At 41.7% G+C, this 60,948-nt stretch overlaps 2 protein-coding genes and 1 long non-coding RNA gene across 6 annotated transcripts; 1 reads left to right on the top strand and 2 right to left on the bottom strand.

Moving 5' to 3' along the window:
- Positions 1-297: 297 nt before the first annotated feature.
- On the top strand, positions 298-26,106 carry gsna (gelsolin a). Of its 3 annotated transcripts, none has more exons than XM_021317314.2 (17): positions 298-513; positions 8,531-8,727; positions 10,442-10,596; positions 10,690-10,851; positions 10,991-11,140; positions 11,218-11,307; positions 13,859-13,991; positions 14,088-14,392; positions 15,505-15,638; positions 15,854-15,944; positions 16,148-16,174; positions 19,327-19,497; positions 20,035-20,212; positions 23,345-23,466; positions 23,609-23,686; positions 23,771-23,831; positions 25,414-26,106. In XM_021317314.2, the coding sequence occupies exons 2-17, from the start codon at positions 8,532-8,534 to the stop codon at positions 25,581-25,583; spliced, it is 2,223 nt and encodes a 740-aa protein (XP_021172989.2). In that variant the 5' UTR covers positions 298-513; position 8,531; the 3' UTR covers positions 25,584-26,106. The 3 variants fall into 3 exon arrangements, with proteins under 3 accessions (XP_021172989.2, XP_012719627.2, XP_012719629.2); XM_012864173.3 differs by having other exon boundaries at positions 8,527-8,727; XM_012864175.3 differs by lacking the exon at positions 16,148-16,174 and having other exon boundaries at positions 299-513; positions 8,527-8,727.
- On the bottom strand, positions 16,089-20,130 carry LOC118563911. Its single transcript, XR_004931522.1, has 2 exons — positions 20,014-20,130; positions 16,089-16,561 (listed from the first exon to the last, which is right to left on the bottom strand). It is a non-coding gene; the product is annotated as an uncharacterized LOC118563911 (long non-coding RNA).
- Positions 26,107-26,172: 66 nt separating the features above from the next.
- Positions 26,173-42,054, bottom strand: stom (stomatin). Of its 2 annotated transcripts, XM_012864176.3 has the most exons (8): positions 41,872-42,054; positions 37,086-37,118; positions 36,038-36,147; positions 34,291-34,363; positions 33,638-33,720; positions 32,549-32,752; positions 29,307-29,441; positions 26,173-28,512 (listed from the first exon to the last, which is right to left on the bottom strand). In XM_012864176.3, the coding sequence occupies exons 1-8, from the start codon at positions 41,930-41,932 to the stop codon at positions 28,324-28,326; spliced, it is 888 nt and encodes a 295-aa protein (XP_012719630.1). In that variant the 5' UTR covers positions 41,933-42,054; the 3' UTR covers positions 26,173-28,323. The 2 variants fall into 2 exon arrangements, with proteins under 2 accessions (XP_012719630.1, XP_012719631.1); XM_012864177.3 differs by lacking the exon at positions 37,086-37,118 and having other exon boundaries at positions 28,324-28,512.
- Positions 42,055-60,948: the final 18,894 nt, after the last annotated feature.

Here is a 60,948-nt window from a genome sequence, read left to right as displayed (position 1 = left end):
TTAAGCCACTGGATAGATGTGGCCCCATTTGCTATGAAATTAAAGAGAATATAAAAAAGTGTAATGATTAAAAGACACATGCTTTGTGTTATACTTAATACTTTCCATTAAAAGAAGATTTTAAGTTGTCTGTCATAATTTTTCCATAAATAAAAAAACAGTGCTGGTGGCGCACAAAATCAGCACATGGGCCGCAAATGGGCCCCGGGCCACACTTTGGACACCTCCTTGTTTAGGGGCACCGCCAGGGTCCAGAAACATTTGCAAACCACAGCAGCTGAATGCTTCTGCAAGGCGCCGTAGGTGTTTGCACGCTGCAGCAGAGCAGCAGAGGGCAGTAAGGGAGGGGTCTGTCTGGGGAGTGTCCCATCCAAGCAGCGGCTCTGCGCTCTCTGCCACGCCGACTCGACGCCTCTCTGCTCCCGCTGCAGCTCGGAAGCGCTCGCCTGGGCTCGCTCACACCAACACCCGTACATCCATCCGTCCGTACCGTCCCCCAGCCTCCACGTTCAGGTAAGCTCTGCGTTAGGAACCGTCTCTTAACCATTTCACATGAAAGTGCGGCCTGGAGCGCAGAATCACAGGGTTTAGTGGCCCCGGTTGGAATAACGGCGCGTCATAAATACGCTGCGCACGGATTAATGTGTCTCCTTTGTCCGAGTGGACTTTTTTTTTGCTGTGGAGAAAAAAACCTGAAAGTCGCTTTGTGCGACGTAGAAGTCGCCACGTATGGAGAGCCAGTGGCTGAAACTGCAGTTTTATTTCTGTGGTTAGACACTCACACGCAGGGAGTTCAGTTTTACGTGATGGGAGTAAAATATATGGCAAGCAATTCTGTATTTATTTAATATTCTTACGCGTCATCTTCTGGTTCTCTCCTTACACTGCACCAAGTCCAGGTACTCTACCAACTATGAGCATCTTTATCAAACAAGTTAGTCGCACATTAACTTAAAAGTTGACTAGTTTTTATTTTCATGGTTACCTAATGGGCTTGAAATCTATATTAGTGAAACGGTATGGCTCAAAAAGTTTTGTTAACTAATAAACCTAAACTTAATCTAAAATGCTCACTAGTTAAAGCTATTTTTGCATTCAGATTGTGCATGTCCAACTAACTGTGCACACTGGTTAACAAGGGTGGCAACAATGTTTACGTGGTAACTAGTAAGATATGAGAAGTTTCGCTGATGGATGGCAACACAAATTGTAGCCTTATAAGGTAACCAGTAGTTGCAAGGATCAATATTTGACTGGTTGGCTGGCAGTCTGAACTACCAGTCAAATGGTTTGGCTAAAAATAAAAATTAGTTGATTAATGCACCTAAAATTTTTACTTTCTAATCCCTATCTGGATCTGCCGCTGCTCAGAATTGTTACTAGTTTATTAGCAACATAAATTTTGCCCTTAAAGTTAACTAGTAATGCTTAGTGATGTAAACTTTGTAATTCGGAACACAATTTTTACCTAACAAGACAACAACAAAAAGGCTCAAGGTGACCACAGGTTGATGAATGGTGAATATCCCTTGGATTAAAGCCTGAAATGCTCAGTAGATGACAATTTTAAATTTTTTTTTGACATTGTTAGTTCATTGGTTCAACCTGAAAAGTTATTTAGTTAACTAGGGGAAGCCATTCTGGCTGATAGCAACCTGCTTTTGGAGCCTCTGCAGCAGTGCCCCCTAACTTTAGCTGAGATAATCGGCTAATTTGGTTTCTATAGAGACAGTCAAACTTGTTTTGAGGAAGTTTTACCTCAACATCCTAAAAGTGTTTACCACAAGTCTGTCAGAGCATGAGCTGCAGACTAGATGACTAAGAGGTGCATGTCGAAAGACTTTTCTGAATGTGGGAGATGTCAGAGACGTTTTTGAACTAAGTGGTGTTTATGTGTCCCAAGCAGCTGCGAACGAAGCCGGTTTGCTGGAGGGTTGGAGTCTGGGGTGTGTCTCAGAGTGTAGACATGGAGGACATTTCCTTTCAGCTGTTGAGTCCAGAGGCCCTAATTTGGCAACAAGTGGAAGTGTGCCTTATCATATGTAAACTAAAACACAGTTTAAGCTAAAAACTTCCTGATGAGCGACCTCAGTGACCCACCCACGGACCTAGCAGTGCTAATCAGCAGAAAGTGTGAGAGATGAGGTTGGAAGGATAATCAGAGCCCCTGACAGCTTGTTTTGGTCGTTTTCTCCTTTTGGTCTGTAGGGGTTTTGGTCATGTTAATGGTGAATCTCAATTAGTGAGCCGCGCCTGAAATACCGGCCTTCTAAATCACTCTAAATGTGACAACAGCACCCCCTGCTGTTTGGTCTGTACCTGCAGTCAGTAGTATGATGAATACTGGTAATAAACTCCTAAAAAAGTACAAAACCTAATGTAATATTTGCCATATGAGGTTCATAGCTAGTTAAAAGTTGACTGTAGGTACGAGTCGGGCTAAAAGACATTTATATTGTTGTTAATAGTATATAGTTAGAAAAGTGTGCCAATGTTGAAATGTTCTAGTTGTTAGAAACCATTGTTGTGTTATAAATGAACTCATATGTATGTTATACATTTTAAAAGGGATTCTAGGTAAATGACAGCTTTAATGCCTCTAAACAAAAAAAAGGATTTATGATACATTACATTTTTTCCTTCCTCAAAAAGGTTCACAACAGAAAACATTAGAGAAGTAGAGCCCTGACTGAATTAAGTGAGGTGTGCAGCTCTTTAGATGTTGGCTCTTTTCGGACCTCCTGGATGAGTCAGTTTCCATCAAACTTTTTCAATGCGCATTTTGAAATATCGCATTAGAAAAGGTTGGTGGAAACGGCAAAATTCAAATTAACTCATAAAATTTTGCAAAAAAAAAAGGTTTTTACGCTCGCTTGAGGTGGTTGTTGAGTTTTTCGAAAAGTGGAGATGGAAGCACATTTGTCGAATCAATTCTGACGTAACGTTTCTGCTGCCGGCGTCTTCCTGGATATTCCAGTAACGCTCCAAAACCGGTCTGGAAGTAACAGACGTGAGCATTTCTCATCCGTGAAAAAAATAAATAAAAATCAGCACCTCTATTAAAGCCCTGCTCCATTACTGATCTGTGGTCCATGCTAGTTAGCAACAGCTACTTCCTGTTTGTCGTCAACATATGACGACATTACGCTGTAGATGGAAACATGTCTCATGCGCATTTTCTTTTTTGCAATATTTTACAAGTTTGCTCAATATTGGCATGAGAATTAGATGGAAACACAGCTAGTGTGGTTCTGGAGTTATCTCGGTGTAGGCCAGCCTTCATGGGAAGGTTCAGCACTGCTATGCTCTCCATTTGTGTATGGTGGCTCTACTGTGTTACCATCCTGAGTAGATTTGTTTTCCATTTGTTCTTGATTTTCTTTGGCTCGGCGTATGCTTTTATTTTTGCTTTCTGAGCTCTTGTAGCCTACTTCCTGTTGTCAGACAGGTTCTGTTTATATGATTCGTTGAGTTTACGGGTCTGGTGTAGATCATACTGGGCTTTCTGGTGAAACTGAACCAAACAATGTGTTAAATCACAGTTAGTTCATAATTTAACAAGGGGAAGTTCCGTTTTCATAAAAACAAAGAAAGATAATCCTCTTGATCGCCAGTGTAATGATACACATTAAGCTTTAGCTCATAACTTTTTAACAACAAAAAAAAAACCTCACTTCAAAAAAGTAAACTATCCCTTTTATTTAGTTATAGTTTAGAAACAGTTTATACAAATCTTATTTGTATTTGAAAACATTATTTTGAGCAACAGTAATGAAATAGTTGCGTGTAGAGTGGTACATTTGAAAAACTATGTAGCATCTGTTGAGAAAGTTTGCAGATGCATGTTTTTCGGGGAGAGTTGCAACATTTTTTGCCACAAACTTCAGTTTATAGTCAGAATATTATCCTACTTACGATATGAAAAAAGCCACACCCCTCACTACCCATGGCTGCCTTGTGGTGGGGGAGAAAAGCAAACTTTGTAGCTGCTAGTGTAATTTTCTTATGCCTGATTTAATTTGCTCGGTAAAGAGAAGCGGTTCCAAAGTACACTGCTGGTTGCTGGTTCTCAGAAGTGTTTTTAGTTGTTGCTGAACTAACCTGAGATAACCCTCGTATCCTTTACAGCCAACCGTACAACAGGAAGGCCGTCTGCAAAGTCATAAACAGCCGTTCTGTTCATTGTGTAAACAGATGTTAGGGAAGCAGCGTGGCTGTTAAAACGTGTTAGCAGATTTTTATCTGATGCATCCAAATCAGGCTTGCAAGGAACCACAAGTGGCTGAAAGTGGCATGCAAGGAGAAAATGAGTCATAAGAGGACCCCCCCCCCCTCTCTCTTTGCTCAAGGAGGGCTCTTATTTTTATCGTGGTGGGGGATGGAAACTCAGGGCAGACATGCTTTTAAGGCCTCAAAATCCAGATTCCACATATAACAAAGTCTTGGGTTAAACCACAAGGCTTCCTATCAGATGGATCCACTGTTTCTCCACATTTTGATTTTCCACTCAGGCCTCGAGGGAAGGCAGTCACAACAGAGGGAGAGGCTGGTATAAAAAAAAAAAACAGTGGGGGAGGGGACGAAATATGCGAGTCTGGGGTGGCAAGGCTGTGTTTGTCAGCATGGAGAGGTGGGCCTGTGGGCGAGGGGACTCTGCAGAGGAGTGAGGCTGACGCATCGTGGTGTTTTTCCAGCCAGAGAGGCGCTGGCCGATAATCATATGACCCGTTCGGTTTACGCTTCATGACTCACCTTGCAGAACCTCTCAGCGCTTCATCCTCTTCTCCAGAGCAGCGCTGACTTCCTCACCTCTCTATGGTTTTCTCTGGTCTTCCCAGCCTTTAAACATTTTATGGAAACATGTCAAATTTGATTCTTCATTAGTTCACCCATTGAACTGGATGTTGCACCAGCAACAAAACTGCTGCTGAAAACGTTGTTTATGTGAAAACTATTAAAACTTATAGATAAAGACTAGGCCTATATCGTTCATTTTTACTTCATGTCTTCATGATTAGAAAAAAAGAAGGAAAATATGCAGCGCGTTTTTCATGATGTCTACCTGGAATAGAACAATAGTCTGTTGCAAACAGGCTAAAACCGGACTTTCGACCAGTTTATCTCAAAACGTATCAACACCGAGTCAATTGCTTAAACTAGGTTCTCAACAGCTCAACTTGAATATCGGTATCCAGAAAGGAAATGCTGCTACCATTAATTCAAGCAGATTATTGGAGGAAAAACCTTGGCTGCTGATCCCTTGGGATGTTTAGATGTTTCACAGCTTCCTATGACTCCTTCATGCTCATGTTTTGGCCTCTAGATTAAGGGTCTTTATCAAAAAGGTCAAGGACTAACTCATTAAAGTTAGATAGGACTTTTTTTTATTTGACCAATCTGTATAATCTGATTGAATTTGACTTTGGAAAGTGCCTTGAGATGACATGTTTCATGAATTATTGCTAATTAAATAAAATTGAATTGAAGCCAGGTTATCTCGTTTAACTTCCTCGTTTTGTCGACCAGAAAGCTATCCGTTTGTTTTAATATACAAAAAGTTACAAAATAGAACAGTTTGATTGTTTTAAAAAAAAAGGATGTGGGTTAAGCTTCTTAAGCTTCTTAAGCGTCACAGTTATGTAAGAGGAAGAGGACAAATGAGGGGGAAAAAAAGGGAAGCCCACTCTGGTTCCCTGGATTTGGAGCCACTTCCCTCTTCCCGGGTGAGGATCAGATTCCTGACATGTCTGTGGGCAGACTGCTGCCTCGAAGAATGGCCGGCCGTGCATTTGGGAAGGCAAGTGGGTTCAAGCAGCATTCCTGTGGAAAAACCAAATCACCATTTTCAAACAGCTTCTTTCCCGTGAAACTTCAAATTGTTTTGGTGACCATCTTTTTAACCAGATTAGAAGCAGCAACGGGGCCGATGTTAAAGTTCTCAAGTCCAGGTTGGCAGCAAAGCTTCACTTCGGATTGATTGCGTTCAGTATGTGTTGTGTTTACCGTTCAAACTAGTGGGGGGAAAAAAAGCTGTTGTCTGTAAAATCAGGGTGGGTTGGAATCTGCTTTGAAGTATTTTTGCACGTTTTACCAAACTCTGCTGCTGGCTGAGGCTACATTCAAATAGAGATCAGTAATAAAACGCATCAAACAGAACTACAGCAGATATACATCTCATCCAAAACAAACTGTATTCCCCGAATGTAAACGACGGATATTAAACATCTGAAACGAATGCCAGCTGAATATTTATGTTCTTTTAGTTGCTAATTAACAACGGTTCCCAGATATGTAATTAAAGCTAAAATAGATGTTTAACTCCCTCTAAGTCACACAGCAGAATGTATCCCTGTTCAGCAGAGACCTTTTTAAAAACTCTCCATGTGGCGCCACTTTACAGGGGATATGGATAAAATGTTTGCTATTTGTGTGCACAGATGTTAATATATATGTTGTGTTTGTCTGAAAAGCTCATGCAATATTTTCTCGTTTACAGTGCTTTGGAAATATGTTTATCCCCTTTAAAATAACTACTTACATTCTGTTACTATACAAGCTTATTTAACTATTGCAGAATATTTAATTTCCCCTTTGGGATTAATAAGGTATTTTCAAACTGATTTGAACATCAAATTTCAATGTATTTTACTAATAGTAGTGATAGTCATGCATAATTGTGACATGATAAGAGAATAGGTCTTTTTTTTTTAGACAGTCTAAACAAATATGCTTTTCTTTGTTTTCAGCCCCCTTTCCATCTGAAAACCCCCCAAATAACATCCAGTGCCATCAATTGCCTTCAGAAGTCACCTAATTAGTAAATAGATTCCATCTATGTGTAATTTAATCTCAGCAGAAATGCAGCTGTTCTATTTCTGACCTCCAAAGTTTCTCAGAGAACATTAGCTAACAAACAACATCATGACGACCATGGAGCACAACAAACAGCTCAGAGAGAACGCTGTGGAGAAGTTTAAAGCCGGGTCGGATAGTAAAATAGCAAACTTTGGACATTTCACGGAGCTCTGCCCAATCCGTCATCTGAGGCCTTGGCTGCACGTAGCCTGATATCTGGGGAAATGCATTTTAATGCGATTTGGCCTTTCATCCTCATGAACACTTTTATTTCACTAAAAACAATTATTCCTGAAAACTTTGATCAAAGTGAAAATTTGAGAAAACACATTTTTTTGTGTGTGTGCATGGCAGGACTGCTCCAACATGTTGAGGTACAAAGGAGAAGGAGCTGTTTTACACCCTCCCAATAAGCAGGGACCACATGGTTGTTTTAAAGGATTCTGATTGGCTGATATTAGAGATTGACCGATGCAGTTTTTTAAGGCCTATAACGATTATTTTGACATCAGTCTAACCGATCCCCGATATGTGCTGATGATTTTTTTTTCTCGAAGCTGACATTGCTTTTTCTTCCTCCAGTAAAAATGACACAATGATAACAGATGTTACACAAGTCTCACTTTAAACAAAAAAGAAACATTAGCAAAACAAACAAAACATATTAACAATGGATAGCAAACGATTTAAAAATTTAAATATACCAAAAACAATACATCATCTGCGTTTTTGTGCGCTTTTACGTTTCTGATAATCATCCCATCTGTATATTATTAAAAAAAAAAAACAATGTCGTGGAGACATTCATTTTAATAAAAGATATAAAAGGCCTGAAGGTGTGCAGAGTACGCCTGCAAACCTGCCAAAACATGGCCGTCCACCAAATTCAACTCACTCAGAGAAACGCAGCCAAGAGGTCCATGGTACCTCTGGAAGAGCTGCAGAGGTCCACAGCTCAGGTGGAAGAATCTGTTGACAAGACAGAGTCACAAATTTGGCCTTTATGGAAAGATAAATACATAGACAATTAAGAATCTATAGCAAGTCTTAAAAAAGCGAGCTCCACAGATGCTTAGCTGGACATGTAAGGCTGTCAGAGACATAACTAAAGGCTAGGTCGGTTCTACAAAGTAGTGAATTAAGTGGGCTGATTACAAATGCACACCACAACGTGGTCCACCACATTAAATCCCTATAAAATGCATCGAGGTTTGTGGTTGCAAAGTGCCAAAAAGTGAAAGGTTCAGTGGGTGTGAATACATCTGAGGCAGCAACAGAAACGTGTCCTGGCCCCTGTTTTAGAGCACAATGCATTTCCTTTTTTAGTCACATTTCAGTCAAAATGAAGTCCTAACTGGTGAGCAGCCAGAAAATGTACCAAGTTTTGCATAAATAGTTTCAAATTTCTCTTCCTACTGCAACTTTACGCAGTTTTACTGTCTGCAGACACGGCCAGATGATCAGACACAGCTAACAGGATTTCCCTTTCGCTGCTCACGCTGATGATTTATTCTCTCGCTTATTAATAACTAACCAGAAACGTATCCTTTATCTGGGTAACCATGACAAACAGCAGAGCGTTAAGGAGGAAGTTGCTCATCGGCAGGGCGTCTCCGTCTCAGTGCCGTCGCTTTTAAGCTGCAGCCTCTAAACGCTGTGGTTTTCCTGCAGACAGGATGGCAGCGCACCACCCAGAGTTCGAGCGGGCCGGTCAGAACCCGGGGCTCCAGGTGTGGAGGGTGGAGAACTTTGACTTGGTGCCTGTTCCCGAGAACCTGTATGGGGGTTTTTACACCGGGGACGCCTACCTCATCCTCAACACCATCAAACAGCGCTCCGGGAACCTGCAGTACGACCTCCACTTCTGGCTGGGTGAGTCCGCTGACACCCACATTATCTCTGTCTCATGAAAGAAAAACAACTCATATCTGCATTTCCTCTTTGATTTGATTAAGAAGAAAAAAATCTTTTTAGGTTCAAAACATAGATAGTTTTCAGATTTGCATTGCAGCCACGATCCTGTTTAACTTGCAAAGCAGATGGCGGCTCTGGAACTGTGTTCCTCCAGGATTCTCAGTAAACCGTTGCCGCTTTACATGGTTCTCTGAAATTCCTGAAACCGGTCCGGACTGAAAGGCATTCGCCCTTTCGTCTTAAAAAGATCTAACAGTTTCTGCACATGATGGTTCCGTAGGGAAGTCTCTGTCCAGTTTGTGCAAAGCATCATGTGAGGATAAAGTGGAAGCGTCTTTTTTTTTTGCAGCTCTACTTTTTATTACCATGAATTTGTGACACAGTAGGATCCTCTACTGCAATAAAAGCAGCTTTATATCATAAAATATTAAAAAACTTCCAGTTCTCCATTTTAATGCGGATGAGCCAAGATACAGACTGTCTGTTAAAAGCACTAAAAATTGATTGGCTTGAGGATTTAAGAAGCAGGATTGTTCATTAATGAATTTAGTACATTGTATTTGCATAATAAATGTTAGTTTAAACATGATTTTACTGTATTATCTGAATGGTTTAACTGTTTGAAGTGAATACAGGAAATATCACTGATGATTGGAACTTGCTGTTGGGTTTTTATAGATTTTCACTGTTTTAGTCAGACTGAGCCACGCTGTGTACCAGCTTCATTGATCTGAACCATCAGTTTGGTTCTAGGTATTTTGTCCCTTTTCTTTGTCGCTAACAAGCTGCTTGACATGCATTCAACATGTACTTGTTGAAGAAAAATGCAGTTACAGATGATATTGTGTAAGAAAATGAATCCTGATTTTACAGGATGTGACTTAAAACACTTTATCTAAGAAAAAGAGTTTTGTATGTACTTTAAAAAACAGTGGAAAGGAAGATTTGATTGCTCTATGTTTCACAACCGCAATATTATCAGGTTTTCTGGGTCAGAAATATGTGATTTACCAACTAAATACTGCAGAATACACCAAATCCGTGCAGAAACACGTGGTAACAATGATACTCAGGGGGCAGAAGCTTGTTTTTAAAGCAGCAATGTTAGAATGTTCAGGAAACACCTCCAGGCCGATTCATGCTAATAACCACGGCACCTGGTTCTCAAAGCTTGTCAACCACGTAAGCAATTTTTATTCAAATTGTATTTTCTCTTTGGAAAAATAAGTAAATTTTCGGTATCACGTTTTGCAAATAGCACTTTAGTTTGAATAAAGTTATACAGATATTTAATAGGAACAAACACTCAGGGACGTGCAGTGATAACCTTTCAGTTTTGGATTAAAATGTTTGATTTGACGCTTGCTTAGGTCGAATTTGATTATTTGAATTTAACTGCATTTTTTTAAATATTTAAATGAGGTTATCTGTGGACAAATCCTCCCTTGACAAACCCTACATTAGCCGGGGGAGAGGGGGGGGGGGGTCTTCTCAGTCTCTGTGGTTGTAAGAGTTATTTTCTATTTAAAATGAAAATATAGCAGTTTTTCTCTTTTTTTTTGGTTGAAAATGGAAACAGTGTGTGGTCTCTGTACACCAACAATATTATATTTTTAAATAGAGCAAAGAGAACAATATTTATATGGAGACGGTCTTGTTTCTCCTGCTGCAGGGGATTTCTGCAGCCAGGATGAGAGCGGCTCGGCGGCCATCTTCACCGTCCAAATGGACGACTTCCTCGGTGGGAAACCGATCCAGTACCGCGAGGTGCAGGGGCACGAGTCCAAAACCTTCCTGGGCTACTTCAAGTCTGGAATCAAATACATGGTAAGGACGTCTGACGCTGCAGGGAGAAAAAAAACGTTGATTTTCCGCTCGCAAGCCTGGTCTTTGTGCTGAAATGTGAGCTGTGTGTTCCAGAAAGGAGGCGTGGCTTCTGGGTTCAAGCACGTCGTCACCAATGAGGTGTCGGTGCAGCGGGTGCTCCAAATCAAAGGCCGGCGCGTCGTCCGGGCCTCTGAGGTGCCGGTTAGCTGGGACAGCTTCAACCAGGGAGACTGCTTCATCCTGGACCTGGGAGACGTGAGCCGGACGCAGAATATTATTAGACGCAGGGAACGATGTTTCCCACGTCAGCTGAAGCAAAGAAAATAGGCTGCTGCTGTTAATTTAATTAGCTAGTCTACTGATGTCTCCACTCCCCCCCCCTTCCAATCCACAGGAGATTTATCAGTGGTGCGGCTCTCAGAGCAACCGCTTCGAGAAGCTCAAGGCTACCCAGGTGGCCAAGGGCATCCGTGACAACGAGCGCAGCGGGAGGGCCCGGGTGTACGTCTGCGACGAGGGAGCGGAGAGAGAGAAGATGACGGAGGTCAGACCGCTAAAGCCGCTAAGGCCAGATAACTAGCAGAGTGAGACTTTTATTGAGACTCCTGCCTCTGCCCGCAGGTTTTAGGTCCCAAACCAGATCTGCCGCCTGGCGCCTCTGATGACATCAAAGCTGATGCTTCAAACAGGAAGAGAGCCAAACTGTACAAGGTCAGAGCGGGAATGGGGGCAGACTGAAACATATTTAGAGATATGGTGATGTGGGAGGGAGAGAAGTAAGAGTTTATGCAAGCATAGAAATTATGTTTTGTGACTTTTAGCCCCAGTTGTGATTCTGGCTTCAGCGCTTCAGAGGCGGCGTCTTAGTAATAGACAACATAGTTTTTAAACTGTTAACTGTAAAATTATCAATATTTTTAAAATGGGGGGGGGGGGGGGGGGAACATATTAAGATATTATTTCAGATTTCATCAACTTTAGCAATGATTTTTAATGAGAGACAAAAAACACTGGAACAAACACAACAAGATGAAATCAAGCACTGACTTCCTTTTACTAAGTTCTTGACAGTTTCCAGCCATTCATTATTTAATTTTATTGGTAACATTATAAAGGCTCATACATTTTTTTGTGTGTCATCGACCAGGTGAGAAAAATAAACAATCTGAAAGTTGTCTGAAAGTTTTACAATTGTAAGACGTCTCCCTTTTCTGTGTGAAAATGTTATAAAACACAAACGTTGTTTTGGAGTTTGTCCACGGTTGGAAACACATCCTGCACTCTGCTGCCAAAATGATTTTCTCACCTATCCAAATCATAAAATCCAGGTGTTTCATTCACATTTACCGTGACAGGAAGTCACCTGTGCAATGAGTCCAGTTAGTGATATTACAACCAAGTGAAAACTGCTGCAAATGAGAGCAACTTACCTTCAACAGGTTAGGTCAGAGATCTGCAACCTGTGGCTCCAGAGCCGCATGTGCCTTGTTACAAAAAAAAAAAAAATGCAGGGGGGGGGGGGGGGGGGGGGTGAGAAATTGGTCAATGTTTCTAAATGTAACGGTAATTTAAAATTGCTAGCTTTAGGATGCATTTAGTTCTGCAATATATGCATAACATTTCCAGATAGAAAGAAACTACTGGTGTGTAGAATATTTTATTAGAGATAAATGAAATATCTTTTTGTCAATAGGTTGCAAACAACTTGCTTTTTCATCATTTTGATGCCATTTGCTGAAAAAATCAATTATCCAATTAAAGAAAATGCATTAAACCTCAATATAAATATACTGTTGATGTTTTATTTAAAAAATTAAACAAATGTCCTATAGTATACTATAAAAACAAGCTATTGTTTCAAAGTGATGTGTAATCATAATTAGTTTCTGCTGGACCGAGGGCAAAAAGGTCTCTACGGGTTGTAAAGGTTGCTGACCCCTGGGTTAGGTCAATTAAAATCAAAGAGCAGGGTCAGCAGATGCTGAAGCACATGGTGTGCAGAGGTAGCCAATAACTACGGAGTTTCAGGTAGCTTTCAGATTAGCTTAGCAAACTGGGCAGAGAGAACTTTGTGAAACGGGCTTTCATGGCAGAGTGTCTGTATTCAAGATTTACGTCACCGAGTGCAACATAAGGAGCAGGCATGTTCTCTGGAGTGACGAATCATTGCTCTATCTGACAGTCCAGTGGTTGCGTCTGGTTTGGGCAGCAGCCCAGAGAATGGAAATGCCCTGACAGCATCGCCTCCAGTGGGAGGTTTGGTGCACAGAGAAATGTGTTGTGACTCTTATTTTCAGGACTTGGGACTCATCTCCTTAGTTCCAGCAAAAAGAGACTCCTATTGCTTCAGCACACCAAAAACATTTTGGACAATTTGGCGCGTCTAACTTTCTGGTAACAGTTTGGAGATCGTCCCCTGCTGTTCCTCAGTGCACACAGCAAGGTCCACAAAGACCCGGGTGACTTAGTTTGGCCTGGAAGATCTTTACGGCACAGTGTCCAGATCTCACCCCAGAACATCACCTTTGAGATGAATTAGAGTGGAACTAGCAAGCAATAAACGTCTGACCTCACAAATTCTTCTTGAAAATCCAATAAACAGACTTCCAAACTTTTTTAGGCGAGTCAATACATTTGGCTATATATGGAAAAACACGAGCTAGCATTCCTTATGGAGGCGGCTCGTAAATGTAGACATCTTTATGATCAACATTACCTGTCACTCTTGGAAGAAACTAAGAGGCTTTGAAACATTGGAAACAACTGTTTTCTGTCTCTACGTGTAGTTGGGAATCTTACGCTTGGCGTGGGAGCACAACGCTGCCCCCTAGTGTCCAGGAGAATAGCGCTACTTCGGAGGAGAAGCCGCACGGCGCATAAATGCTGCCGACGTTTTCTTTGCACATCTCATTTCTGCGTGGAACACATGTGCATCAAGCATAAACCAACCTTAAGTTGCTTTTTTTTTAAATAAGAAGAAAAATGACTACACAAGCATAATTTTGTTTTGGTTTACAAATAAAACAACTATTTAGAAATAAAAATAATTCAGGAGATAGTCCGGATTTTATGGCTGAAAACTCCAAGCCCAACTTCCCCTCCCTCTTCTAACCTTCTCCTCCATCAGGCTTAACGTGGAGCTTCTGTTCATTCCCTGGACAGATCCGTCCACGATCTGGTCGACGTTTTTTTTATGTTGCAGCTGGCTCTGCATCCGCTGGCTGTAACTGGGAGATAACTCTTCCTGCTTCGTCTGCTGCAGGTGTCCAATGCTAGCGGCGGCATGACCGTTGCCCTGGTGGCGGCGGAGAACCCGTTTGCTCAGAGCGCCCTGGAGTCCAGCGACTGCTTCATCCTGGACCACGGCTCAGACGGCAAGATCTTCGTCTGGAAAGGTCAGCTTAAAACTCAAGCCAGAGGACACACTTCTCCTAGCTGGGAAAATAATTGAATGATGTTTTTTTTTTCTACGTTCGTCTTTACTTGTCCAGGCAAAGACGCCAACATGGATGAGCGGAAGGCGGCGATGAAGGCGGCCGACGAGTTCATCAAGAAGATGGACTACCCCAAGCACACGCAGGTCCAGATCCTGCCGGAGACGGGCGAGACGCCGCTCTTCAAGCAGTTCTTCAAAAACTGGCGCGACAAAGACCAGACAGAGGGCCTGGGCGTGGCCTACATCGCCAACAGCATCGCCAAGATCGAGAAGGTGGCTTTCGACGCCGCCAGCCTGCACGAGTCCTCTGCCATGGCGGCCCAGCACGGCATGGTGGATGACGGCAACGGAGAGAAACAGGTGAGGGGGGGGACTGGTGGAGGAGCTCACTAGGATGGAGATCTCTCATGTTTCTTTGTCCTTCGGTGTTTTAAGGAAAACGTGAAAAGGCAGGAGTTCTCAGTTATCCCTGCTAACTCTGTTGAAAAAAACTCTCTGGGCTGGGAGCCTAGAACAACTTTTATAGGCCCTAATGCACATGTGTCAAACTCAAGGCCCACGGGCCGAAACCGGCCCATCAAGGCAATTTATCCAGTCCTCATAAGCCAAAAAAGGCTTTTCATGTCATAAAGTAGAGGCATATATCCTTTTAAAGTGTATAAAGTGGCTAAAACTGTCCCTCCTGTAGCAAATGTTGATTTTTTTTAACTGTGTAGTAACAGCATCCTGCCACTAGAGGTCAGCTTTCCCAAAACACATTAAAAACAACCCAGAAATGTCCAAAAAGAGAATAAGTGACGCAGAATGATTAGAGTTTAAAGTGTAACTCACCCAAATATCAACTTTTTTGAATAGAAACTGTATAAACCGGGCCTAAGGGTGTTACTTTATGTTATTGTGAATTTTCTTACATTTTTGTGTGAACTGGAATGAAATTATGAAATCAAAAGTATCATCTATACACCACCAACCGGCCCTTTTAATGACCTCATGAATGCCAAAGTAAAATTAATGAAGAAATGAGTTTGACACCCCTGCCCTAATGGGTCATTGTGCACATCCTACAGAAACAATACCTAGTGGTTCAAGTACTTCATTATATCTCCAATGTATTTAAAACACAGCAATAATAAAAATAGGTACTTGTGGCTAATGTAAGTACAACAGGAAGACTTCGTAGAGAAAATAGCTGTGAGAATACAGCGCTGAAAGTTTGTCAGCTGTCTGAAAGAATGAAAGATGCAGACAGGCTGTCAAAGTACAGTCAGAATGTGTTTGAAGATTGCAACTAAAAGCTTATTTAAAAGTAGTACAATAATAGCTGCACCTGAAAACAGCCTCAACTAAAATCGGTAGTGTTGAAAGTTAGTTTTTCTACCATGCATACTAGAGCTGAGCAGCTTATTTTAGGTGTAAAGAAGTCATTGCAGGTGCAGTAAGTTCCTGATTCAGTTTGTTGCTACCCACGGCAGATCTGGCGCATCGAGGCGTCCGATAAGGTCCCAGTGGATCCGTCCACGTATGGACAGTTCTACGGAGGAGACAGCTACATCATCCTGTATAACTACAGCCATGGAGGACGTCAGGGACACATCATCTACATGTGGTGAGAAGAGAAGCAGAATATTCACCCACAGAGATACGTTTAAAGCACATACCTCTATGCGTTTCTACCAGATAGAAACGTATAGATATAGATAAAGAAAGATTTTCTTTCTACTAAGCTTTACATTGAATGAATCCAGAAAAGAATCCTCTAAGATGATGTTTGCGTTGACTGGATGTTTGGAAGCATCCCATTCAGGAGGTTTTGTGTGTCAGGCAGGGAACGGACTCCAGTCAGGATGAAATCGGCGCCTGTGCCATCCTCGCCTCTCAGCTGGACGATGAGCTCGGTGGAGGTCCTGTGCAGGTACAACCTGGTACTCTCTGTTTTCAGAGGCCTTACATCCACACAGTCTTTCATCCATATTCCCATCCATTTTGTTAATATCTGCTCTCCTGGCTTACTCAGCGCAGCCACCTCCCGTCTGACCTTCACTTCCTCTCCCATGTGTTTTTTTTCCCTTCTGCTGCTTCTTTGCTCCTTGGTTTCTGCCCCGCCTTCCTCCTCAGGTTGTTGGTGCTCCTATAACCACTCAGGTATTTCCCCCCTCCTTCCCCTGCTACTCTTCACTCCATGCAAAGTGACTGCAATGCTATGTTTCTTAGAGCCGCAGACAAAAATATGTGAGCAGTCAGGGAAACTGGCTGAGTCTAACACAAACGGGACATCCCAGGGTGGAAGCTGATGAGATGCTCCCATCAGTCCTGGCTCCAAACTGTCAACTTGGCTGATGTTGAAGCATTAGGATTACCTTACTTGTGTTTATTTCCTTTGTTGTGGTCACTTCGCATGGACAACCTTTGAGTTTACGTTGTGTCCCTGCTGCAGCAAGAAAGCCATCCATCCCGGCAGAAACACGGGCTGCAGTCACGTCCGCATCTCCAAATCTGCTCCTCTCGTCTCTGGTGACGCTCAAAGCCAACCTAAAAAAAAAAAGAAAAAAGTTGACTGGGTATTGATTTAGTCTTTTTAGATGCAAATCCTACATCAAAATGTATGTTTGTGCACATATTGTCGTGTTGGAGAAAAAAAAAAGTACACCCTCTTTCAGCTTTTGCAATTATTTCAATCTCTCGGTCAATAAGAGGTCCGTCATGCTACAGCGAGAGGGATTATTATTATAGTAGAAATATGGGTTTGCAGTATTTGCAGGAGTGGACAGAGCGATAAATTCACCACCAGATCAGACCATAGTTTACGGAAGAGGATTAGGGCCAATTAAAAAAAAAAAGTCTATTCAATTCTGACTTTATGCTCAGAATTCTCAGATAAAAGTCAGAATTCTGACTTTTTTTCAAAATTCTGAGATTAAAGTCAGATTTTTTAGAATTCTGACTTTAATTCAATAAAGGTGAACTGACATTTTCGACATTTCAGTATACATTACAGTCTATGATTACAGCATTTGTCACTGAATGCCGTTCTGGGTTTGATGTAATTTTACATGTTTTCTATTTTAAAGCAAATATTTCTTGTTTTATTGGAAAAGTTTTATAAACATGGCAAAATAATTGTCCTAAGTTTGTACAGGGCATCGGTTGTGGGCATTCTTGGCAATGTTTCTGAGGCTTTTATTTAGTTTATATCGACCGAAATTAATAAATATATCGTTTTGTTATGGACAAGTTTTGTCCATATCGTCCAGCCCTACAAGATGTTCAATACACGACTTAAATGAACGCTTCATGTCAGTTTCTATGCAAAGGTACTCTCAAGTCTCAACAAACTCTGTTGGTGTGCCTGTCGTTGTCTGTTATGGAAGAGAGAGTTGTCTTATCGGCATGGAGGACCAGTCTTTGAGTTCTTCTTGAGTTCTTCTGTTTTTTGGGCACTTGAGGTTTAGGAACTGCGAATGAAGAGGGCGTGCTTTCATTTTAACCTCGATTGTAAATCCTACTTGTTTCTGCTTTTTTAAAGGAAGCTGGATAAGAATTAGATGCGACATCAGTGTGATCATGGCAAAAATATCAAATATGTGTGAGAAGGTTTAGGAATGGGTCCCGGTGTGCGTTAAACTCCTACCTGCTCCTGACAAAATGTTGGCGTTGAGAAAGAGGCGGGAAACTTGCGTCGGCAGCTGCTACGAGCCTCTAAGCATGTGTCGGATGTTTGATCAAACCGCAGAACAGAAGCGAACGTGTCGGTTAAACTTCACGTCACACGTCGGCTCTTTTTTCCCTTCCGATCTGATCCACGCTCATCTGTAAATATTTATCTTTCCTCGATCCGCTCATGCGTGTTGAGGATTAGCATCAGTGTGCGACTGACTGCTGCGCCTCACGGCGATAGATGCTCAGAAGGAGGAAAAAAAGGCCAACAACAGGATGTTAGACATGACTTTAAAGTCCTGACTGCAAGTTTAGCAGCTTCTCTCTCCATGATGCTCGACTCTGTGCTGCCATCTGGTGTTGCTAATGGGGACTGCAGCAGAGCTCTGTCACGGGAGGTGAAATTCTATAAAGTAGGAGTATCACGGAAAAGTGAATTTAATTTTAGCATAAGCTACATGGCTTCATTACACACACACACACACACACACACACAAAAGTATACCTAAAAAGTAAATTTCAGTTTTTCAAAACAAATTGAATTTTAACTAAGAGCAATTAAAAAAAAGGAAATGTTAATATCTCTGTCATGGCTTGCAGATTGACAGGGAAGGTTGCTGGCTTGACTCTTGTCAGTCGTTAAGAAGCTGGCTCTTTACATAATACAAGCACATTAACAGGAAGTTGAGTGGAAGGAAAAAGTGTTTTTCACAATACAATCCACGGATTGTCCAACCGTTGGTCAGGTTGCCGTCGTTAATGCCGGTTTGCTGCTGTTGCATCACAACCAAGCACAGTACCACCATGGTGGAGATTATTTAAAAAAATGGAACAGTTGTTGCCCGTGTCTGCGTGCGATCGCTGCCAAACGTCTGATTCCAGCCGCAGACGCCCCCTTGTCAATGGGAATCTGCCCTAGTCTCTAGAAAGGGCTTTCCTTCACAATGAAGGTTGGTTATTAATCCCTCTTGCTAGTGCTACATCTTCTACCACACTTTCTTCCTTTTATTAATTTGTGTTTTTCTTCTTCTTCTTAAAACGCTCAGATACAACAGCAACAGCAACGACCTTTTGTGGTTTACCCTTCTGGTAAAGGGTGTCTACCTTTTACTGTTCAGTCAGAAGGTTTTTCTGCTACTGTTTTCCTTCCACTAAACTTTCCATGAATATGTTTGCATACAACACTCTGCTAACAGCCGGCTTCTTTAACAATAACCTTTGCAGCTTAGCCTTGTGAAGGAGTGTCATTGGCAACACAAGGTGTGTAAGCTTGCTTACGCACCTTTTTCTAGCGCGCAGTTTCCTTCCACTAAACTTTCCTCGACAATCCTTTTATCCTGGGATCAGCCAGCAGCCTAGCAATGCTTTTCCCTGTTGTGGAAGGTGTCATTGACTGCCAGCTGAACAACTGTCATGTCTTCCCATGATCGTGTAGGCTATGACAATAATTTATTAATACATGCATGAGGTATCTCAGTCTTTTCACTTTTTCAGGCTATTCAAATGTATCGAAATGCACCGATGTCTCACTAGACCCCGTAGAGCATGTGTGATTTGAATAACTCGCGGCACCGAAGCTGCACGAGGTGACCGGCTGCCAGAAATGGCTCCAGAGGCTAACGCTGGTGTTTGTGCGGCAGGTGAGGGTGGTCCAGGGCAAGGAGCCGGCCCACCTCATGAGCCTGTTCGGAGGCCAGCCCATGGTGGTCTACAGGGGAGGAACGTCCAGGGACGGAGGTCAGTCCGCTCCGGCGGAGACCCGCCTCTTCCAGGTGCGCTCCAACTCTGCGGGGCACACCAGAGCTGTGGAGGTAAGAGTCCAGACGCCGGTCTCATCACAACGGGCTGAGTTTTTTTTTTTTATTTTTTTAAATCCGCGTTTGGGTAAATTTATCCCATGAAAAGGACAGACGCCGACGGCAACCTTAACAAGTGTTGTGCGCTTAGCCAGAGCAGAACTTATTCCTCTGTGCCTCAGAGCAGATTAGTGAAGCACAATGTAGCGCTAAGAGGTCTGTTGTGTTATTAACAGACAAACTGTAGTTTATTTTGAGGGGCCGTCCTGCTGGCGGGATAAATCTTCTAGATCTGTATTAATCCGCAGCTGAAAATAGTCCCCGAACACCATTTGCTCTTGTTTGACTACGGATTGATAGCATGTTGTTTTAGGCCATATACTGGGAAGCACGGGGCTCTTCTGTCCTCTATAATCTTTATGCGCTGCTGTAAAAAACGACAAAGACTTTTTATGTTGTTCAGCGGAAAGAAAGAAAGAAAAAATAAAAGCTCCAAAGTTGTCCTCGCACCGGATTTGCACATTGACCTACCGTGTCTCTGTTATCCTGCAGCTTGACGCAGTGGCGGCGAACCTGAACTCCAATGATGCTTTTGTGCTGGTGACCCCCGACGGCACCAGCCTCTGGGTGGGAGGCGGCGCCAGCGACACGGAGAAGCAGGGCGCCCAGCAGCTGTGCGACATCCTGGGCGTGTCGGCCTCCTCTGAGCTCTCAGAGGGAGGGGAAACCGGTGAGGAAGCTGCGTTGTTTCCTGATGCCTGCCAGACCCTGCAGTGGCAACCTGATGGTGGGGGTGGGGGTGGGCAGGGTCCAAGCAGGAAAAACAACGAGTGTCGCAGTGCTGCATGGACAGGAGGGCGGCCGTGGTCACACATAACATACAGGACTGTCTCAGGAAATTAGAATATTGTAATAAAGTTTTTTATTTTCTGTAATGCAATTAAAAAACATGAAATGTCATACATTCTGGATTCATTACAAATCAACTGAAATATCGCAAGCCTTTTATTGTTTTAATATCGCTGATTATGGCGTACAGCTGAAGAAACCTCAAAAATCCTATCTCAAAATATTAGAATATTTCCTCAGACCAAGTAAAAAAAATAAAATTATAACAGCAAAACAAAATCAAACATTTGAAAATGTCCATTAATGCACTCAGTACTTGGTTGGGAATCGTTTTGCACAGATTACTGCATCAATGCGGCGTGGCATGGAGGCAATCAGCCTGTGGCATTGCTGAGGTGTTATGGATGCCCAGGATGCTTCAATAGCGGCCTTTAGCTCATTTGCATTGTTGGCTCTGGTGTCTTTCAGCTTCTTCTTCACAATACTCCACAAATTCTCTATGGGGTTCAGGTCAGGGGAATTGGCAGGCCAATCATGCCATGGTCAGTACACCAGTTACTGTGAGAATCTGATGTCGTCTCTTAACCACTACCATACTTGTGATTTAGTTTACTGAACCAAGCTGAGTGTTTTTCAAGGCTCAGGAAACCCTGCAGTGTTTCCAGTTAATTAGACGATTCAAGTGATTAGTTGAATAGCCTACTAGTATACTTTTCATGATATTCTAATATTTTGAGATAGGATATTTGGGTTTCTTAAGCTGTAAGCCATAATCAGCGAAATTAAAACAATAAAAGGCTTGCGATATTTCAGTTGATTTGTAATGAATCCAGAATGTATGACATTTCATGTTTTTTAATTGCGTTACAGAAAATAAAGAACTTTATCACAATATTCAAATTTTCTGAGACAGTCCTGTATAAACGGCGTCCTCCACACTTAGCACCACTTCTGGTACCCATTTGTGGCAAAAGACATAAAATACCTTCATCTTCGCTTAAATGAACCTTTAATTTTAGCAAATGTACTCAGAGATCCTGATGCCAGGCACTCTAACGAGTTTCCCGGGCCCACAGCACCACAAGTCCTCCACCGTGCTTCAGTGGGCACGACGTGGTTCTTCACATATTCGCCCTTTGCTGGACACCAGAATCACCCAGGGAGTTTTTTTTTATTATTATTATTCTGAAAAGCTCAGTCTTCGCCTCATCGGGCCGAACCACACAGCACGAGTTAAAGTACCAGCAGCAGGTCTGTTTGTGGGCCAAACCATCGGTTGTTACCGCGTACCTCTGCAGTTCCGAGACGCAGGCGCTCCTCTGCGTTCGTGGTGAAAAGACAAACCTCCTCCACGTCCGGCCTTGTTTGTCTCACTTCCAGTCGTTTTAAACTTTCTAGCCGCTGGGCGACTTTAGGCCAGGAGCTATTTTCTTCTAGCTCAACACGGTTCTTCCTTACTTCAATGGGATGTGTTATCTTTCCCATTTTGAAGAAGTGACTAAGAATCTTGGGTCTTTGTGTCACATCTTATTTAATCCCCTGGGAAACAGGAAGCCATAGTTTACCGATTAAAAGTTCCTAGACGTTCTGATCAACTCAAAAAGTGAAGTAAAAGTCATTAGGGGTAACAATAATTGGTCCCCACGGTAACTTGATATAAACAGTCTTAATGTTGGATTTTCCCCATTATTGATGAAATGAAATGGAACTTTATATATATATTTTTTTACTTTTAGTGTGAGAAAAGCTCTTAATGTAAACTGAAGCATTTAGTGACTTTTATGTGTACATTTTAGCTTTTAATTAGTGTTCCCTGACTTCTGTTCTATCAAGGTATCGATATGACACAGAGGTGTATTTCTCTTCATCTGTTTTCAAAATGGAAAAACAGTCAGATTAATTAAATTAAATTAAAAAGTGTAAAAATCAATTAGAACTGTGGTCTACAAGGCAGGACCCGGATCAACTTTATCTTTCCACCATGCACGGTTATCAGGACCCCATAGCAGCCATTAGACGTTTTCTACCCACCAAGTTGTTGTTCGGGAGGCGTATCATGGAAAAGCATCTTCTGTCCTACCCCCCAGAAGGAGGGACTTTTACCTGCAGCTTTTCAGCAACAGACACAGCAGGTTGGCACAAAGGAGGTTTTTTTTGGAAAAGTGGAGCATGGACGGTGGACGATCTGTGACTCTGTGGGCCTGGTTCTCTCCCACAACCTAAAACGAGTCAATATCGGGTCTTTTAACAGGATCGTGACAACCAATTTAACTCACCAGACACAGAACGCGCCTTCTTCCATGGCCGTCTCAGTCCCTGGACCTTTAGACCTTTGTAAAGTCCTTCAGAAGTCCTGTGATTTCTAAAAGTCCAAAGCTGAGGGGAAAAGAGAACATCACGGAGGAGCCCAGGACTCCGGAGGATCTGCAAGATCCTTCTCTCTGTATGCTCCTCTCTGAAATGTTCAGTAGGTGAATATTAAATGCCGTCCTGTTGGCAAAAAAAGCCAATAATTACAGTACACATGACATCATGTCAGGGCCCTGCAGCAAGAAGGTGTCGGGTTTAAATCCCATCCTGGGGTCTTTCTGCGTGGAGTTAGCATGTTCTCCCTGTGCATGCATGGGTTTTCTTTGGGTACTCCGGCTTACCCCTACAATCAATCAATCAGTCAATCAATCAATCAGCTTTATTTCTAAAGCACATTTTAAAAACGACATTGGTGACCCAAGTGCTGTACATTAAAACAAGAAATGGCTAAAAAAAAAAGCAAGTTAAAAACAAACAAAACATACACACACAACATCAAAAGCTAAAAACAGGTGGACCCCGCCTCTCGCCCAATGACCGCTGTAGCTAGGCGCCGACCGGCCACAGATTAGTGGGTATAGATGAAGGATAGATGGAAGATTTCATGTAAAACAAATAGTTCCTAAAATGTTTTATACAGGATACTCATCTGTGTTTGACTTGTTGAGACAAAGGATAACCTGAAGCTTGTTATTTTATCCAGACCAGTTCTGGGCCGCTCTGGGCGGGAAGGCAGAATACCGCACCTCCACCAGACTCAAGGACAAGATGGACGCTCACCCGCCGCGACTCTTCGCCTGCTCCAATAAGACCGGCAACTTCATTGTGAGTATCTCCAAACAAGTAGGAGAAAAAAAAAAATGTCCGTACATAACCCAAGAACTAGTGCTGCTGTCAGGATTCTGTCGCCTGTCCAAAGGAAAGCCGGCAGTTCACCGTACGATGCAACCTTTCTTCCTCCTCACAGATCGAGGAGGTTCCCGGGGAGATGACCCAAGATGACCTCGCCACTGATGATGTCATGATCCTGGACACCTGGGAGCAGGTAAACGGCAACAAATTTCCTCCACTGCTGCGGGTGATGATGATTATCAGTGACGGAAGGTGAACAGAGGCTGTTTCCCCTCAGGTGTTTGTCTGGATTGGGAACGAAGCCCAGGAGGAGGAGAAAACCGAAGCCATGGCGTCCGGTAAGACGAATACACTGCTGTGCAAAAGTCTTCACACATTTGATTGGGATTTTAAAAACAAAGCAGTGCGTGACGTAAGTGGAAGGAAAGGGATATGTGGCTTTTCTGTAATAAAAAAAATCTGTTTCTTTGTAGTCAGCGCTCCTGGGTCAACACTGCAGAACCACCTTTTAGCTTCAATTACAGCCAAGAATCTTTTTCCCATTTCTGAAATGAACTTTGACTAGGCCAAAGATCTAGATCTAAACCAGGGGTGTCAAACTCATTTCTATATTGGGCCACTTTGGCATCATGAATTAAAAGGGCTGGTTGCATGTGTTTGGATGACACTTTTGATTTTATAATTTCATTTTAGTTCACACAGAAGTATAAAAAACTGCACAGTAACATAAAAGTAGCACCCTGAGGCCCAGTTTATCTGCAAATAAGTTGATATTGGATGAGTTACACTTTAAACTCTCATCATTCTGCATATTTTTTTTTCTCTCTTTGGACATTTCTGGTTGTTTTAATGTGTTGTGGAAAAACTGACACCTAGTGGCAGGATGCTGTTACTACAGTAAAGAAATAATAAACATTTGCTACAGGAGGCACAGTTTTAGCCACTTTATACAATTTAAAAGGATATATGCCTCTACTTTAATACATGTTATGTCTTTTTTTTTTTTGGCTCTTTCGGCCCGGATAAATTTCCTTGACGGGCCAAACCGGGCCTTGAGTTTGACACATGATCTAAACCATTGCAGCGTAGCTCTGGCTGTACGTTTGGGCTCGTTGTTCATTTTGAAGGTGAACCTCCACCTCGGTCTCATGTCTCTTCCAGGATTGTTCTGTATTTACCGTCGTCCTTCTTCCCATCAAGTCCGAGCAGCTTCTGCTCACCAAAAACCGCCCCCACAGCATGATGCTGCCACCACCGTGTTTTCAGGGTGTTTTTTTTTTTTTTAAAAAACAAAATGGTTTCATCATCAGGACAGTACACATGGATTAACATTTATGTGGAAATGTGTCAGATTGTAGCGTTCGGCTAGTTTCCCTCTTGGCAGGTTGATGTTATTTAAAAAAAAAAAAAAAACAGACACAAAAACAAACTTTGCTGTTACTAATCTGCAGACCTCATCCCTTCACATTCCTTGCTATGAAGTGGATTTGGTTCGTTAAGAACTTTTAAGTTTATAACGCTCAGAACACAGAACCCTGCTAATTACGGATTCCTGATCCGACCTTAAACCGGGGTTTCAATCTTTTCTGGATTTCAAACACCGCTGGTCCTCAGGGTGAACAGTCCGGCTTGTTTGGGGGCTGAGGTATTAAAAGCTTGGGATAAATCCCCCTGCTTTTAACGCCTCCACAGCTTCCAAGGAGCTTCATGGTGCTGTTTGTTCTCTGAAGGTTCTCGGTCCTTTTACTAATTTAGGTGACTTCTGGATGATTTATTTAGGGGTTTTGGAGTAAAGGATGCTGAATATGAATCCAAGCCACACTTTCCAGACTTGTAATTGGTGAGAAGCTGTGAAAGCAGTGCATCGTTTTCCTCCCGCTGAACAATCAGGCTCAAGGCGCCTCTGCTCTTCTTCCTCAGCCGTGCGCTACATCGAGACCGACCCGGCCAACAGAGACCCCCGGACTCCTATCGTCAAAATCAAGCAGGGCTTCGAGCCGCCCACCTTCACCGGCTGGTTCCTGGGCTGGGACCACGACTACTGGACCAGCGACCCCCTGGAGCGGGCCATGGCAGAACTGGCTCTGTGAGCGCTCACCCCATCATCACGTCCCTTTGTCTGCCTTTTTCCCCTGCAAGCATTACGCTACGAATGCCAAGACTTGCTGTTTTTTTAGCTGCCAGCACACAAGGCAGAGTTTTTTTTTTTTAATAACCTCTACGTTTTTCTGCCACGTCCTACACTAGTGCCTTCTCATTTATCTTAGAACCGTTAGAAACAAGACTTTCACAGATAGGTAGAGATTTTGTTTTGCACTAAACGTGTTTCAAATATAGCAACTTTTGTCGGGGATTGTTCTAATTTTATATTGAATCCACAGCTCAGAAAGAAAACAAGCAATGCCTTAAAAACCTTTCCTTTAGTTTATCGTTTTTAAACGCAGTTTCAGGTGAAGGAGCCGTTTTGCTGATTTGTTGTTTGTACCTTGAACTTTTCTGTATTTATTTTTAAGAAGCGAACTCCTGTTCCCAGAAATCTTCCTTCGCCGTCGAACACTCGGCGCCTCTTTAGAAACCAGCTGCTTCCGTTTCAAATAAACCAAATTCAACGTGCGACGGGTTCTCTGTCTTCTTTCATTCCCCGGCAGCTCTGGTCTGAAACAAACCAGGTCAAACAAACACGTGGATTGCATCTTTATTTAATGTTTCATGTAAATGTATTAAAATTAGAATCATATGAAACAAGCTGGTAAGAAATAAAACATATTTTTCTTTTACAGTGAATGTGTCTAAAGTAATGAACCAGCTTGAAAGTAGCCACCAAAAGGAGACACCGCTGCAGATGATCTGCAGGGAAGCATAATGTTTTCCTCCCAACAGCAACACAAAACACACAACATACAGCATTAAAATGTAACAGCTCCATAACAAAACCTATCAGGCGTGATAGATGGCGATCCAACTAGAAAACTACGAAACATCACAACGACACACCATGATCAGCCAGATTATTATGACCACTGACGGCTGGAGCGAAGGAGCTCTCCAGACACCAACGTCTACATTTTAACTCTTATTAAAAACAGATCTCAATTAATTCTGGCAGTTTAAAAAAAAATTACCTGGAAGAAACTTCTACAATGGTCAGGAATTCGTATCTGCAACCTCAGGCTGAATTTATAAGGTTTTCTTTTTTAGATTTCACATTTTTCCAGAAGCAGTTTTTACTCTGAAAATTTGAACATCTGACCAAAAGATATACTAAGTTGGATTTCTCTATATTTTTAATAATAACAGTTAATGCCAAACATTTATGGACATCAGGATGCCAACCTGAGGACTGGTGCTGATGGTCCCCCTCTAATGCAAAGTGGTCATAATGTAATGGCTGATCTGAGTGTTAAACACAACCTGCAGGATGCATAAACTACATTTACTAACAGTCGAGCTAACAGGGATTATATTTCACAGGTTAGTATAAAGGTAAACACGTATTTGGCTTGTGTTGCACTCAGAAACTGAGATAGAAACTCTGTTAAAAAATGTAAATAAAATCTCCTCAGCAGATGGAAAGAGTGACGTGTTAACACAGACAGATGGTTGGCCGTGAGTTAAGGCTTCTGGCTGAAAGATTTGTAGCCCCTGAATTTTTCCAAGAGTAAGAAAAGCGAAGGTAGGATAAAATGAAAAGGCACCACTGACACATGTGTAGATATACTCTGGGTTTTGTCAGCTCCATGGCTTATAACTGTTTGGAGCCTAACAGTGCGTGTTGTCCTCTAAATACTTCATATACTGATAGAAAGCTTATAGTAAATATGTACAACCAGTTAAATCCAGCCTGGTGAGAAAAACCAAGAGAGAAAATAAAACTTTTCAGCTTATAAGTTAGAATAATGTCTATTTATTGAATATAAATGCATTTCTCACTCGGGTACCGCTCCCCGTCTTCCGCGTTGTTTATTCCCAGAATTTGCTAATTCACAGCCCTTAAAACCTCTCACAAGTTGTCGCATCACAACGCAGAAATTCAACGTGTTTTATGGGATGGAGCGACACAAAGCGGAGCAGAATGGGTAGCTGCGGGGAGACGTTTTACAGCAGGGACAGGGAAGCGGGTCAGCGCTGATGGATGGAGATAAACGTGGAAGGAAACTCTGATAGAAGCTGCAGACGGCTTGAGAGGGCGGGGCTGCATTCAGATGCATGCCACAGTTTTCAGACTGTAGTTTATAAAAAAAAAATCCATCCTTTTCTTCCACTTTGTGTTGCTCCACTCCATTAAATCCCAAAACAAACCTAAAAACACACGGATGTTCGCGGTTGGAACGAGAGGAAATGTGAAGGAGGCCCAGAGGTGTGAAGACCTCTGCAAGGCACTGTGGGAAATGCATCAGGAAAGCCTCGGTTTGTTTCATTTAAGTAAAACAGAGCAGTTAATATGCCGCATTTTGAACTGGCAACTCGGTTTTTGACCCTTTAAAGGTGAGAACACTGGATGTTGTGTTACTGTCGTGACAGAAGTGCTACAATATCAGGTCAGGTGTGTGTGTGTATGTGTGTGTGTGTGTGTGAGATCAGAAGCAGGTCAGTCCCTCCACCAGGAGTTCAACTTGGAACGAAAAACAGAAAATATGAAGGTTTGAGGTTTCTGCTGCTCCGGCCGTCACGCAGCCTTGGATCGGTCTGTTAAAAGAATTGAATCAGCTTTAAAAGATCAGAAATGAAGAAAAACAGCTACTTTAAAACCCGCTGCTGGTTAAAAGCAGACAGCCTAATTGACTGGTTGGTGTCTGTGTGTGTGGGTGGGCGGGCTTGTGGTGCTCTCCATCAGCGTTTCAGGAGGCCCTGCATCATCTCCAGCGGCAGCGGGAAGATGATGGTGGAGTTCTTCTCGGCGGCGATGGTGTTGAGGGTCTGCAGGTAGCGCAGCTGCAGAGCCGACGGGGACTCTGCGATCACCAGGGAGGCCTCCTTCAGGGCCCGCGACGCGTTCATCTCGCCCTCGGCGGCGATCACCTGCAGAAGGAAACAGGAGAAGGAGGGCAGAGCTCAGAGGGAAACAAAAGATGAGCTGAACGGCTTTCAGGACACAGAAGAGATTTGCTGTTATCAAATACTAAGTTAACTACAGAGCAGGTTTCATTTGGACCAGAAACAGATGCTGGTTCCTGTTTGACCCGTTTTCGACTTCAGATTAAATAAAATTAACCATTTGGTTAAAGTTTTATATTCCTTTATATTCCTTTTAATGGCGTTTTCTGTCAACTCTGTCAAAGTTCCCACATATATAAAATGTACTTACTTATTGACTTACAAATTGTATCTGCGTAAAAATAAAAAAGCACTTTTGAAATGATTTGATTTGTTAAAAAAAAAAGACAGCAGGCTGCTTTGGGTCGTCTCTTCGTTATCACTGACAGCCTGCGTGGAGCACAGCCTTCTCTGCATCACTCACATTTGTCTGTTTCATTGTTTTCGGAGCGTCTTCTGACTGAACTGGGACGGATTTCCTGTTTGATCCTTAAATCCCGTATTAAATCCTAATCTGCTCTTTTTTCCACACTAAGGGTGTGCATGGATCTTATTGTTGTTTAGCAGGATTAGAGGAGAAGTGATAGCAAAATCCTTGAAGAAACAGACATACAGACGTTTTGTGAATACATATCAAGATCAGCTACAGCGTTCCTTTGTTTCAGAGAAAGCCCACCTGCTTAGGGAAACACTTCCTGGAAGAATCTGACATTTTCTACCCGTTTTAGCCATAAGCATCCTGCCTGACTGTTGCATTAAGGTGATGGGCCCCGCCTTACCTTGGCTCGGGCCTCGCGGGTCGCCTCGGCCTCGGCGGCCATGGCTCTCTGCAGCTGCAGAGGCAGCTTCACGTCTTTGATCTCCACGCGCTCCACCTTGATCCCCCAGTCGTCTGTGGCGTCGTCCAGAGTGGACTGAAAGCACACAACGCACCTTTCAGTTTGAAACGCCGTCCAGCAGGTGGCGCCGATCTGAACTCTTCCAGAGAAAGAGATCAAACTGCAGAGTGAGAGGCTTCTTTTTTTTTTTTTTTTTTTTTTTTTACTGGTGGAAATAAACTGAATGCTGCAGTCATTCCTATTTATGCATTTACCGTACACAGAGAGATGACGTGACTTATTGTCACGCATGAAGCATTTTTAAAACGCCTCACATTTTAATAGCTTTAAAACCACAGAATTGTGTTGAAGAAGGGAGCTTCGTTCCCATGGTTACTACCAAACATTTCAACTCAACTTACACACGCGGCTCTTTGCTAGACTAAGGCGAAAGCGAAGATGCTCCCAATGCTGACGTCTGCCTGCGTCGTCGTGCAAAAACACGCTGAAACTTTCCTGGCTGGTTTTTTCTGTAAACCTTGAGCGAGGCGGTGTCTTTTAACCTCTGGCGTTGTTAAACGATGTTCTCTTTCACCCCAACAGCCGCTATAAGCTCAAAGCCATTTAACATGAACTCTGGGTTTCTGGGGGTTTCAAGGGGAAAATAATGAACCTTTTTTTTTTAAAGAAATGAAAACCTGCGCTCCTCTGTCCCCGTGAATGTTTTTACTCGCCATCTCGTGATAACGTGACGATCATCTCGTTACCTCTGGATAGTAAAGGTTGTTTTCTTATGATGACGAGATAAAGTAATTATCGCTGTTAGGACCGCAAAGCCACTTTGGTTTAAAAACCTTTATAAACTTTAACTACCCTGTCACATCGCTGCGTTCTGGACCAGCACCAGTCTTCAACTAAACCTTCTCAAGACCACAGACATCCACGCCGAATCTCCAGGAAGTCCTCCAAAGTGTTTCAGCTCATCAGAACCCTTTGATACATTTAAAAAAGGAAAACCTTTTATTTAAGTCTGGTGAAACGACATTTCTCTAGCTTTCTCTAAAGAAACACAATCTGGTATTCCACGGAGGACAACTCTCTGCTCTTCTCTCTGGAGGTCAGGACAGCCCTGTAAGCCGGAATGAATCAAACTTTATTCATAAAGCACTTTTCAAACATTCACCAGTGGTTCACTAAGGTTAAAAAGTGTGAAGATAGACATAAAACCACTAAAATCCTCAGGGATGCCCACACTATGAAGGATCCAACTGAGTTAAAAGCAAACTACAAAAATAATATTAACAAGGCAAATAAAAGGCTTTTACAGAACAACTGGAATTATCCTGACATTTAATTCCACACAGATGGACTCAATTCACTCACTGGCTTTCTTCTTTATTTAGAGGTTTGTTAGTAAAATGGAACGGAATGCAAACTCAAACCTCACTTTTGCTTCTTTTCTTAATGAAAAACCTTTGAAAAGCACAAATTATTTTCCCTTCACTTCCCTGGAAGGCACTACGGAGTGTTGGTCTATGTCATGAAATCCAGAGATTCTCAGTTGTTTTGTGACAAAACGTGGAAAAGTTAAAGGTACTGTGAGCATAAATGATCTCAGTTTTAAACAGTGTGAACTGAGCTTTGAGCTCAGCTCCAGTTAAAACCAACCAAGTTTAAACTATTCGCAGCAGCTAGAATAACTTGCGGCCAAATCTTTAAGAATAGAATAAACTAATTGCTTTGCTACACCAGGAAACGCTCATTTACCAATGTGTCTTGGGATTACAGCTAACTCGGGTTTAAGGTCTTTGTCACTTTGGTTCTGACCGCCTGTTTTAGCACCATGACACGTTTCAGTCGGGGAAGCTGGCTCGAAGTTCTCCAGGGGAGTTTTCTGTCTGCGCTTGTAAAGTCCCAGACGAGGCGGCTGACTGTGGAGATAAAAGGTTTCAGAAAAGCAAGAGCCAAACCTCAGCAATCAACCGAACTAAGCCCGCCGGCAGCATAAAGAGGGCAGCGCCCACGCAGAGAGGCCTGACGTTCTGTATAAGGGTCACTAGGGGTGGGCAATATGAAGAAAATCTAATATCACCATATCTTTGGGCTATATCACGATACACGATATATATATCACAATATGTTCAAATAACCTTGAATAACAAATGTTTTTAGCCACAAAGTGCCTAAAGTTGCATTGGTATATCTCATAGTAACGTGTCATTTTTTTTTTGTTTGAAAAATTGATTGCAAAATAAAAATGAAATTAAAATGTTTTATTTTTAGTTTTATTTTATTTTAACCACAGCTGCACATAGAAACTTTTCACAAATTACAATATTGTCACATTAAAGCTCTTTCATTGTCAACACTGGACCTTAAAAACACAACATCCCAGCGGCCAAAAGGAACACCGAGGAAAAATACACCTGAATTAAAAGGTGCTCTTTTGTGCTTAAGACATAAAAAATTGTAAATGTGACAATCTCAAAAATAAAAGCTAGTATTGTGACTATATAAATCAACTGACCAGTCGCAGCTACATATTCAGAGCATCTCAAAAATATATCTGTTGCTCTTTAGGTGCTGGGAAGTTTTAAACAAACGTTTTTTTTCTGTCATATGGGATTTAGCAAAAGAAGACGCAGGTTTCAACAGTTTTACGGATGGTTTAATTAAAGTTCTCTTCGGTGTGTGTGTGTGTGTGTGTGTGTGTGTGGGGGGGGGTCGACGCGCGGAGTTTACAAGAGTTGCACTGGATGACGTTTTAGGTGGAACAAATTTGTGCTTCTGCTACCTTTTGTGGCAACGGTGTCACGGCATGTTTTGCAAATTACCACATTTTGTTCAACCTCCTTCTTGTAAAAAACAAACCACTGCCTGAAACGCTGTCGCCATAGTTCTCGCTGTCTGGTCAACGCAGGTAAGCGCACCTGCTCGTTGTTGTGTGCACGCGCAAGAGCGCCTACTGGTTTAGAGGAGGAGAAAGTGATGCGTTCACAACTAAATTCACAGTGAATTAAATACAGCGGCTCAATCTTGCCGTGAAAATTTACACGCGATGGTCGCAATAAAGTCTTTTATTATTTTATTATTTTTTTATTTGAGAAAAAGCTCCTTTAGAGTAAAAAGAGAAACAATGGGAGAGCGCGTTTGTAGATACAGCAGGCGTCTTTCATAAACCAGGCGGGGCTCCAGTCCTCTACCTGCATGCTGTGAGCGATCTCCTCGCGGTCGGACAGGATCTCCGCCAGGTTCTTGGTGCCCAGGACGTTCCTCAGGGTGGTCTGGGCCAGCAGGCGGGTGGCGGCGTCCGCGTTGGTGATGTTGGCCACAGCCAGAGTGGCGTTCTGGACCCGGTAGTACACCACGCCGTCAACACTCACCGTCACCGAGTCTTTGGTCAGAACCTTGGAGAGGGGGGGGCATTTTACATGTTGGATCCTAATAAATTCTTCTAAAAGCTGATTTATTTCAGTAATTCAGTCCAAAAAAAAAAAAAGAGAAACTCGTATGTTTCATAGATTCATCGCACGCAGTGTGACGCACTTCTGTTAATTCTGATGTTTCTCAGATCTGAAGATAACATGAGACCCACAATTATTCAGATGGTAGGGGAAAAATAAATGTACATCAATGAGCGATAATTAAGATATCAACTGGGTCAAGTGGAACGAAACTGCTTAACCCAGAACTGCCTGTCACACTTGGACAGCACCGGACACAAGGAAATTACTCATTTCTGTTTCTCTACTGATGACAGTAGATGTGGGTGTGAATCTAAACTCCTTTATAATGTCTGTGTGATGAGCAATCGGGGCTTCCTGCCGACCAACAGCCAATCAGCGCTGACGTGTCTGTAACCGTCCAATGAGGGTGTTTCACCGCCGACAGGGTGCGGTAGCATGACACTAATAGGTTTTAATTCTATGGTGAATTTTTTTGGCATGTGCACAATGAGGCAGGAAGAGCGCTGACCTGATTTTTGTCCCACAGACAGTCGGTGACAACGTCCACAAGGTTGGTCAGTCACAAAACCTAAACAAGACGCCTATTCTCTCAAGCAATATATTCAGGCGCATTAATGGAAAGTTTAGTGGAAGGAGAAATGCAGGTTATGTTTATTGCATTGCTCTCCTGGTGGACCGTATCTTGAATTCCTGGCTTAAAGCCACCAGACTATTTTTTTGAATTATACCACGTGTTTGTTTCACTTTTTTAAACTGAACCACCGCGGGAAACTAATGTGTGAATGGCAGCTGCAGGTGGCCACAGAGGAAAGGTGCGCGTCGTACCTCTTGCGGGGGGATGTCGAAGGTGATGGTACGCATGTCCACGTTGATGAAGCTGTCAGTGCACGGTAAGATGAAGAACAACCCTGCGGAAATACAAGAATGCAATTAGCTGTGGCAAAGAACGAAGCCGCCGCAAACACAATCAGTACGATCTGGGGAGGGCTATGAAGCCATTTCTAAATAATTATAAATATGATGAAACAAAAAACTTTTTTCTGACTGACGGCCCAGAAATGAAAGTAGCTGTTAAAGGATGAGACGTTTGAGTCCTTCTGTTTCTTCAGAACAAATCAAGGTGTGACCCAGTGTTGTGTTGACTACATAAAGAACCATTTGGGTTCTTTATAACCAGCAGCCTGACGCAAATGGATCATTTGTTCCCTTTCCTTTAACCGAATCCATATAAAAAATACCAAAACACACAGTTGTTTAGGTGCTCTGTCAGCTTCAGCTTCGACGAACATTTCCTGTTAGTCGCTCCATCCGATGCATCTTCCAGGCTCTCAACCTACCGGTCCTATTTTAATCTTTGCTTCTAAACAAAAAGTGAAGAGCTCTTAAAATGTTTACTGGCAATAATGTTGAAGAAATAATAATAATAATAATAATAATAATAATAATAATAATAATAATAATAATAATAAAAGGCTCACCCGGACCCTTGGCTCCTCCTCGCAAAATGCGGCCAAGGCGGAAGATGATGGCTCGCTCGTACTCTTTCACTATCTGCAGAGAGTAAACACACTTTCTGTGTTTCTACAGAGTAACACAAATCAAACACAGATACTGCCATGACACTTTTAGAGTTCTAACATATTAAACATGTCAGGTCTAGATTAGCTTTTAGGCCGAGGTTTGGAAAAGTCCGGATGACCAACAGTGTCACTATTTAGCAAAGACGTCCCAAGCTTCATAGGGATATTTCAAACAACTTGAAAGCCAATATTTAGCAGGGAGAAAGATTTATCTAAAGGTGGGAAACCTTCAGCACAGCTGTTAGTCTTTACACGAGTGGAGATCCAAGCAGATTCACCAGGTTCAGAGAAACTAAAAACACCCAAGAGCTCCAACTCACGCTCCAAGGGCCCCAGCTAGCGTCCATCCAGCCCTCTGCTACGTTCTGCTTATCGGGTCGCAGCGGCAACAGGTTCTGGAGCAAATCCCCGTCTGGTCAAGGATTTACTTACCGTAGCTTAATGTAATGTTTTTGTTTGGTAATATATGAATAGAAATAACTAAGCTTTGAAATGTTAGCGGTGACGCTTGCTGTGAAAGGATGAAACTAAAGAAGTTATTCTAGTTGTAGCTTTAGAAAAGTTGGACAAAATTACTTTAGATCAGAAACCCCCAAGGATTTACCTAGCTTATTATTTTTTTTACACTGAATAGAAACAATTAAGTAGTGATTTGAAGCTTTCTGTGTGTTAATGTGTCACAGAAGTCTAGTCAAAGGTTTACTTAGCTTAATCCTTTGTTACTGTACCATTTTTCTTTTCCTGTGTAATATTTCCCTCCGTAATGTTTTGCTGTTCATGTACAGCACCTTGAATCGTCCTGTTATAAATAAACTTGTCTTGCTCAGACGTTCCTCTCCCCAGAAACATTCTTCAGCTCATCCTGGGGGACTCCAAGACGTTCCCAGGCCAGATGAGTTCTGGGTCTTCCCTGGGGTCTAATTATTTCCAGGGAATAATTAGATATAGACTGAACAAGCATGGCTTGTTTAGAAAAAGGCTGAAGGAGAAACGTCTCTTCTCCATAAAAAAAAGCAATATGGCAGCCCAACTAATGATAGGGAAGTGGCCTCTGAACGAACCACAGGACATCTGGATCGATGTCGTTTGAACAGAAGATGAACAGAGGCATGTTTGGCAGGTGTGGCAGCCACAGTTCTGGGGAGTTTTTCTGTCGTTGAGTTGATCATGCGTGTATTTTAGAGACAAATGTGAGGCCATCTGTCCAGCGTGGCTCATCAACAGGACAGTGGTCTCATAAACAGCAGAAAATCCACAACACGATGTCTTAAAAAAGAAAGGAATGAAGATGTTGTCTTGGCTTTTGGCTCAAACAGACGACGATGAACAAAGTTGAGGAACTTACACACAGAACAATGACCTGACTCAGAACGCAACCTAAAGCCAATACCACCAAAAACCACTTAAGTCACAGAAAGACCAATCAAAATGTTCTTAGTGCTCATTTAAAAAAATAAATGGTTGTGAGCCATAGTCATTTTATTATTTCTTTGTTTCCACTATGACTTGAAATGTTGACAACATTAACCTTTAAACTTCCAAAACACTGACAAACATTGATAACATTATTCATTAGCCTGCATTAAGTGGCTTTGTGTTTGTCGCTTTAGAAGCAGGCTTAACTGAGATCCGATAGGCAGCTGACCTTAATGCACATCCATATGGAGAGGGGGAGAGTGACCAGCATCAACAGGAGAGACAGTCCAACCAGCAGCCAGCCACACAGGCCAATGTCCGTCTCTGGGTTCTCTAAAGCTGGGGGAGAAAAGACACACACACGCTGTGAAATCAAGTCCTCACCCATTTCTGTGCTTTTTGGCTAAACGTCCCCTCCGTGCATTTTTTTTAAATCAAGTCATGCAGGCAAGTGGCTGTAAAGCCTCTCTAAACAGCAGCTATTTGTTTTTGTGAGCTGTTAGTCAGGTTTAAGATCACCTCCAACCGTTTTAGTGCAATGTTCCTATGTTAGGCTACACCAGTGGTTCTCAAAAAGTGCATAATGGCATGGAGGGGGGGGGGGGGGGGTTGCAGTGCAGGTGCTACAGTAAAAAGGTCCGTGGGGACATTATATATCAATCCTGCTGTATGAGACAACAGTCTGTGCCTACAGTCAGGTTTATGAAGCACGGGAGTCTGGGTAATCCTCAGAGCAACAGCTTCAATGCATTGAAGTAACGTAGCAATGAATTTATGTAGTCAAATCTTATTAGGAAACTCCTGAAAGAGTTTAAAACTTAGTGTTACTGTAGTCTGTCTTTAATACTATTGCCATATCTTCAGCTAATCTATTTTAGATCTTTGTCTTTTTATTAATGATTTGGTTCATGGCTAGCTAAAAGTAATGCGATTTCTTTCCACTGCAGGCAGTGGAAGATAAAGACCTATTATGTTGTTGTTAATATTATAGTTTATAAAATGAAGCAATGTTGACAAATTCCAGTTATTAGAAAGTGTTGTTATAGAATATAAAAGGGTTTCTGGGTAATTTCCAGAGCAATGCCTTCAATGCATTAAGAGGGAGAATAATAAAAAGAATTAAATTTTCGACCCATTGTGTTGGGATGAGAAGGTCTAAATGTTTTAGTTCTTCAAAAGGGGGCACAGCATAAAAAGATTGAGAACCACTGGGCTACACCCAGACATTCATCGGTATTGATAAAGAAATGCAACCAGACGGTTGCTGGGATCCATACCTTCAACATCATGTGAACTGTAACGGCCTGGACCTACAGACAAAGTCAGAAGTCAGAACGCAGCCCTGCGATGTACTAACCTGACTCTCGCCATATGGATTTCGCTCCGCCTAATCCATCCATCTGGGACATCTCCATAAGAATTGCCTTTATTGAAGGCTGGGCCTTATCAAAAATCCTTGCATATGATTGGATAAGCCACTTGTCTGTCATCTTTATCAACGTGCTATTTCAACCACTCACACCAAAGCTAACCCGTGACGCTGATGAGAGCGACGCAGGAAAAAAAAAAAATGTTATGTGTTTGCGGCTCTAGTGGCATGCGTTTTATTGACAGTGAGCTGGCAGGAAGAGGGGGGAAGACAGGCGGCAAAGCGTCGTGGGTCGAGTCGAGTCCACGGGCCGACCGTTGTTAAAGACTAGAAGCCTCCGAATATGGTTTGCGCTAACCGCTAAACCACCCCGGAAACAAACTTACCAAATCCGGTCGGAGAAGGCGAAAACATGGTTTCCACCAAACAAAAGCCCTTCAGGCCGTTCTCGATGTTCGTTTAATTAAACAATAGTAGGTAGATTGGACAACACGGAAGAAATAGTCAGCATCAATGTTAACGGCGTGCTTCCTCGATGCGAGCAGCCATGGCGGTCCAGGAACAAAACAGTCTCACATCACGGTCGCTTCTCCACTACGTCACATCTATGAAACTCCAGCCCTGCGTCCTGATTGGCTAGACCATAAAATCGGTTGGAGAAATCACTCTCTATGGAAGATGTCCCAGACGGATGTGAGTGAAGCTAGGCGGAGCGACATACAGCTGGCGAGAGTCAGGTTAGCGATGTACAGCAAGCCCAGAAGAAAGCTTAGAGGGAACATATCATGCAAAATCCACCTTTGTTAGCCCTTAAATGCATTTTGCTGTGTACGTGGAGTCTCTAGGAGATCAGAAAAGTTTAACTTAGTCTCTCCAGGTGCTGCATAGACATCTTTATACTTTGTTTGGGTTATATTTTTCAAGCTTTTGAGTTTACTTTGTTCTCTATATATTTCTTTTAACAATTACCAGGGTTTCCTCCACCATTTACTCGGCTAAACGTCCTTTGTTTATTTGAAATGCCTCAATGTTTGAGAGCGACATGAAAGTGTCAGTAAAGTTCCTGCGTGGCAGAAAACCTCCCGGTGTAAATAAGCTAACGCGCTAGCTGTTATTAGCTCGACACACACTACGTTCCCGCTGCGCCCCTCCTTCGAGCTGCAAGACGCAACGCTCCTCGCGCTTGCCCCGCTCAGCAACATCTTCAATCACGCCGAGCTACTGCTTTACTGTGAGGCATTGCAGAGAGGCTCAGTCTGCCATTATTTAATTTTGATTTATAAATTAAGCAAAACGGCATTATTAGCGCCACATCTGTTTATATCTGTTCATTGTGCCCGAGAGCAAATTACTTTTTGGCTCAAAAAGGACCGTCAAAACACTATCGGGATGGAGGATTGGCGTATATAAACTTATTTTATCATGATCAAAGGGTTCTTGGTCTTTTTTCTAAGCATATTACGTGGCTATATACCTTTAAAGAGACAGCCCTAAAACCAGTTGCTCTCAGATGAACCTCATAGCGTTGGTACAAGAGGGGCTGTGGGGCAACAATGATGAGGAATTCAGACCAAAGCATTGCAGTTCCACCTTATCTAGAACACAACTGAATGATTTAAATGGGAAAAGGAAGGATTTAAAAGCATGATATGTCCACTTTAAGGGTGCCAATTACAGACAGAAAGGCAAACGTGAATTTAACACGTGAACAAAATAAATCTACCATGTTTTATAATCTGTGCTTCGACAGATTAAAAAGCAGCTTTGATGTGATTTAAACCAAAGTAGAAAGGCTGATACTGATTCCCTGCATTTGTGTCATGTACCCGTTCAAATATAGAATCATGATCCTTCAGTAACTTACAGCTTAAACCTGAACTTCTGACATTAGGAAACAACAACCCTCTTTCTGTCAGGTAGGACGAGCAATACTATTTTGCTTTTTGCTAGAATAGTGAGAGTGATTTTTTTCCCCCCACCCCCATTTTCTTCAAATTCATAAATTCACATACACGTCCTTAATATATGGTAGATTTGTGTTTTTGTCTGCAGGACTCGAGTCAAACATTTTGGGTTTCCTTTCATGTGCTGCTATCAATACTAAGCTGAAGTCTTGGCCCGTTCCTCCACACAGAACCGGTGTAACCTAAAAACACCTTTTCAGCTCTGACCACAGCTGTTTTAGAAGTGCAACACAACGTCCTGCAGCAAAACGCCCACATGAAGCCATGCTGCCACCCCCGCATTTCTCAGTTAAAATGCCGTTCTCAGGCATGCCACTTGTCCCATTTTACCATAAAATGAAACAAGGGTCATGATGGCCAAAGGCTTCTATGTTAGTTTTAATCAGATGTCTCCAAAAAAGTTAGGTCTTTGACCCTGACTGCATTTGGGAAGTGTAATCTGGCTTCTTCTGTTGCTTTAGGTGTAATGATTCACAGCATGCTGCTTTTGAGGTGTTGGCGTAAAAAACATGTACAGGTGTGAGTTTTATCTTGATGTTATGCCGCTTTATGTCAGTTTTATGCCAACACCATTTCCTAATTTGACTAATTTTAATTTGTATTGGTTCTATTTGTGTAATTATAATTTGCTTTTATCTGAACATCACTTTGACCTCTGTGTTCGTTTTAAGTGCTGTTGAATTTGACATGTAGCCAATCAGTGAGCGAGGTGAGGGAAACCCCGAGACGAAAACACCAACCACAAAAAACCCCAGCTCAAATCCATACCATAGTACAGCCACCCCCCTTAAAGGAGCTATAAATAAGATATTTACTCTAAAATAAACATAAATTATTCAGTGGTATGGAAGTAACATTCCCTGTTAACAATCGGTCCTCTCCATCAACAATGTCTTAGTCAAGTTTTACTCCTTTCAAACTTAGATGGACGCCCGGAACTACTTTGGTTCAGAGTTTAGCCTGTTTTTACTTCCTGGTCCCTGAGCCAATCATATGAGAGTTCCCAGGGTTCCCAAAACAGAGCGCACCATTTCATATTTTATTTTGGCAAAGGAGCAGCATCCTGCAAACATGAAAGCCAGTAAGAGAAGCGGACCAGAAGTATTTTAAAATCCTGCTATGTGAACCAGGCCTAGAAACCTGCTATGATGAAAGCGTAAATAACATTTCAGGGCCTCCCCTGTTAATATATATAAGTCCCATAAGCAGAGGTGGGTAGTAACTTATTACAATTACTCAGTTACATTTACTTGAGTAACTTTCTGAGAAAATTTTACTTTTAGGAGTAGTTTTACTGCACTGTACTTACTACTTTTTACTTGAATATGACTCAAGTATCGCTACTCTTGAGTAAAATTTCTGGCTACTCCACCCACTGTGAGGAACTTCATGAATAAAGAACAGACTTGTTTTAACCAAAAATGCACCAGAGAGGCAAAAAAAAGAGTTTGTTAAAATGAGACTTCTTATTTGTACACAAGATTTGTTTTTTTAATGTTATTTTTCTATCTGCAGAGCTCACTGAGCCATTTGGAGGTCAGGCGAATGTACAGTAAAGAGTAGATATTTTCATAGGAAGGACTTTGCACTGTTCTAACATATGTATATACATTACCTGCTGTAAGTATTGCTTTCATGTTTTATGTTGAAAAATAACCATTTAGAAAAGTGTTTTTTGTCTTTAGTATATCTTTTGTCTTTTAAACACCAGGATTTGCACATAACCTTACATTTTTGTCTGTCTGATTACATAATTTTCAAATATTAAATCACCAGCTGTTATGATTGGTTACTCAGTACTTGAGTAACCTTCTTACTGGAAACTTTACTCTTACTTGAGTAATTTCTTGGCTGACAACTTTTTACTTTTACTTGAGTAAAAATATGTTAATGTAGTGCTACGTTTACCTGAGTACAATGTTAGGCTACTCTATCCATCTCTGCCCATAGCCAGAGTTTCCTGAAAGAGCAGCAGGTACGAAACGAGCAAAACCCGCAAAACAGCAGGAAAAAAACGTAGCGAATGTAAAAGCCGTGACATAAAATGAAGCCTTAAAAGTAAAATATTACAACAAAAAAAAATTATGCTGCTTTTGCATTGGCACCCAGGGCTGAAATGGCTGACGTCGCTAATACGATCAATATTAATTACTAGAAGCAAAACGAGCTGACCCCACCCGTCCTTAACAGTTAATCCTTTTAACATCCAGTGATGGTCTTCTGTAAACTGCAACCTTATAATACAACTAGCGTTCCATTTATTAACAATATACAACATTTTTTCTCACTTATTTCCGCAGAATGAGTTTATTATTACACACATATCCCACAAAGCAGATGCAAACCGTCGTATTCAATGCTTTATCGCAGTAAAACACTTTAATTAGTCCTGGGAATATTAAGTTTTACCGTCCGGGGTGGAAAGCTGTAAAGACCGTTGTAAACGGTTGCTACGATGTTAGCTTCCCGTTGCTAGAAGAGAGGCAGCGTCGCGAGCTAACGAGCACGCCCACCGCTTCGTTTGATAACATGTCACTTATTATTATTATTATTATTATTACACCATGTGAAAAAATAAAACTCCAGGCTAATACTTTTATATTTGAGAAGGAAGATAACCGAGTGGCATACACCGAATAATGTGGCTCAGAAAGCGCTGAGGCTGGTTTTCCTCTGGAAACGCTATAAACTGAGCTGATGTGTTATGTTAGAAAGTGGACCGAGCCTCACCGGACTGGCGCTCCCTTCTCTTGCTTTCTTTGACCGAAATCACTTCGTTGTCACTGTCCATAATTCAGGCCGACTTGAGCGAGACGCCCTCGGGAAAAGTCAAAACTGTTGAACGTGTGCGCTGGGAAGACGCAGGCTGAAGGTAAAGAGCGACTGTCCGGAGTGGCGATGGATTTCGGCGTAATGACGTAGCACGCTTTCTGGTTCTGGGCGGTGCCGCCTGCGACACACAGGCACGCGCGCTCAAGCGGTCATGTGCTGTTGTGACCCTCGTGCGTTTAAAAATCAGGTGATTAAAGGTATATTCGTGTATTTAAATAATTAAATTAAAAATTGTATTATTTGTAATGTAATGTTAAACCTCAGTGTGGACAAGTCGATCCACTTCATAGACATTATATTGGTAGACAAACCCCTTGGACTGGCGCTGCCATCTTTAGATTATATTAGATTATATAGATTAGATTAGATTAGATTCAACTTTATTGTCATTACACAGGTATAGGTACAAGGCAACGATATGCAGTTTAGGTCTAACCAGAAGTGCAATAGCAGCAAGTGCAGGATAAACAATGGTTCCATATGTACAGGACATGGGTTTTTACTGAATAAATATAGAGATGTATACTATTATAGACAGAATTTTACTGATAGATTTGTCCTATGACTATAAATCTGTCAGTAAAGGTCTGTCTATAACCGTAAACTGCAGATCTTGGATGGGTCTCTAATGCGCCCCCAGTGCATTCATTTGTACTGAGGAAGCTGGTTGCCCAACAAAATGTTCACACGGTGTGGTTTGTTATAATCAGTTTGTTATAATCAGCAGAGATGTGGTTATGATACAGGACGCTGTTACACGTAACAGGGATTGAGCTTAAGACCCATGAAAAATAAATGTTTTGCACAGCTTCTTGCACGCGTTAGCGCTCTGTAACTCCAGGGTACTTAATTCGGCAAGGTGATTCAGCCTTAGTTTGTTAATTGTTCTCACCAAGTAAAACTCATTTTAAGAACCAATCTCAGCCCAAAACGGTGATCTGCATCACGTGACCTACTTTCAGTAGTTATCGGCAGTTATTGCAACCGTAAACTGCAGAAAAATACCGTCGGTTCCTATGCCAGCTTGAGTAGGAGAGAGACCCATCCAATATGGCGGCAGAATGCGCTGCAGCCCATTATAAGGCATAATAAGAAAAGAAGTGGGGAAGAATACACCCCTAGGGCCGCCGGTGCTAATGGGTCTTGAGCAGAAGATTCTCCACAGCTGCAGCCGAATAGTCAGCCGAGTGTTGATCCACTTAGGCTGGCACTGAGCTTCTGGTGGAGGATGTCTGGAGGGTAAACGAAAATAAGCCAATGCTATTGGCACTGTTGTCTCCAAGAAAATTGATGGAAAGTTTAGTGGAATGAAAAGGTGTAGTAGAAAACTGTGGACAGGACACTCCCCCTTCCTTCAAGGACAACACAGGAATACAAGTAATATGCTACAAACTACTTAAACTCCAAAAATTCTCGAACAGTAGAGGTATTAACAAGCATTAAGTGAAGTACCTAAGGTAAGAAAGCAAATGATGAAAAAAGCTCAGCCCTTTACCACCACAGATGTTATGACACAACATTACACAACATAGATTATTAAATCAAGCTGGGGGGTTTTTATTCTGTGGTTTGGTCTAAGTGAAATTATTTCCCAGGCACCTTTGCTGTTGCTTTTTTAAAATTCCTTCCTGATATGTTAGGGGCAGTAACGATTGCATGCAAACTAGAGCTAAATGATTTCTTTTCACTTGAGTCTAAAACTAACTTTTTGTTTTTTTAATTCTCACTTTGTAAAAGGCACCCACTGTTACCATCCACACAAGCAGCTTTGGTTTAAACTCAGGACCACATTTCATTCTTTTCTTTTTTTAAGGCTTCCCCAAATGCCAGAGGTTGAGTGAGAGCAAAGCAGTCTTTCAAACTCGTGCAGCTGACCGCTGAATTTACCAGCACTGCTGCTCTAAGCGAGTTATTTATACCAGGGATTGGCAGCGAGCCTGACGTGATCTTCATGGGTATAGGATTTCACAGTTGTAGGTTGCAGCTATTGCTAGCAACAGGTTAAAACTTCTGCTACTGTTTACCTGTGGACCTAACCAGTGGTGCGCTGAGATATTTTGGGGGGCAGGTGCTCAAGTGGAGAAAAAGGGCACCTTAAACAATGCCAGCACATGGAGCTGTCAGCTGCGTTTGTAGTATGAGATTTATTACAGGCACAGTTTGAACATCATGAATATATGCCTATTTTATTATAGGAGTGAAATGTTGTCTGATGCATATTTTTTAATAATGTTCAACACTACAGGTTGGTTTCTCAATCAAACTGGCAACAACAGAACAAAGTATTAAATTGCTGCACCAACGAGGGAAAAATCCACTCAAAACAAGGATGCATCTTAGATGCATTTTACAAAATTATTAAGATTAATAAAGCAACATAATTACTATAAATTGATTAAAGGTTAGATTAGTGACTCACAACCAGCCCTTAAGCTAAACCTTCTGGGTCAATTTTGAACCACACTTTTTCCACAGTGAATTCGTTATAAAACTAACAATCAAAATCACTGAGTTGTTTTCGGCCACTCACCCTGTCCTCTCCCCCACGGTGCTTCCAGAGGTTGCTTCCATTAGTACCATCAATGCTTGTTCCTTTAATAAACACTTTGAAACGTTCAATCCTGTGTTGGCTGAATTATAAGGTCTCTGTTGATCCTCCTTGCACCCAACCATAGCACTGGTTTATTGTATAACTGCTTCATCATAGAAAAAGAACAGTTCAAATAAATCATTAAAGTTCTAAAATTACTTGAGATGCATGTCCATGATGAGTGTTCATAAACTTCTGGCTGGAACTGATTATGTTCATACAGGAAACTGACTCAGACCTTTTGTGTAACCTGATAGTTTATGTGTTCTTGCTCTTGTCTTGAATTTGCCCTGAGGCAAGAAATTGGACATAATATGGTTTGTCACTAGGAAACAAAATATGTTATGCAGCTAAATAAATCCTGCTTGACTCACAAAAACACTCAGAGTTTATGGTAGAAGTGGCTAAATATGGACATAAGCCAACAAGCGATGATGGGAGCAGAGTTAACATATCCCAGACATCTTCTACTGGTTTGAACTATCATAAATATTTACTCTCTTACTGTATTTCAGCATAAGCTGGGGGTAATAACTTAATCAATAAATCAATAATTGACTGAAGTTGTCATGGTTTACAATTGACTCTGGTCTTTGCCAGAGTGATAATAATGCATTTTTTTAAAAGCGCTTTTCAAGACATTCAAGGATACTGTACTACAGAAATTAAGAACGAAAAACCAGGAACAATAACTCAACAAAGCACCACAAAAGATAAAATGTTACAAAGGAATACACATTTTTAAAGCAATATGTTTTGAGGCAGGTTTTTAACCGGGGGAGTCAGTATTGTGGATGTCGGGTGGCAACTGATTCCAGAGCTGGAGTGATAGCTTAATGGAAGCTAAGAGCCAAACCACAGAGTACAAAAAAAAAAAAAGAAGAAACCCACAATCAGCATAGAGAGGAGAGATTATGTAGCAAACAGAGAAACTCGTGACTACTGTCTAAGGATCCGTACCAATGTTTATCTATAGAACCCATTTGATAACATCCCTTTCTGTTGAAAAGAAATATTAAATTATACATTAGCACTGACTGTATTTATCGCAAAGGCGTATGATGTCTTTCATTGTATAATAAAAAGAATCCTTTCAGCTAAGCCAACCAAAGTGAGGAAGGAAGTGAGCTACTGAGGCTTTCTGCGGCGCTCCATTTGCTTCAGAAGTCAGAACTTGGATTATGAAAATGACACCACACTCGTTAACTGTGTTCTAGATGCAATTCATAAAACCAGGGGGATTTGCTAATTGCTGAGCGCAGAAGCAGGGCACTTACTATTAACAATACAAGTGTATTATGATACATCTCTTTTTGGGACTGAATAAATGAAATACACACTGTTGAAGGTAAGACTAAACACCTGGGTCGTATTCACAAAGATTCCTAAGACTAAAAGTAGCAATAGTGACATAATATTAGGAAAAATCGAAGAAGATTTTTCCTAGAATTTTATGTCGGTAAGATAAATTATTCACAAAGCGTTTTAGGCTTTAGGAGAGCTCCTAAAGAGAAAACATAACAGAACAAATTTCACTCCAGACCAGATCTGTACCCTGCTGGACCTTTGTCTTTCTACAACTCATTTCAAGTTCAGCGAACATTTTTACAGACAGAAGCATGGTTGTGCCATGGGATCTCCAGTGTCACCAATTGTAGCCAATCTTTACATGGAAGAAATGGAAAGGAGAGCTTTGGGAACCTTCAGAGGAACACCACCAAGCCACTGGTTTAGATATGTGGATGACACCTTTGTCAAAATCCAGTTAAAAGAAGTGGAAGCTTTCACAAGACACATCAACTCGGTGGATAACAACATCAAGTTTACCAGAGAGGATGCCAACGACAACAAGCTACCTTTTCTCGACTGTTTGGTGAACATGGAAGGAGATGGAAACCTCAACATTGAAGTGTATAGGAAACCCACACTCACAGACCAATATCTTCTTTTTGAATCACACCACCCACTGGAGCACAAACTTTCAGTCATCAGAACCTTACAACACCGGGCCGAGCATGTCCCAAGTTAAAACAGAAGGGAAGCACAAGGAACAGAAACACATCAAAGATGCCATCCAAACCTGTGGGTTGCTGGAGTCTCTGAAAAACTCAAGAGGATTTTCTCCAAACACAAAATCCCAGTACATTTCAAACCAAGCAGGACCCTCAGACAGAGGCTGGTGCATCCCAAGGACAAACCCCCCAAACCTAAGATGAGCGGAGTGGTGTCTGCAGTTCAGTGCAGTGAGGAATGTTCTGATCTTTATATTGGAGAAACCAAACAACCTCCCCACAGTTGCATGGCTCAACACAGGAGAGCTACCACCTCAGGACAAGACTCTGCTGTCCACCTACACCTTAAGGACAAAGGACACTCTTTTGAGGACCAAAATGTTCACATTTTGGATAAAGAAGACAGATGGTTTGAAAGGGGTGTGAAGGAAGCCATCTACGTTAAGAGAGAAAAACCAACTTTGAACAGAAGAGGGGGGTTGGGCAACTGCATCCAATCCTAACTTCATTAGGCACCAAGCACAATGCAAAGCGCCAGATGCAGTGGTGGAAAACACGCGGCCACTGGACTCTAGAGCAGAAAAGACCTGTTCTATGGAGCGATGAATCACACCTCCCTGACCGACAACCCAGTTGACGAGTCTGGTCTTAGCAGTTGCTCAAAGTGCTGACTCAGGGGAGGGCTGAATACAAACATGTGCCACACGGTTCAGATTTTTATTTGTAAAAACCTTGAAAACCAATGGATTCTTTAGGTTTTTTTAAAAGAAAAATTTATTTGCCAATGATTTGGATTGATGACGAGCTGAGGAGTGACAGGTTACCAGCAATCCAGAAGACACTGAGACTCTGGCTTTCTTTATCAATCTGGTCTTGAATTAAATTGAAATCAATGTCTTTGAAATTTTGTCTGTGATTTAGCTGAAAACATTTACTTGCTAACCCCACATGGACTAAGTTGCGCAGAACACAGAACCCAAATTGCTGACTGACTCAGAGCGAATCATTGTCTGTACTAATGTAAGAACTGCCTCTCCAGGAGTTACTCCAGTTTCCCTCATTCAACAAGACACACTTCACTAGCCACATGACTCCATTTAGATGTGGTGTGGAGTCCCATTAATTGCTGGGTACATTTATACATAATGGCCAAACGCTCCATTAAGGAGAAGCTAAAAGAGCACAACCTCAAGTCTATCAGGAGATGCCTCTGCTCTGGTTGTAAATACATCCTTCTCTTAGTTGGCTTGGAAGTGGATACCATGACAGCTAAATTTTAGATATGCAAATTATTCTAGAGTGCATTATGAAAAGGCAAAGTGAAGGCACAGAAATGTTTCCTAACAACTGATTACAAGCTGCAACATGGACTTACTGACCAGTGAGCACTTAAATATGCGATGTGATTTGCTTCAAAAATTAATTCAAACAAGTCATAAAAGTTAGTCACTAGATAATTTCTTAAACATATACATTTCAAATTATATACAAATTTAAAGAGAAAAAGTATGTCTAATTACATATTTTTATATAATGAATAGAAAGCGAGAAGTGGGATGTTCCCTAAACACAGAGGACTGAATGAGATTACTGGGATAACATCTGTAGATAGCCAGACCAAAGTGTTTCCAAATATTAAATGCCACTTGGAGATGAAACTCTAGGGCTCACCAATACTGGTATACCAAATATAAGAGCTCTGTGAGGTCCAGCTTCTTCTCAGTGCCATGTCAACAACCCTGTGTGTGGTGATCATGGATGGTCCAAAGGAGCAGGAGATGGACACTTTATTTCCAGTAACATGGGCACCCTTCAGCAGGTACATGCATAGACATTTTTGGAGACAGGTTCTCAAGCCAACAAAAATCAATCGTTGGCAAGTTTCGTTGTTTATAAAATGAAATATAACAGCTGGGGATATTTAACTCAGATTTGTTTTAGCACAACCAATACATGTCTTAAGCTCAGAGAGGTTTAGGAGTAATTTCCCCCTGAAATTGCATACCTGATATAAATCAAGCCCAGTTGCACAGCTATAAAGTGTAACTGCAAACGTTTGGTATCTGTGTGAAGGTAAGGCAATTTAATATTTTTTTTCAGTGGAACAACTATTGAAAATGTCACTGTCTGATTTATAGGTGATTAAAAGTAAAATACAAAAATTTTGACCCTTGTCTAAATTATTTTCAAAATGAACATTGAAACACCATTAAGACCCCTTTAAAAACATATGGAGAAGCTTCAGACTCTATAGATCTTGACTATAACTGCTGCAAATCTGGACAAAATCAGCTGAAACATATTTGTTTCACAAAGGTTTTAGTGTGCCAGGCGGACCTGTCATTTGGGCACAATTTAAGCAAAACGGTGTCAAATGTATTTTTCACATCATTAAAGGGAATGTGGTCAAATACAAGTGCTTTTTTCTATTGTACGGCTCCTTCTGCATATGACAAAGCCTTTGGTCATAGGATTGACCTTGAGTATCATCAAAATGTATCCTTGTGCACAGCATAATATCAATAAAATCTAATGATTCTGTCTGATCCTGCGTGATAAGACCATGTTTGTCGTCTCCATGACGTCTAGCCCTGCTCCTTGTGCTGCTCCGGTAATCAAGATCAGAACATTTACACCTGCGGCGGCTCCATTTAAGTGGAGTTGCTGCACCTGCGAGGAGGAGCCCTATATATTGCAGGCTCTCCCAGCATGTAACTGCCAGATTCTTAAAAGCCTTTGTGTCAGTAAACCATTCAGGTGCTTGATTGCCTTCCTGATCTCAACCAGTCTCATTCTTATTTCCCCTGTCAGATTCGCCTGTTGGCTTCTGTGTTCTGGACATCGACCTTCTGCCTTACCTTTCGACTAAGCCTGCCCGCCTCTGCCCTCGCCTGGATTCTCCTGCCTCTCATAAACAACCCAAGCTTGGACCTTTGACCTGTCCTCCATTTCTGCCCCTGTTTGGATCCTGGACTCGCCCCTTATCTCGCCTTTCTGGAAACCTCTGCCTAGGTTCTGGGATCATCATGTATGACCCCAGAACTGACTACCTCTTAACCGTTAGCCTTTACCCTGCAAACTAACATCATGATTTGGATCAGTCAGTCAGTGATCCGAATCACCTAGACAGAGCTGTTGGGATCAATCATCAGAGCTAGTGTTACCTTCTGGGATCCGGAGTGGCTTTTATTCAGTGCACAATCACTTCCACTGGGTTATTGTCGGTCACTAACCCTGCTCTTCTCCCCACAGTGGTTCAAGTGTGTTCTCCAGTCAGTTCCTGGTCCAGCAAGACCAGTTTATTATTAATAATCCTTTTAAAACGTTCATTCTGTGTCGGCTGTATCGCTGGGTCTACAGATTCTGTTGGTGCATTACATACAATGAAGAGAAAACACATTGAATTGTGTCCTTTTGCCTCATAACGTCTAACAAAGCTTCTAGAGCTGTCAAGTTTCCGCTCCTGCGTTATTATAATGATAGACGATGATAGAAAAAAACTAACAAATTTAACAATAGGCGTTGCTCTGCACACACAAGGACCGGTATGGACGGGCTCAGCAGGTTTTGAAATATGATCACTCAAATTATCTAAATGAATAACAGAAAGAAAAACAGAGCAAACCCATATTGTGCAGGACAATAATTACCAAACCATATATAAGTCATGAACATGGTAACTTGAAACTTATCAAAACTCTGCTACGTAAAATAAAAGCAAAGCATCCAATGCAAAAAAAAAAAAAAAAATCTTTTAAAAGAGATAAAGTATCCATGGGTTGCTGTAGGCATGGTCAACCTATTGCGTTTTGCAGTCTTTTAAATTTTTCCCCAGCAAACACCATCAACCTCTTAAAGAAAAAAACTTGTATCCTGATTTAAGGAGCTAAGAGCAGCTTGAAGTGTTGCTCCTCTGTTTGTCCAAACCACATAAAATAGCTTTACAGTAATATTAGATAAAGGTTGACTCTGTTTACTTAACAGGTTGCTTCTACAGGTAATTATTTTATTTAGAAGCAAGAGACTTAAGAGTGATAAATATGAACACTTTTCCAAATTCACTTTTCAGATCCATGAAAAACATATCCTACATCTTTCAATGTGTATATTTTTAAAACCCGTTTTCTTGTTTATCTTTAAGAATAATAAAATATATTGAAAGTACTGTTTAAACTGCAGCAGGAAGTTCAATTACATGCTCTTCAGTTTTAAAGCATTTACTTTTTGATTAGCCATGTTTCGTGTTCTTTTTTTAACTTTACCAAAGCTCATTTCAGTAGAATCTATTGGTAAAGCACCTATTAAAGTGTCAATAAGTTTACCTCCTTATCGACTAATTGTCTCCATCGTCGGCGAGCTCTTGCAAAAGAGACCAAGAACAAACATTCTCGTATTTGCATAAGCAAAACTGTAAGATAAAGCTGCACATATAAACCACAGCAGCAGAACATGAGCTGGAAACCTGGAAAAACCCAGTCCAGGGGTCTCCAACCTTTTTGAAACTGAGAGCTGCTTCACTGGTGGTGTCTCATTCGAAGGGTTGCCAGTACTGATCTTTGAACTAGAAGAGTCAGAGTTCACATTTATTTTATGTAAAATGAACATGCCAGGCTGAGACACAGAAACTAAAGCTGGTGTGTTGAGCTGAGCTGTAGAGGAACTCGGCATGGCGCCACAATCCGGCGCAAGCCGCCTGGATCTTGAAGCGAAAGTCTGCGTCAGGGCTCCCTGGCAGATGATCTCTACCTTCCCCAGCAGCTCCTCAGGTATGGATGGAGGAAAAAAATACTCCCCATTTTCCCCCCAGGAATTCAAGTGTTTTGCCAGCTCTAGCCTCTTCCAGGGGAAGCTGTCGGACCAGCAGATCCACCATTTCTTTAGCTTCTTTTAAAGCTCCGTCCAGCTGGCCCAATCAGAATGTCGTCTGCTCGATCAACACGTCCTTCTGTCATCATCTGTGTGTTTGTTGGTGGGCCACAGCGCAGGCAAGAGGCTGGAAGCTGCATGGCAAAGTGAGAGATAATTTGAAGGCAGGGAAGAGTTAGCAGCACAGGTGAATGACATGACGGTAATGTGATGACGGAAAGCAATTATCTGACACCGACAATGAGGAAAACAGAACCTAACAAATTATTCAAAAAGTGTCAGGCGTTTCTTACTTACATTTCTGGAAAAAGCTTTTAAGAAATACCTAAAATAAGAAATGCTTTTACGAAAACACATTTGTCTGTAAACATGTGCAGGTGGCCTCCCATCTCAAAGCTCTGGGAATTTGTCAAGCTACTTTTCTCTGCAAGCTAATTTAATCCCATGCGCTTTATAGCTGCCCTTGCAGCGCCTGTTCAAAAACCAACTTTCAGTGGCTTCTTCCACAGGTTGGCTGGATTTGGCCTTAAAAATAAAGCAAGGGGGCTCCGCCGTGAAGTGAGAGCTTGAAACTGAGCTTCTGTTTCTTTGCGCCAAAAGGTCGAGTTCGGTTGGGTTTCAGTTGAGGTGGTTTCATTTCATGGTTTAGAGGTTTTCTTGCGCATTGAGGAGCTCCCAGGGTGAGATTTAGAAATCCCTTCTAGCATGGAGCTCCTTGGGAATAACTTGGATGAACTCTTTTATCCCTTCTGGCTGGTGATTTCCCAGAATGACCTGGAGACCCGCTGGCTGAGGGGATGTCTGCATTTGCCTACAGCACCCATTACCCCCAACCTGCTCTTGGATCAAGAGAAAGTAGCTGGATGGAAAAGGATAGAAAAGGAATTGTAAAAACATTTAAAAAACTGAAAAAACACAGATCATATTCTAAAAACTGGGTTTGATTGAAAAATGTCTGTGATTAGCTACATTAATGAAGCTGTCAGAGCAACCCTGTGGAAATACAAGAATGCAAATAGTTTCAACAAAGACTAGAGCCACTGTCAATACAATAATGAGGAAGCCTATTGGCAAATGTTTGGAAACACCGGGATGAATAAACGTCTGGCAGGAGGCCAAGTCAAACTCTCTGCGTCGAACTGCAGCTGTGCAGACAGCAAGGCAAAGCTGTGCATCTTTGCAGCTTTCATTAGCTCCGTTGAAGCCAATCTGGTTGAATTGGTGCGTTCAGCACGACAGGGCTGATGGAAACAGACGTATTCTAGGTGTAAAATCATTTAGCAAACATTAATACAGTACCAGCTGAACATTGGCTGGCTGCATTCTCAGTCAGGAAACTGAAGTTAAGCAGTCAGATCCCAATGATATGTTCGGAGCAGGAAAAGAAGATAATGTAATTTCCTCTGTACCATTTTCCAGATCTCAATAATTCAATTTCTTGTAAATCAGATGAAAAAGTCCAATCTGTTCTGGTGCAGCTTCTGGAACACGCAGGAAGTTCTGGTGGGTGTGATTATCTCCTCATGGCAGCAGAGCAGCAATTTATTCCTTGACAAGCAATACTCAGATGAATGTACGGACGGATGGACTGATTGATTGATTGGATGGATGGATGGATGGATGGATGGATGGATGGATGGATGGATGGATGGATGGATGGATGGATGGATGGATGGATGGATGGATAGATTGACAGATTAACGTATGCATGGATGGATTGATTAATTGATTGATTGATTGATTGATTGATTGATTGATTGATTGGACGGATGGATGGATGGATAGATAGATTGACAGATTAACGTATGCATGGATGGATGGATTGATTGATTGATTGATTGATTGATTGATTGATTGATTGATTGAATGGATGGAAGTATGGATGGATGGATGGATGGACGGATTAACTTATGGATGGATGGATGGATGGATGGATGGATTGATTGATTGATTGATTGATTGATTGATTGATTGATTGATTGATTGATTGATTGATTGATTGATTGATTGATGGATGGATGGATGGATGGATGGATGGATGGATGGATGGATGGATGGATGGATGGATGGATGGATGGATGGATGGATGGATGAATTGACGGATTGACGTATGGCTGGATGGATGGATGGATGGATTAAGGAAAGGATGTATGGATGTATGGATGGATTGCCGGATGGATGGTCGGATAGATTGATGAAATGATGGATGGGTTATTTGTCATTTTGTCAGTTTTTCAAAACAAAATGACAAAATGCCAAAACTAACTATTTGAAATTTATACCAAATTAACCTAGAAAAGTTGTACAGTTCAGTTAGAAAATAGGAAAAGTCTCTGTTGAAACAGCTACACTTCTCTCCCTGTTCAGCTGATGTGGACACAAACAAGACTTTAATCTACAGCTGAGCGGTCCCAGTTTCCCTTCTAACCAACTGCTAACCAACTGTAGAGAAGCAGCAGAACAGCAAACTATCCCAAACTGTCCAAACACAGGCTGCTGTGTGGCTTCCTCTCTCACTGCTGCTGCTGGAGCCTCTGAGCTGTCATAGCAACCCGTGTCATTAAGCAGGCAGGGAAACCAGGCTGTCAGAGCCGTGTGAAGTGACTGGATTATAAATAAAGGTTAAGTCCAGGCACGGTAACCGGTCCCTTCAGCTAAGGCCTCCTCACCCGGATCAGGAAGCCCAGCACGGTCTCTTCCATCCCAAAACTCTTCTGCTTTGCCTCGAACTGTTTTATTCAATCCAATGTTTAGAAGCCTACACTTGTTACGTACCGTCGGTTGCAGAACAATTTTTGTATTTCCTTTCCAAGCAGCCAGACTGTCTTGCAGTCTGTTAAAGTGGTCTTAAACAATCATTCAACAGGTTTTCTGATGGCACTGCTTTGGATTCTTCCCTCAGTTCTTGTCTGGGACCCGACCTCATTAAGATCATTTTCCATGCTGTTCGTTCTTTCAATTCACTCTGCTCTATGAATCATTCAGGATGGGTCTTTTGCCTGGTTAAATAAAGGTTTAATAAATAGGTTCAAGGTCTTTACTGTCATTTCAGTGTCAATGTGAACAGAATTTGCGCCTCATGGCCCGCGGCATGCCTTAAACACAGTAGAGAACAGGGAGTGAATACAACACCGGGTAGGCAACATATGTATAAACATAAATGGGGGTTATAAATATGAAAACCGTGATGAGGTGAATCTAATAACTGAAAAGAAATGTGTGGAGTGGTCATATATAAAATGTTACCATAGTCCAAAAAGAGGTGAAAAGGCAGTTGCAACAAGACGCTTTCTGGCATTAAAAGAAAAAAAACGACTAATTTTAGATTATCAGCGTGAGCTGTAAAACTTAGGTTTTCATCAATTATTATTGCAAAATATTTGTATAAAGACATGAGTTCAACAGATGAACCTTATGAGGACACAATTTAGGGTAAATAGGAGACAGCTCTTAAGATATACATCACTATTGCGCCAAAACATATAGAGTTGGATGTTTAGGTGCGTTTTTGTTTTAGTCTGTCACAAAGAATTTTTTTTCCATTTATAAGCTCAGTCAATGAATAATATGAAAAACAACAGAAAATAGGATTTTATAGCCGAAAAGATCATTCCAAACGGTCACGGCATCTTAAATATGAGAAACCCCTGTTTTATTGCTTGTTTTGGGTAAACAACAGTTACCAGTTGCTCTAGATCATATTCAGTGACTTTATGTAGTGGTGGGTTATAATATGGCTTTACAGCTCCCTGCCCAGGGTATCATTCTGTCAGGAGGCGACATGAATGCCAGAAAAAAAGTACATTTGCCTCTAGTTTAGTACTGCAGACTTTCATGTCCAGTCAATGGGGAAAGGGCGCCCCCTTGTTGTACACAGCATTAGGTACGTGCACAAACCAAAATGACCAGCAATACTCAAGTTGAAGCTGAAATCTGCCTTGATGGAAAACTGAAGGTGTACTTTTTTAATATTTATTTAACCATCTGTGGTTCAAAATGTAAAATACCGGTTAGCTCATTAAGGGCAATATGTGTTGCAGGCGGAGGAGGGGCTTGCCCAGGGTGACAATGAGCCAAGACCACTGATTGTATTATTTAAAAAATACTGTAAAATTAGGGCTATAATCATGAGGAAAGCACTAGATGGTTTCATAAATAAATAATTGATTTCAGAAACTGAATGCTCTTTTGAGGAACAAGACGACAAAATTAGCTTTGTAGTTGGACTTTCAGGTCCTGCCATTATAACGTTGAATATGTACCAACGGCTCCAAAGCACTTTAGCCTTTTGCCTTTTCGTAGCTTTATTTATACTAATTTATTGCCATTTTGACCCAAACTCCCTCCATCAAGTGTTTGTATCTGTTTATTCTTCCTGGCAGTTCGTTTTTTTCTTTTTCTTGACGAATACTGTTAATATCGCATGCATAATAAATTTAATTGCAGGTTGGACATCTGTCATTATTGTGGTTCAGATCCATGTTTGCGCCAGGTGAAACTTGGGGAGATAATAACAGTTGATCAAACCAAAACAAAAACAAACTGAAAGAGATATCCTGATGGCAGATCCAGTGATAACATTTCCTGACAACAGACTTTGAGACCATTATAGAAAACCTCTTTAAACCATCGGTAGTCAAAGCAGGTACAAAATGTTCCTTGCATAGAAACAAGCTGACATATAGTCAGCGTGAAACATCTTGTGGCATATGAATCCTTGTCATGCACATAAAAGTTAGCCACAAAATGACTCAAACTGCAAATGTTGCATCACCAACAGATACAAGATCTGCAGAATATTTTCTTGTAAAGTTGGGTTGAAGACAAAGATCACCACCTTCAATTTAGCTACCTATGTTACAATTTAAGTGTTAACAATTCTTTCTTGGTTTATGTCCTGGGGAAGTAGCCGAATGTTGAATCCCGAAATATTCCAGAACAAATCTAAGAGATTTTAATTTGGGTGTGTCATGCATCGTGGTTGTAAAGGTAGAGGACCCAGCTTTTATTAAAGGCAAAGGTCGAGGAACTGAATCACAGGCAGGACCGTGAGGAAAGTCACTGGAAATATGATCAGGAAACGGGAAGAGTAACTGGAAGATCTAGCTAAAAACACTGAAGAGAAAAGAGCTAATGCTGAGGGAAATGTGGAGAATGACAAAGCAACAAACAACACAAACAACAGGGAGACGAAGAAAAGAGACACTAAAGACCCAAAACAATGTAAGATCATAACTGGGTGGGTCTCACTTGTAATGTTACATGACCCTGAAAGATGGGGGGGGACATATTTAGCCTTTTATTTTCTCCTCAAGCCAAATGGCCTGTCATCTCCAATGTTAGCAGAAAGGAGAAAGGTCTTATTATTGTGTCTATGCAGAGACACTGAGATCTGACAGGAGATGCGTCATCAGCATGGTCCAGCCTGATCAGCTGTGCCGAGCGCGACTGGTGGAAAATCCTTTATTTAGCTTTTGTCAACAATGCCTGTTTGTCTGCCTTTAACACTCCTGAGACTTTTTTCCCCCTTTGAAAACATTCCTTAGTGGAGACATTTCTGTGGAAGTGCTGTCAAACTTTATTCCCTCATCCTCCGCTTGAAACCAGCTGTGGCTAAATCTATTAAGCAAACCTTTTTTGTTTGTTGCTGCCACACTGATAAGTGGTCCTGGCAGAGCCATACCTTCAAACAGCCAAGTCCATCAGATGGAGAGGTGCTGCCACCTCTTATTTGTCCCAGCAGCCCAGATCATCCAGAGGCTTCTCTGTCCGTCTTATCTAAGAGCTTAATCTGTTTGAGTAACAAGATTGCAGACTTTTCATTCAGCACTTGAGTTATCGTGTTATTTATTGTTTTCTCAGTGTCTGTCTGGTGGTCCAGAGTTGCTGTGCCCCTCAGCTCAGTAACTCTTCACTTGCCTTGCCTTACATTCATGCTCAGTATGAGGGATTGCTGCAAAGCCATCAACAATGCAGACGACTGTCCACTGTGGCTCTACGCTCTTTCAGGAGGAGTGAATGCTGCTTGGAGAGACTTGATGCAACCTGCTGGGTTTCCTTAGAGAGGAAACTTTCTGACCAACCTGGAGGTTTTGATTGAATTTGACTTTGTAAAGCACCTTGAGGTGGCATGTGTTGTGAATTGGTGCTATATAAATAAAATTATTAATTTCATTAGTCAGGGACTGCACAAACCAGCTGGCGATACACTAGAACAGTGGTTCCAGAACTTTTCTTGGTAGGCCCCCTTGTGATTTAAAAGAAAGTTTTCACGCCCCCCTCCAACAACCAGTCTCTTCGACAGTTGAACAAAGAAAAGCCAACCGCAGTAAAACATATAACAATGTAATAATACTGCAATGTTCTTTAAATCACAAAACTACCACTTTTAAAGTGTAACTGTTTTAGGTTTAACTGTCTATTTTACCGTGTAATTGAATTCAACATTGCCATCAATATATATATTTTAAATAACCTCTCAAAATTGGTAAATTTTCCAGTCCATTTCTACCATACCCCCCTGCAGTTACACTAAGCACCCCCTAGGGGGCGCGCCATCCACTTTGGGAACCACTGCATTAGAAGGTAATTTATTTACAAAAATGGTTAAAAAATGATAAGTTGGGCTCAAAACAGAGATCAACAAAGCAAACATCGACACAGGTAGTAATAAAAAGGAGCTGAAGCACAAACTAACCTCCCAAACACAAGAGGGAATCTTAAACAGTGATTGATCAGAGCACCGTTTACATAAAAGGGGAAAATACCAACTAACAAACTAGCAAAGACTTGGCTGACAACCAAACACTGGTCAGAATTGTATTAATTAATAATCTTTAAAAAAAAAAAACAGTATTGGGCCAGGACTATTTATATTTGAACAACAATTAATATTATCCACAGATTTAAGTTGTATGTTCTTAGTTTGTTTGTCTTCATATTCTTTCCATTCATTAGCATATCTAATCAGCTAATACATTCAAATTTGTATTGGTTTGAATAATATATTTACATTAGGTCTGGGTCATTTTAGGCATTTTTTTTTTCTTAGAAAAAAAAATAAAGTTTTGCTTTATCTCATTTATCAGATTGATAAATGAGAATTATTATTTTTCCAACAGTAGAATTTAACATCGCACCAATATCTACTTATAATTTCAGGCATCTAGAAAAACCATTAAATATGCCTGAGGAAGCAAAGGAGGAAAGGCGTTTTGCTGGAGCTCCTTTCCATCTAATCCTCTTTTAATTAGGGGGACAGAAAACGTGGGACCCCTGCTGGATTAGTCACAGCACGCTGACAGAGCTCCACGCTGGGACCAGTGGACGGCACTGGTGACCACTGTAGCCAGTTGGGTGCAGGCAAAAGCCTCCCGGTGCTGAAACATTACACCCGTCTCCCTGCAGCTACCTGGAGATTTAACCGCCCTGCGTCTCATATCAAAGCCCGTTTTGGTCTCTGGTGAGCTGGGAGGGATAAGTTACAGCATATGATTTGCTCATTTTCAATCCTTTCACTCCTGCTTGATGGGGGCCGACTGTGTCTGCTGTCACACTTGCTCCCTATTATCCACCCTTTTTGCTAATCCTACCGGCTACTTTGTCCTCCTCGTTATCTTTCCTCGTCCCTAACTATCAGTCTTCATGCTCTGTCTGCTTTGTCCGCCCTTTTCTAACCCAATAATGGAGGTTCAGCCTCACGGTGATGGGGATTGGAGCGAACAAAAGAATCAATTAGCGGCTGAATCTTCTGTACCGTCTGCACAGATCTTCATGCACGCCCCACACAGTTCAATTTAGGCTACAGAGGAGAAAGTAGCAGGCAGTAATTTTAATTGACAGGTTGTCTTTCATCTAAAGTACCAAGGATCACAGGAATTGTTGGATTAGTCTAAATAAAAAAAAAAGGCTCAAGTGATTAACTTTATGCTAGTAGGTGTCCAGAATAAAACTCAGCCTGGGCCGATCTGTGTGGGCTTATGTTTTCCCCCAAAGACGCACATTTTCTCCTGTCCTTATGTCATGCCGCGTTCTAAAATGTTGACCTAAATGACCGGAGGACGGTAAGCAGCATGAAGGTTGCATTAATTGAATAAGAAAAGTAAGAATCACACCCGTTCTCCTGTTTGAGTCTCCAGAAGTCTCCAATAAGTTTCTAGGTATGTTGCTAGCTTCTTTTTATTTGATAAATAGTCACTAGAGGAGTCTGAATACCTGAAACAAAGTTAACATGTTTAAAGCCCAGAGCAGAAGATGTTCACCGTCAAACTCCAGACTGCAGAGAAATTGACTGAATTTATACGATTCCATCCATACTGAACCCTGTAAGTGCTGTACGGCAGCGCTACAAAGATTCACCCTTTTTCACTCATTAATGCACTCACATCCATACGCCGGCATGCAAACGGGTCAGCAAATTGGGGGTAAGTGCCTTGCCCAGGGGCACATTTAGGATTCAAGATCACTTTATTGATCTCTGCAGGGATTTTTTTTTATGATTTTTTTTAAAAAAAAAAAAAATTATCCAAGTAATCACAATATAGGAAAGAAAAAAAATATATACGTTTAGGACATAAACGTGAAAAATACCAATATATTGGAAGTTGAAATTAGTGTTGCACAGATACAGATACCAGTATGGGACGGTGCACCGATCCAGCACTAAAATGGTGGTATCGGTATCGGCGAGTACCAACAAATACGGCACCGATACCATTTTGATGTTTGTATGTCACTTGAACGCAGCCTTCTCTCTCCCGACTAGTATTATACATGTTATATAGGTTCATGAAAGTTGCACTATTTTGGCATTTGAGAGCCAAAACTCTTACCTGACTCCGAAAGATAGATTTGCTCCGCATATCCATCTGGAAACCTTCCATTGAAGTAATTTTGGGAAGGGGCGAAAATACTGGTTAGCTGATTGGCCTATGTTGGTGATAGACGGGCCAAATGAACCAATCAGATTCGTCCTCGCTCTGTTACGAGCGACGACGAAAACACAACCACAAGCCATGCTACTCTTGCTGCTGCAGGTAAAGGCTCGTTAGCTCAGCAAAGAAATACTCTGTAATTCTGATAAAACTTGCTCGATAGCCATGCTAACGCTAGTTTCATCGGCTGAAGCCGCCATGTTCTTTAGACTGAACTGTCGCGCTTCCCGTTGCGTCACACCTCAACCTGCCTCAAAGCCAATGCTGATTGGACGTTCGTTTGGTGAACGGCTCCAAATTTTCTTCAACGGAGAGTATCCAGACTGATCTGCGAGTGAAACCTTGAAAGCTCGCGAGATCAGGATGGTCTCACGAGGCTACCAAAACTCAGGGTTTAAAAGAGATTATTCAATTGTTAATGTAATTTTACTGTCTTACTGTAGCACTACTATTATAGATGTTATAAATTCACGAACATTGCACTATTTTGGCCTTTGAGAGCCCAAAATTTATTTAACTATTGTCACCCATTCCAGGAAGGCAATAAAAAGTTCTACTACCCTAAGTACCCTAA

This window comes from Fundulus heteroclitus, chromosome 8, assembly GCF_011125445.2.
Source record: "Fundulus heteroclitus isolate FHET01 chromosome 8, MU-UCD_Fhet_4.1, whole genome shotgun sequence".
NCBI lineage: Eukaryota > Metazoa > Chordata > Actinopteri > Cyprinodontiformes > Fundulidae > Fundulus > Fundulus heteroclitus.
This window is presented reverse-complemented; position numbering and strand designations above follow the sequence as displayed.

Coding starts and splice junctions, on each gene's coding strand:
- gsna (XM_021317314.2), top strand. CDS start 8,532: ATGGCAGCGCACCACCCAGAGTTCGAGCGGGCCGGTCAGAACCCGGGG. Junction 8,728..10,441: donor CGACCTCCACTTCTGGCTGG/GTGAGTCCGCTG, acceptor CTCCTGCTGCAG/GGGATTTCTGCAGCCAGGAT. Junction 15,945..16,147: donor TCGGTGGAGGTCCTGTGCAG/GTACAACCTGGT, acceptor CTTCCTCCTCAG/GTTGTTGGTGCTCCTATAAC.
- stom (XM_012864176.3), bottom strand. CDS start 41,932: ATGGACAGTGACAACGAAGTGATTTCGGTCAAAGAAAGCAAGAGAAGG. Junction 37,119..41,871: donor GAGAAGGGAGCGCCAGTCCG/GTGAGGCTCGGT, acceptor CTTTGTCTGTAG/GTCCAGGCCGTTACAGTTCA. Junction 32,753..33,637: donor TCGACATCCCCCCGCAAGAG/GTACGACGCGCA, acceptor CCCCTCTCCAAG/GTTCTGACCAAAGACTCGGT.